Source organism: Ranitomeya imitator, chromosome 1 (assembly GCF_032444005.1).
Source record: "Ranitomeya imitator isolate aRanImi1 chromosome 1, aRanImi1.pri, whole genome shotgun sequence".
Lineage (NCBI taxonomy): Eukaryota > Metazoa > Chordata > Amphibia > Anura > Dendrobatidae > Ranitomeya > Ranitomeya imitator.
This window is the reverse complement of record NC_091282.1, coordinates 777,367,579-777,429,050: the sequence shown is the minus strand read 5'-3', so window position 1 is coordinate 777,429,050 and position 61,472 is coordinate 777,367,579. Positions and strand designations below refer to the sequence as shown.

General features: G+C 46.5%; 1 protein-coding gene across 2 annotated transcripts; it reads left to right on the top strand.

The window, feature by feature from the left end:
* The first annotated feature begins 5,751 nt into the window (after positions 1 to 5,751).
* Positions 5,752 to 28,949, top strand: GALC (galactosylceramidase). Of its 2 annotated transcripts, none has more exons than XM_069736391.1 (17): positions 5,752 to 5,919; positions 6,516 to 6,584; positions 10,568 to 10,631; positions 11,781 to 11,894; positions 12,005 to 12,144; positions 12,640 to 12,678; positions 15,273 to 15,403; positions 17,056 to 17,211; positions 17,350 to 17,474; positions 17,624 to 17,751; positions 20,035 to 20,124; positions 20,205 to 20,294; positions 20,366 to 20,510; positions 20,773 to 20,953; positions 21,225 to 21,388; positions 21,469 to 21,545; positions 27,687 to 28,949. In XM_069736391.1, exons 1-17 carry the CDS (start codon positions 5,803 to 5,805, stop codon positions 27,840 to 27,842), a joined length of 1,986 nt encoding a protein of 661 aa, XP_069592492.1. In that variant the 5' UTR covers positions 5,752 to 5,802; the 3' UTR covers positions 27,843 to 28,949. The 2 variants fall into 2 exon arrangements, with proteins under 2 accessions (XP_069592492.1, XP_069592500.1); XM_069736399.1 differs by lacking the exon at positions 15,273 to 15,403 and adding an exon at positions 13,146 to 13,273 and having other exon boundaries at positions 5,768 to 5,919.
* The last annotated feature ends 32,523 nt before the right edge of the window (positions 28,950 to 61,472 follow it).

The following is a 61,472-nucleotide window of genomic DNA, read 5'->3' as shown; positions in this document are numbered from 1 at the left end:
CTTATAACGCTCCAGTACTGATATAACCTCCAGACATTACACCATATGTGACTGATATCAGCCTCTCTTATAACGCTCCAGTACTGATATAACCACCAGACATTACACCATATGTGACTGATATCAGCCCCTCTTATAACGCTCCAGTACTGATATAACCCCCAGACATTACACCATATGTGACTGATATCAGCCCCTCTTATAACGCTCCAGTACTGATATAACCTCCAGACATTACACCATATGTGACTGATATCAGCCCCTCTTATAACGCTCCAGTACTGATATAACCCCCAGACATTACACCATATGTGACTGATATCAGCCCCTCTTATAACGCTCCAGTGCTGATATAACCTCCAGACATTACACCATATGTGACTGATATCAGCCCCTCTTATAACGCTCCAGTACTGATATAACCCCCAGACATTACACCATATGTGACTGATATCAGCCCCTCTTATAACGCTCCAGTACTGATATAACCTCCAGACATTACACCATATGTGACTGATATCAGCCCCTCTTATAACGCTCCAGTACTGATATAACCCCCAGACATTACACCATATGTGACTGATATCAGCACCTGTTATAAACGCTCCAGTGCTGATATAACCTCCATAGTGGATGCTTTCCTGAAACGGAAAGTACTTGGAAGCAGCATAATACAAAGAATAGCAGGTTTACCCAGAATCCTTTGCAGTAGGCGGAGCTATGCAAATCATCTCTTTCCACCCCAGTCTAATCCACAGCGCTTGGAACCGCCAAGCGTGCAATGCTGCGGATTAGTTTCTAAATTTACACAGCCAACCAATTCCTACCTGTGGAGACGTGTTTCGGGCTTTAGGCCCTCATCAGCACAGGGCTGGAATTGGTTGGCTGTATGGAGTGGGATTCTGGGTAAACCTGCTATTCTTTGTATTATGCTGCTTGCAAGTACTTTCCGTTTCAGGAAAGCATCCACTATGTATTTCCTTTAAGTAGAGGGCTTTTCGGTCTCTTTCGTCCCGCTACATTTAGCCCAACTTGGGTCTCTCCCTAAGGTGGCTAGTATGTGTGATATAACCTCCAGACATTACACCATATGTGACTGATATCAGCCCCTCTTATAATGCTCCAGTACTGATATAACCTCCAGACATTACACCATATGTGACTGATATCAGCCCCTCTTATAATGCTCCAGTACTGATATAACCTCCAGACATTACACCATATGTGACTGATATCAGCCCCTCTTATAAACGCTCCAGTACTGATATAACCTCCAGACATTACACCATATGTGACTGATATCAGCCCCTCTTATAACGCTCCAGTACTGATATAACCTCCAGACATTACACCATATGTGACTGATATCAGCCCCTCTTATAACGCTCCAGTACTGATATAACCTCCAGACATTACACCATATGTGACTGATATCAGCCCCTCTTATAATGCTCCAGTACTGATATAACCTCCAGACATTACACCATATGTGACTGATATCAGCCCCTCTTATAACGCTCCAGTACTGATATAACCTCCAGACATTACACCATATGTGACTGATATCAGCCCCTCTTATAACCCTCCAGTGCTGATATAACCTCCAGACATTACACCATATGTGACTGATATCAGCCCCTCTTATAACCCTCCAGTGCTGATATAACCTCCAGACATTACACCATATGTGACTGATATCAGCCCCTCTTATAAACGCTCCAGTACTGATAAAACCTCCAGACATTACACCATATGTGACTGATATCAGCCCCTCTTATAATGCTCCAGTACTGATATAACCTCCAGACATTACACCATATGTGACTGATATCAGCCCCTCTTATAACGCTCCAGTACTGATATAACCTCCAGACATTACACCATATGTGACTGATATCAGCCCCTCTTATAATGCTCCAGTACTGATATAACCTCCAGACATTACACCATATGTGACTGATATCAGCCTCTCTTATAACGCTCCAGTACTGATATAACCTGCAGCCTAGACTCCTGACATTCCTGGAGAGGTATAATAGGACATGTAATACCCTTCATCCTCTTTATCCATTGCCAGATCTCCGGAGCAGCGCTCCCAAGGTCATCATCACTCTGTTCCTCCCAATTTCCAAATTATCCGGGCTTGGGCCTATAAGAACCTGCGGATTATCTGGACCTGATGACCTCAAGCAGAGAATATCACTCATCGACCAGTCATTTAGCTGCTGGAGCAGAGGAGGGACTGGTGTGCGTAGTAGGGAGGGGGTCATCACGTGTCAGAGCAGATACCTCCGCAGCGCCCCCACTAGGAACCCCATGCGCCTCATCAATACATCTGCATTTAAAGGTCCGACTCCTCCTTGGAAAATACAGAAGATCTCTGCTTACAGTCAGTGAACAATAACATGGTTATTTCCAAAGGCGCAGACAGATCGATACAAAAGCTGCATCTGATTTTCTTCAATAAGTGTCAGATGGATCGCTGTTCAGTGACAGCAAGCAGAGACCCTGACAGTGGGGGGACGGAAGCACCAAGTGTGTCAGAAACCTGCAGGACATTTCTCTAGACAGTGAACTTTATAAATCTGGGATCCTAAGAACCCTGCAGCCTCCTCCATGTACATTACTTCTTAGGGTATGTTCACATGACCCGTTTTTAGTACTCTCCGAAACTCGCCTAAAAAATTGCTAACGCTCAAAACAAAGAACATACTCAAATTTCTAAAAGAAGCAACCAGACCATTCTTCAGGGGGACCACTAAAGACGCTATGTTCTTACAAGTCAATGGGCAGGCTCTAAAGACCCCCGGACAATTTTTTAGCGTTTTGGATTCAAAAACCACTAGCAATTTTCTCACTTTTGAATGGAGTTAAAAATAACTAGTAAAAATAAGCCACAAAAATGCTGGAAAACTACAAAAAAAAGCAAAATGTCCCCCCCAAAAAAAATCAATAAGGCGCTCTGCAAATGAGAAAAAAAAAACCTCTTCAAGATACTGAACACGAGAGGAAAGAAGGTCTTAGAAGCTGAACTGTGACTTCTGTGGCCGCCTGATGTGGTGCGCACAGAGCTTACAGGTATCAGGGGGCGAGCACGGAGATGTGTGGGAAGGGTGCACAACTAGTGCCAGTCCTGGAGAGGACGGCAGCGGCGTGCCCTGAATATATGTATACCCGGTTACTGGGGGGGCACCACTCACCGGCTGCTGTGTCAACAGGACAGGAGTTTTGTGGACATTTAGTATTAATTACCTAGAAAGTGAAAAGAAGGAAATCATCCTGTGGATCCGGAGAGCGGCCCACCCCAAACACAAGCAAGATAGTATCATAACCTGTCACTGGAAAAATGGCCATATACACAGTATGGGGGGAGGGGAGAAAGCCGTGATCAGACTCCTCCGTCCCCGTCCAGACTCATGTTTCTATCTTAAAGCCTACCTGTCAAACTCCAGAATCCTGTTTCCCTCTAGACCTCTCTGGACACTCTCCTCCAGACCCTTCTATCCCTCTCCAGACCCTTCTATCCCTCTCCGGACCCCTCTGACCTCCTCCAGACCCTTCTATCCCTCTCCAGACCCTTCTATCCCTCTCCAGACCCTTCTATCCCTCTCCGGACCCCTCTGACCTCCTCCAGACCCTTCTATCCCTCTCCAGACCCTTCTATCCCTCTCCAGACCCTTCTATCCCTCTCCGGACCCCTCTGACCTCCTCCAGACCCTTCTATCCCTCTCCAGACCCTTCTATCCCTCTCCAGACCCTTCTATCCCTCTCCGGACCCCTCTGACCTCCTCCAGACCCTTCTATCCCTCTCCAGACCCTTCTATCCCTCTCCAGACCCTTCTATCCCTCTCCGGACCCCTCTGACCTCCTCCAGACCCTTCTATCCCTCTCCAGACCCTTCTATCCCTCTCCAGACCCTTCTATCCCTCTCCGGACCCCTCTGACCTCCTCCAGACCCTTCTATCCCTCTCCAGACCCTTCTATCCCTCTCCAGACTCCCCTTTGTCCTTTCCAGATGCCTTAATCCTCTCTAGGCTCCGTTGCCCCTTTCAAGCTCCTCTTTGTCCTTTATCCCCCTCCAGACCCCTCAGTCCTCCTCCAGATTCATCTGTCCCCATTAGACCGCTGTGCTCCAAGCCATTGTCCATCTTCTCCAGACTCCTCTCATGTCTTTCCTCCTCCAAGCTCCTTTGTCCGACCTCAGAACTCTGATCCCTCCAGATTCCTCTGTAATCCCCCAAAGGTCTCTGCCCCCCCACCAAGTCCCCAGGCAGGCCCTTCTCCCCATCCAGAACCCTCTGCTCCCTCTAGACTCCTCTCTTCTATCTTCCTCCATTCTCCACTGTGATCAGTATGTGACATCAGAGGAAAGGCTATCTCACAGCAATCTGAGGTATCACACAGGATGGGATTAGATACACGGCTCAGCAACCAGTATCACAGGATAGGATTAGATACACAGCTCAGCAGACAGTATCACAGGATAGGATTAGATACACGGCTCAGCAGACAGTATCACAGGATAGGATTAGATACACGGCTCAGCACACAGTATCACACAGGATAGGATTAGATACACGGTTCAGCAGACAGTATCACACAGGATAGGATTAGATACACAGCTCAGCAGACAGTATCACAGGATAGGATTAGATACACAGCTCAGCAGACAGTATCACAGGATAGGATTAGATACACGGTTCAGCAGACAGTATCACAGGATAGGATTAGATACACGGCTCAGCAGACAGTATCACAGGATAGGATTAGATACACGGCTCAGCAGACAGTATCACAGGATAGGATTAGATACACAGCTCAGCAGACAGTATCACAGGATAGGATTAGATACACGGCTCAGCAGACAATATCACACAGGATAGGATTAGATACACGGCTCAGCAGACAGTATCACACAGGATAGGATTAGATACACAGCTCAGCAGACAGTATCACAGGATAGGATTAGATACACGGCTCAGCAGACAGTATCACAGGATAGGATTAGATACACGGCTCAGCAGACAGTATCACAGGATAGGATTAGATACACGGCTCAGCAGACAGTATCACACAGGATAGGATTAGATACACGGCTCAGCAGACAGTATCACACAGGATAGGATTAGATACACAGCTCAGCAGACAGTATCACAGGATAGGATTAGATACACAGCTCAGCAGACAGTATCACACAGGATGGGATTAGATACACAGCTCAGCAGACAGTATCATACAGGATAGGATTAGATACACAGCTCAGCAGACAGTATCACACAGGATAGGATTAGATACACAGCTCAGCAGACAGTATCACACAGGATAGGATTAGATACACGGCTCAGCAGACAGTATCACACAGCAGAGGATTAGATACACAGCTCAGCAGACAGTATCACACAGCAGAGGATTAGATACACGGCTCAGCAGACAGAATCACACAGCAGAGGATTAGATACACAGCTCAGCAGACAGTATCACACAGGATAGGATTAGATACACAGCTCAGAAGACAGTATCACACAGGATAGGATTAGATACACAGCTCAGAAGACAGTATCACACAGCAGAGGATTAGATACACAGCTCAGCAGACAGTATCACACAGCAGAGGATTAGATACACGGCTTAGCAGACAGAATCACACAGCAGAGGATTAGATACACAGCGCAGCAGACAGGATGGGATTAGATACACTTCACAGTATCACACTGATGATTTGTTGCTCCTCCTCTCCCGAGTCCCGACTCTTCCGGGTGTCATGTGACCGGTCAGGTGACTCCGGGTCAGGTGACGGCAGTCATGCGGCTGTTGTTGGCTGCGCTCTGTGTTCTCGGGGTCCGGGCGGTGTATGAGCTCAGTGACCGGGGAGGACTGGGTCGGGAGTTCGACGGGATCGGAGCTGTCAGCGGAGGAGGCGTGAGTGTCCCGGAAACGGGGAAGGAAGCGGCCGGGTGGGAGGGCTGTTCTGGGAATGGAGGTCTCTGGCCGTGGGGGCGCTGGTATCCGAGGAGGGGGACATGTGGGCACAGGTGTGCGAGGAGTGGGCACTGGGAAGTTGCACAGGCATGTGAGGAGGGAGCAGTGGGGGCTACGCAGTTATGTGAGGAGGAGGTATATGGGATGGCCCAGGTATGTGAGGAGGAGGTCTATGGGGGGTGCAGGTAGGTGATGGGGTGAGGTGGGGGGACAAGTAGGCACAGATGTGCGAGGAATGGGCACTGGGAAGCTGCACAGGCATGTGAGGGGGGCCTGGGGGGCTAAACAGATATGTGAGGAGGAGGTCTATGGGGGCACAGGTAGGTGATGAGGTGACTGTGAGGGGGGCCTGGGGGGCACAGTTAGGTGAGGAGGGGGTCTATGGGGGCACAGGTAGGTGATGAGGTGACTGTGGGGGGGCACAGTTTTGGTGAGGAGGGGGTTACAGTTGCTGGGGGGATTGTGTTGGGTGTCACTTTGTGCTGTGCCCCCCGTCTGCCCTTCTCGGTCTCCATGCTCTCGTTTTGTCTTCTCAGGCCACCTCCCGTCTGCTGGTGAATTACCCAGAGCCGTTCCGCTCCCAGATCCTGGATTATTTGTTTAAGGTAATGCCATCTAGTGCTTTGTGAGCGGCGGCTTCTTCACCTAATGTACATTCTGTAGCTTTCTAATCTTTAAAGGGAACCTGTCGTGGGGTTAATCTCTAGGTCAAAAAACAAGTTCCGAACCTGTCTTGCGCCCGCACCTGGAGCCCCACTGCCTGGAGGAAATTAACTTTGTTCTACCCGGCAATTTTTGGCGCCCTGGCACTGACTGACAGCTCATCCTTAGGGTCTTGTAAATGCCAATATCCCCCTTCCCAATGAAAACCTATAATAGCCTCTGGAGCCGGCGTCTGACCCCGCTGAGGAATATATGAGTACTATTATTTTCCTGGGGGGAAACAGTGATTGATAAGGGGTTGTCCGAGTAGTTTTCAGCCTCTTTATGTGCTTATTTTTGTACTGGTAGTTTGGCGCAATGTATCAGGCTAGGGTCCTATTGGGACTGTGTAGATTGGACACAATTGATACATAGTATCATCTGTAAGCAGGGCCAGGGCCGGCTGGGGTTTGAAGTTTGGCATGTTATCAGGTGTGTCCATTGTTTTCTAACTGCAATCAGAGATCCTCCATGTTGTGGGGCAGAATGTCATGACGGAGGGGCCTGGATGCAGCATTTATTTCTCATTTCTTCTAGTGTGGGCTTTGGTTTGTTCTTTTTTTAGTATTATTCTATGTTATAATCTGCCCGTGATATACTGATCTTCATGACTGATAGCAGAGGTATTGATGTTATCGTCACCCGCACATTTCACTGTTATCACCGTTTGTTCGGCTGCAGATCAGGAGGAAATAGACTGCAAGGAAATGTGACTTGTAATCTGCATGGATCTCCGGGACGCCCCCCTTATTAACCACGTCTCTGATTGTGATATGAATGAACGTTCTGGGCTGAGATCTGCGAGTCTGGATGAGGAACAGCAGCTGAACTCCCTCCATATACAGCTGTTGCTGGCTACATTGCACAGCTGGTATCATTGTCTAGCAGTCGGACTCGAGTTCTCGCTGCACTGTCAACCAAGGACAGCGAGTTTAAATGGAACGGGTGCCAGAGCTGACACACACTGGCTTCCATTGGGCCCATGTGGCACGATCCTCATACTCCCTCATGGACCACTGAGTTACCATGGCAGACTGTGTCCTGCTGAAGGCCCCCATTGCTGCAGTGTTAGTTTTCCTGTGAAGTTCAGCCGCAGGCAGAAAGAAAAAAAAAAAATAACATATATATATGTTTAATAAAAGAATACTAAATAAGCCTGCGAAGAAATCAAATATTTAACCTATTTAGAATTAGGCAAAATTAGTTCATAATAATAATGACTTCATTAAACCATATACAAAATACAACACACACAATATCATAAAATGGGGCAAGGAAGAGGAGTGGGGAAGTAAAGACAGGAAATGGGGGAGGGGCAACCAATGAATGCATAAGGCTACTTTCACACTAGCGTCGGATTCGGCCCGTCGCAGTACGTCGGACCGAGATTCCGACGCTAGCGTTTGTTGCGCTGCACAACGGGTGCAGCGGATGCATTTCTCCGGCGCATCCGCTGCCCCATTGGGAGGTGCGGGGAGGTGGGGGCGGAGTTCCGGTCGCGCATGCGCGGTCAGAAAAAGCGGTCCGTCGGCAGCAAAAAAGTTACATTTAACGTATTTTGCTCCCGGCGGTCCGCCACAACACGGCGCAACCGTCACACGACGGTTGCGACGTGTGTCAATACGTCACAATGCGTCAGTTATGTTACTCTATGGGGCAAAAACGCATCCTGCAAACAACTTTGCAGGATGCGTTTTTTCCCCTAAACGACGCATTGCGACGTATTGAAGACAACACTAGTGTGAAAGTAGCCTAAGCTGGTTTCATACATACATATAAGACATATCCAGACCTAACATACATAATCCAGACATAAGACTGTGCAATTCATTAGAAACTGTTAGGAATTATCATAAAAATCCTTAATTAATATACTAGTATACTAGTAATCAGACCTCATATAATGAAGAAGATGACAATGTCGGAGCCATAAGGGAAAGTGCTGAGTGCAGTGATTGAGGAGTAATGCACATGGATATGTATAGTCACATAAGGATAATTGTGTAGCAAGTGCTCAATGGAGAAACCCCAAAGAGGGTAATGTGAGTATGCAAACCAAATGACTATACACATGAAAAACCCAATATTGCACAAAATGTATACATACATGTCAGTGTCACATGAAATCTTGAGGAATAGATGTAAATATATAGGAAATAGCATAGAATTTGTGTATATAGTAAATCAGGAATTGCACATACTGACCATGGGAGCACACCACATCCCCCTCCACCTACTCCAGAGCTCCATGGCAGGTCTTCATATTGCCTAAATATGACAGTACAAGTAATCAGAGGGTTCAGGTCCCCAAAGGGGACTAAAAAGTGTTGAAAAAAAAGTTATAGAAATTCAATTTACCCCCTTTCCCTACATTTAAAAATAAAGTAAAAGAAACAATGACTTGGTATCTTTCGTTCATGCAAATCTAATCTATCAAAATATAGGAATAATGAACTCAGAATTTTTTTTTGTCATCTTCCTTGAAAAAAATGCAATAAAAATATGGTATGTAACCCAAATCACTGGAAACGTCAGCTCAGCACGCCAGAAAGCAAGCCGTTAAACGGCTTGTGAGATGGCTCTTACTGCATGTGTTGGGGGTCACACAGGCACGTTTTTTCACTTAAACAGTCCATCCGGTTTATTTTAGGCAGCATAAACTGCAATGGAGGCTATTGAAGCATGGCAAAAGTAAAACAGAAAAAAGTTTTTAAAAATATGGAAAAAAAAATAAAAGTTTAAATCACCCCCTTTCGCCCCATTCAAAATAAAATGATTAAAAAAAAAATCAAACCTACACATATTTGGTATCGCCACGTTCAGAATCGCCCGATCCATCAAGAAAAAAAAAAGCATTAACCTGATCGCTAAACGGCATAGCAAGCAAAAAATTCAAAACGCCAGAATTACGTTATTTTGGTCTCCGCGACATTGCATTAAAATGCAATAACGGGCGATCAAAACAACGTATCTGCACAAAAGTGGTATCATAAAGAATGTCAGCTCGGCAAAAATAAGCCCTCACCCGACCCGAGATCACGAAAAATGGAGACGCTGCGGGTATCAGAAAATGGCACAATTTTTTTTTTTTTTTTAGCAAAGTTTGGAATTTTTTTTCACCACTTAGATAAAAATTAACCTATACATGTTTGGTGTCTATGAACTCGTACTGACCTGGAGAATCATAATGTCAGGTCAGTTTTAGCATTTAATGAACCTAGCAAAAAAGCCAAACAAAAAACAAGTGCACTTTTTTTTGCAATTTCACCACACTTGGAATTTTTTTTCCTGTTTTCTAGTATAAAACATGGCAAAACCAATGGTGTCGTTCAAAAGAAGAACTCGTCCTGCTAAAAATAAGCCCTTACATGGCCATATTGACGGAAAAATAAAAAAGTTATGGCTCTGGAAAGTAGGGTGAGCGAAAAACGAAAAAGGGCTGCGTCTTGAAGTGTCAAGCAGCGGGTAGGGTAATAGATCCTCAGAGGAAAAGGATTTCCCAGAACTTGGAACCCCAATATACAGTGCAGCAGAGCGGGAGCCACTGATCAGAGCTGTGTGTGAAGTGACTAAAGCTGCAGTATAAAGGTACCATCTGACAATATGGGGTGGGAGTCAGACCACCATAGACTCCAATAGACAATGCAGCTGAGCCACAGCTGTGTCCTAGTGGAGCTGAGCTGCAGTGAGAAGCAGGACGGACAGAGCCTGGATCTCTGCGGGAGCAGGATGCTTGACTACAATGCAGTGGCACTGGAGGAGCCGCTCCTCGCGTGTCCTTTTGGAGCAGTAAACTTTACTCTGACTTGTATGTTTTGTACCTGCTGTCCGTATATCACTTGTATACCGTAGTTTTCATACAAAAGGGTGTTTTTCTTTTTTGCAGCCGAACTTTGGAGCCTCTTTGCACATCTTTAAGGTGGAGATTGGAGGAGATGCACAGACGACAGGTAACGTTCCCAGCTCCTCCTGTTTTTGGTTGGGTGGTCCTTTGTCCTGGGTCTCCCTCTTGGTTATAGTGAGGACTGGTCCCATTGATGTGAATTGATTTACTGCCTGGTTTCCGGCTGCCGCTAACATTGTTGATACTTTGTGATCAGCTTACCGTAAAGGAACCTTCTGACAGTCACTGCTTGTTAACAGTGCTGCCCCCACGATTAGGGTACTACATCCTCAATAATGGTTCTGCCAGCAGTGCATTACCAACACAACCTATTGATGACAGCGCTACAGATATGATTATACAGGGGAGGAGTCTTCTTTCCAGAAACCTCCCCTTTAAGTCTGTCACCCATATTATGGCTCCTCCCCTTTGTCTATGTGCTGCAGTTTGCTGATGATAACTTACTCTCTGCGAGTTGAGATAAATATAATAATATATAATCTCCCATTTCTGTAATGTGGTAATCTGACTTCTGCTGACCTGGTGTTAATACACAGAAGCTGCAGTGTAAAACATGGTGGAGCATGTTGATGGAGACGGAGCAGCACAGCACCGTTCGCTGTGTAGTGGCCTTTCTTGGTACTGCTGCTCAGCTCCTGTTAGTGATATTGATTTGAGCTTCAGTATTTCTGCCCTCTGCTGGATTGTCAGGATATTTTCCCCCTTTCGGAACATGGGGTTCCGGATTATAGACATTTTGGTGTAGTGCCCTTACACGGGGGCTTTGAGGGTTAAGTATCTCCAGGAAACGTAGTGAGTACAAGCGATCATGTAATAAACCACATGCAGGAAGTGGGACAGTGCTGTAATGTCGGGGCAGACGTGGCGAACATCCCCGGCTCTGCTGCATCACAGAGCGCCACTACAGTCTCCAGCCGGGAGTGCAGCGTGCAGGTTACGGTCTTCTGCAGTACATTACATTCATCCAGGTCCCGCCCTCCTCTTTACCTGTGTGTAGCGGAAATTCTGCGGCTTCCTGATGCGTGAAGTTCTTTGCTTGCTGTCAGTGAATGGGAATCTTCATGGTTTAGATTGAGGCCGAAAAAGATGTACAGACTAAATATCTATGGCAGGTTTGGTTAGATTGTATCCAGTCCAAACTAAGCAGTCTGGACTCCGTTACCTGCACTGTTACATTGTAACAAACTGTTCTCAGATGGCACAGAACCGTCCCATATGCACTATCCGGACGACCAGAACTACTTCCGGGGATATGAGTGGTGGCTGATGAAGGAAGCCAAGAAGAGGAACCCGGACATTAAACTTGTGGGTGAGTCTTATCCCACACACCCTGCTGTGGCCCTGAAGTGCTTATATTACGGGGGCCCCATAGAAGGCTCCAGCCCTGGTCCCACGCTCATTGCCAGTGTCTGTTCTCAGGGTTGCCCTGGGCGTTTCCTGGTTGGATCGGTAATGGCAAGAACTGGCCATATGACTTCCCGGATGTCACCGCGTATTACGTCGTCTCCTGGATCATTGGCGCAAAGCAGTACCATGACTTGGACATAGACTACGTGGGGGTGAGAGAGGCTGAGCTGTGCAGAGGGTTTGTTACAGTTGTATCCAGGCTGATATATTGTAACCAACAGAGAGAAAAAAGGGGGTGGTTGGAGCTTACCTCGCTTGTAAGATTAGAGACCATGGGGTGCCATATCTGGGCCAGCACCGCAACAGAAGGAGAATCTGTGCCGCCCTCCCTTGCTTTATTTACAAGCCATCACTAATACTATAAGGGCGTCCTGGACGCGTCTGTTTTTTAACCCTGTTTGTCTTTTTTATGGCTTGCAAATAAAATCCTTGTTTTATTGAGCCGCTGGAAGTGCCTCTCGCCCTCTTTTTTTCCTTTTCTATTGCAACCAACATTCAGGGCAGGAGACAGATCTGTGCTGCAGATATATTTTAGTTTCTGAACCGATACATTGATACAAACCCTCAGCTGTGAGAACTGTTAAACACCTGTACGTTGCTGTTACACCGGGACGTTGTTCTTACTCATCCTTCTGTTTAATCTTCAGATATGGAACGAGCGTGCCTTCGATGCCACCTATATAAAGGTAGGTGCCCGGCCTTGGGCGGCGCTGCTTTTGTCTTTTTCACTCCTTTTGCGATGTTGTATCGTCATTAGCAAACCTCTAATATCCGGACTCCCTTAACCTGAAGAGCTGACAATCATCATTTAATGTCATAAGCGACACTTTAAAAGCCACTGGGTACAAAGACGACGCCATGGTGCCAGTGCGACACTTGACTTTGGGGTTGTCCAGAGATGACCCCCGAGGTGCAACCTCATCCTCGGGAAATGCTGCAGATCTCAAGCCCCTGGCTGGATTAGCAGCTGCTCATTTGATACTTGGGGTCATTGGTTCCAGAGCTGATGCCAGGGCTGCCATGTTTGTGTGCTGGCACAGCAGTGGTGCTGTAGGTGGATGGATTAACACTTGAGGGCCAGTGATCTGTAGAGATGAGTGGAAGCCTGCATTGCCTCTGTGGTAATGGCTGACATGTACGCTTTGTCCCTGAGGTTCTTCGGCACACCCTGGACAGGCTGGGGTTAAACCACGTCGGTATCATCGCTGCGGATGGAAACTGGGAGATTGCACATGACATGGTAGTTGATCCTTATCTAAACGATGCTGTGCAGGTAATTGGGTAAGTGAACGTTTACATAGGACTGCCATTCTCATCTTCTGTATTGATCACCCCCCATTGGACCTGCATTGTAGGACTGTGCTGTGGCAGTCCTGCTCCGGGGGCCTATAGGTGGGGGTGGCCGTCTGCCGACAATCCGCAATATGACGTGAATTACATGTCATCTGCCACTATGTAATACAGGGTGGTGGTTGTCGTATCAAGTGACTCAACCTGTGGGGGTATGTGGGGTAATATGGCAGAATAGTGATTGCAGCTCTGCAGGTGACTGAAATATACCAGCAGATGTATCTCCCGATCCGTACAGCACTGACTGATACATTGTTAGCTCTTCAGGTCAGGGATGTGCCGGTTTTAGTTTTTTTTATGTTTCCCAGCAGAGGACTCCTATAGCGTGAATGTTGCAGGGGAGGGGTGTGCTATCTCCTTTCATTCTTCTATGTATGCTCTCTCTGCTCAATCCTGTGCATTTTTAGCTTTCAATAATCTATTATTTATCCTGTCAGTCTGCAGTCAGGGTCACACAGGACAGTTGTCACAATTCTGTAACTGGGCTTCCAGGGGTAATAGCTAGCTATCCCTGCTCTCCGGATTGCCTCTAATGCTGAAGATGCATCTTACTGCTCTCCTAAATGCACAATGAACTATTTCCTCCCCCACCGTGGCAGGTATGGGACCAATGTGAATAGGAAATACACACAATCCAATAACCACGCTCTCACTCCTAGAGATCACACCAACCGTAAGCTACAAATAAGCACTACTCCTTCACCACCAAACTAGGGCGTTGTAAGCTATCACCAGCATGGACCAGAGGCAGCAGTGAGGTTTACATTGAAGTCCCTCCAGAGTGATGGGATAGGCCAGATAGCAAATGGAGAACGCCTGCTGTAAGAAAGGCAAAGGGTAATCCGCACCTGGACAGGATCTCCAGTGGCTCAGCGGATAGAGACGCTGGAAGACAAACCCAACACTGCCGGATGAAATCCTGAGGCGTGACAACAGTAGTGGGATCACAACACATGCACTTTCCCCTCTCCCGTCCTGATCCTCATTGGACTACCTCCAGGGGTATGTTCACACCGGGTGTTTTTGCTGCTTTTTTGCACATGAAAAACGCTGCATACATTACACTTGTCTTCATACTTCATGTATTATTTAGACAGTGATTTGAATGGATGAAAAATGCTGAAAGACTTTGAGACGCTGCAGATCTGATAAACACATTGATGATTTACGAAGGCAAGGAAATGAGACTAAAACATGCACCAAATAAATTGTGTTAGATACGCAGTAAAAACACTGCTTTTATTATTGGATAAAGGCTTGTTCACACACACGGCACATCACAGATCCATATCTTCACATGCACTCCTCATACACAAGCTGCATGTACAATCCCTGTGTAATCCTCACTGCGGTGTCTGCATGTTAAATGCTCCTCCTCGTTGGCTCTCCCCGGCGGCTCCTCCTCCTGGCCTCTCCCCGGCGGCTCCTCCTCCTGGCCTCTCCCCGGCGGCTCCTCCTCCTGGCCTCTCCCCGGCGGCTCCTCCTCCTGGCCTCTCCTCTACTCCTCCTCCTCCTGGCCTCTCCTCTACTCCCAACTCCTGGCCTCTCCTCTACACCTCCTCCTCTAGTCCTCTACTCCTCCTCCTCTCGTCCTCTACTCCTCCTCCTCTCGTCCTCTACTCCTCCTCCTCTCGTCCTCTACTCCTCCTCTACTCCTCCTCCTCTACTCGTCCTCTACTCCTCCTCCTCTCGTCCTCTACTCCTCCTCCTCTCGTCCTCTACTCCTCCTCTACTCCTCCAACTCTACTCCTCCTCCTCTACTCCTCCTCCTCCTCTCGTCCTCTACTCCTCCTCCTCTACTCGTCCTCCTCTCCGGCCTTTTCTCCCCCTCTGGCCTCTCCTCTGCCTGTCAGTTCATCTCTCTGGAGGATAGTTGGTGATTTCCGCTTTTTCTTTTTCCTCTCTTTTTGCCTCGCTCTCTTCTACCAAGTTACTGCGCTACACCCTGGATAAAAGTGGTCTGGAGCGGGTGAGGATCATCGCCAGTGATAACATGTGGCAACCGATCTCCTTCCAAATGCTGCGGGACACCGAACTCCTCAGGGTCATCGATGTGATAGGGTAGGAGACTGCTCCATCCAACTCATGTGCCCGATATGTAGGACGACAGCCAGGACAGTTCCATCCATTATTGGGCTACATTCACACATCCATGAGTGTCACCATCCCAGAGAAACTTACTATTTTTTCTAAGGTGTCATATTAGTTGCATCAGGTTTTTTTTCCCAGTTAAGCAGGAGACTGTGAACTTGACTCATCCATTGACTCTTAACTAGAGTTGAGTGAATTTGTTCGGTTTCCTCTTATTCGGCAAGCTATAGCGCTTACCGAATAAGCTGCAGAAAGAACCCGGCTCCCTGGATCGTGCCGGCCGATCAGCTCCGCAGCTGCATGTGTCGCGGTTGTGTGACAGGCACATCACATGCATGGATAGTTGTTGGGCTCTCCATGCAGGTGTTGTGCCTGTCACACAGCCGCGACACCTGCAGCTGCGGAGCTGATCGGCCGGCACGATCCAGGTAGCCGGGTTCCTTCTGCAGCTTATTTGGTAACCGCTATAGCTTGCCGAATAAGAGGAAACCGATCAAATTCACTCAACTCTACTCTTATCAACATATCGGTTGAGAACTCAGTCTGTCCTAGTTTCATGCCTGAATCACAAATCCCCATAGACATTAATGGCCGATTATGATCTTCAAAACTGCTCAGAATAGGACGAGCTCAGAGTCTCACATTGACCATTTCTTAAAACTGATGTGTATGGATCAGTTTACTGGGAAGGGCGATACAGATCTGTGAATGTAGCTTTATACTTCAGAGCTGCACTCACTATATATATGTATGTCACTGTGTACATACAGAACTGATCCTGAGTTACATCCTGTATTTTACTCCAGAGCTGCGCTCACTATTCTGCTGGTGCAGTCATTGTGTACATACATTATATTACTGATCCTGTACTGATTCTGAGTTACATCCTGTATTATACCTCAGAGCTGTACTCACTATTCTGCTGGTGCAGTCACTGTGTACATACATTACATTACTGATCCTGAGTTACATCCTGTATTATACTCTAGAGCTGCACTCACTATTCTGCTGGTGCAGTCACTGTGTACATACATTACATTACTGATCCTGAGTTACTATACATCCTGTATTATACTCTAGAGCTGCACTCACTATTCAGCTGGTGCAGTTACTGTATACATACATTAGATTACTGATCCTAAGTTACATCCTGTATTATACCCCAGAGCTGCGCTCACTATTCTGCTGGTGCAGTCACTGTGTACATACATTACATTACTGATCCTGAGTTACATCCTGTATTATACCCCAGAGCTGCACTCACTATTCTGCTGGTGCAGTCACTGTGTACATACATTACATTACTGATCCTGAGTTACATCCTGTATTATACCCCAGAGCTGCACTCACTATTCTGCTGGTGCAGTCACTGTGTACATACATTACATTACTGACCCTGAGTTACATCCTGTATTATACTCCAGAGCTGCACTCACTATTCTGCTGGTGCAGTCACTGTGTACATACATTACATTACTGATCCTGAGTCACATCCTGTATTATACCCCAGAGCTGCACTCACTATTCTGCTGGTGCAGTCACTGTGTACATCGCAGCATGCTCAGTGATGTGACTGATGATCTCTAGGTCACATCACTTTCACTCTCTGCTTTCTTTTCCAGTGCTCACTATCCCGGCACTCACACTGTCGATGACGCAGTATCCACAGGGAAGAAGCTCTGGTCTTCGGAGGATTACAGCACATTTAATGATGAGGTCGGAGGTGGCTGTTGGGCGCGAATCCTCAACCAGAATTATGTGAATGGGAACATGACCTCGTGAGTGTACAGCCGGGACAGTCACCTTATGGAATGACCTGGGTGATAATTGCCTCCTGTATCAGAGCGCCCTGTCTGTCTCTCCGGAGGTCTCCTGCGCAGTAACACATTTGTCCCTTATGTGTGCTCCTCTTTCAGGACCATTTCTTGGAACCTCGTGGCCAGTTATTATGATCAGCTGCCGTTTGGGCTGGAAGGGCTGATGACTGCTAAGGAGCCGTGGAGCGGGAACTACGTGGTGTCCTCTCCCATCTGGATTACGGGTATCGATTTAAAAAAAAAAAAAAAAAAAAAAAAAGAAATAGATTGAATTTGTTTGTAAATGTGCACACAGCTGAGTGTAATCATAATCATTGGCACACGATGCCAGTATCAGCCTGGAGTCTCCATTCATGTGCCTCGTCTTTTCTAGCTCACACCACCCAGTTCACGCAGCCGGGGTGGTATTACCTGCGGACAGTCGGTCACTTGGAGAAGGGTGGGAGCTACGTGGCCCTGACTGACCGGAAAGGGAACATCACAATCGTTATCGAGACTATGGTAATAAGCAGGAGACGTCCAGTGGCGGAAGCACATACAGCGCTGGGGGAGCAGGATGCGATTACATTTTGTTGTAATGTCAGAGTTGAGTGGTGTGTTCTGATCCAAATCAGGAGCCTCCTCTCTTTTGCTTATATGAGGCGCTGCTGCATCTCTCTCCTCTCCCCACTCTACTGCTTATATGAGGATCTGCGGTTGCATCTCCCTTCTCTCCCCTCTCTGCTGCTTATATGAGGAGCTGCAGTTGCATCACCCTCCTCTCCCCGCTCTACTGCTTATATGAGGATCTGTGGTTGCATCTCCCTCCTCTCCCCGCTCTACTGCTTATATGAGGAGCTGCGGTTGCATCTCCCTCCTCTCCCCGCTCTACTGCTTATATGAGGAGCTGCGGTTGCATCTCCCTCCTCTCCCTGCTCTACTGCTTATATGAGGAGCTGCGGTTGCATCTCCCTCCTCTCCCCGCTCTACTGCTTATATGAGGATCTGCGGTTGCATCTCCCTCCTCTCCCCGCTCTACTGCTTATATGAGGATCTGCGGTTGCATCTCCCTCCTCTCCCCGCTCTACTGCTTATATGAGGATCTGCGGTTGCATCTCCCTCCTCTCCCCGCTCTACTGCTTATATGAGGATCTGCGGTTGCATCTCCCTCCTCTCTCCGCTCTACTGCTTATATGAGGATCTGCAGTTGTATCTTCCTCCTCTCCCCGCTCTACTGCTTATGAGGAGCTGCGATTGCATCTCCCTCCTCTCCCCGCTCTACTGCTTATATGAGGAGCTGCGATGTCAATAGAGGCCTGGATGTCTTCCTGGAGCAGAACAATATTGTAACATACAATTATTAGGTTCTGTAGATGGACGTAGATCTGGGGATTTATTATGATGGAATATAGGCTGAACTGGATGGACAAATGTCTTTTTTCGGCCTTACTAACTATGTTACTATGATTGCATCTCCCTCCTCTCCCCACTCTACTGCTTATGAGGAGCTGCGGTTGCATCTATGTCCTCATCCCGTTCTGCTTATAAAGGACGAAATCAAACCTTATACAGGAGTCTATAATAAGCAAATCGTATAACTTTATTAATTACATAGAGATAAAAAATTAAATGGGGTGGGAGAAATAACCAGATAAAAAGCGGATGTGAGAGCCAGGAACAATTACATAATTTAAATTAAATACATTTACATTGAATTATGATGGTAAAGATACAGATGCAATTTGAATGATAACGCAAAAAATATTAGTGTAGGGTATATAAAGTGCATGGAGGTAAATAATTAGTTTAAATACCTAAATAGAGAATTGCTGACGGGGTGTTTTAATGTCCGAAATGTATAATACATCTGATTGTATATCATGACACAGGTAAATGGGATGGTAAAGTGCATGTGCATATAGTGGGTATCCTAAATAAGGTGCATGTGCATATGGGCTACTTTGTCTGTAGGATCATCCAGTGGTATATATAAGCTCCATATAAAATGCCAACAAGTTGGGGATAAGCGTATAAAACGCTACATTACCTGTATGTACGCATAGACACTGGCTGTCCCTGGATGCCTCCACCCCGACGTGCGTTTTGGTGTCTGCCTTCGTCAGAACTTGTTGGCATTTGATATGTGGCTTATATACACCACTTGGTGATCCTATAGCCAAAATAGCCCATATGCACATGCACCTTATCTAGGATTCCCACTATATGTACATGCACGTTACCATCCTACTTACCTGTGTCATAATATACAGTCAGATATATTATACATTTCGGACACTAAAACATCCTGTCGGCAATTCTCTATTCTCATTCAAGCGAATTGGCTACCTCCATGCATTTAACACAATTTATATAAATATACCCTTCACTTTATTTAATATTTTTTGCCTTATCATTCAAATTGCATCTAAATCTTTACCATCATAATTCAATGCAAATGTATTTAATTAAAACTACATAATTGTTCCTGAATATCAGGTCCACTTTTTATCTGGTTATTTCTCCCACCCCATGGTGATCTTGATTTTTTTTTTTCTCACCCTTGGGTATCCCCATTGTCAGCCACTTTTTATTTACCACGTGTGTTTACTTTTGAGATTCTCTGCCATTCTGCTGCTTGTAATTTCACTGCACCACTTGTATGAGAAGCTGCAGCTGCCTCTCCCTCCTTTCCTCCTCTGATAGAGGAGCTGCCCACTCCTCCAGAGGATTTGGAAGTCTCCCCCATATAAGTTTTTGGCTGGGTTATGAGAACGAGTCTAATCCTGTCCTCCATTATATCTTCAGACTCATGACAACTCTGTCTGTATCCGGCCTCCTCTGCCTAAATTTGACGTCTCTGCGCAGAATGCCACCTTCCAGCTGGACGGCTCCTTCGTGAGTATCCGGGCATCGGAGATGCAGTATAATGTCCTTTATAATGGCGGACCATTAGAACATTTTTCTCTGCTCCATAGAACGGTCTGACATCACTGCAGGTCTGGTATACCAAGCTGTGCGCCAACTCCAGCAAACCCGCCTTGTTCACCAAGAAATCCACCATAGCGGTAAAGCATGAAGCGGGGGAATGGGTCCTGAACACAGGACTGTTAGTAATGGTTGACATCTTCATTTTTAGGTTACAGGAGGCTCATTTACTCTGGAGCTTGATGTGGATGAGGTGTACACGTTGACAACTCTGACATCAGGTCACAAAGGCTCTTATCCCAACCCCCCAGCGTCTCAGTCTTTCCCTAGAAAATACAAAGATGACTTCAATGTCCGTGAGTTTCTCTCAATTCCTGACTCCTATGTCTTAGGGGAGTTCTCGTAGATTAAGATTTGATGATATTTAGTCTCTAGGTGGCGCTAAGGGGCAGCTCACTGTAATGTTTCCGCCATTGTTGTATACAATAAGTATATAGGATGATTGTATTATAGGGGTATTCTGGCATTTATCAGCTATCGCCTTAGATCAGTATGGACCCCACAATCCGGGCAGGATATCTGTAACGTCTCTTTCCTTTGTGTGTCCCCCGTGTCCAGGTAATCCTCCGTTCAGTGAAGCCCCTTGTTTCGCTGATCAGTCCGGCGTCTTTGAATACTTCACAAACACTTCGGACCCCGGGGATCATGTCTTCACCTTCCGTCAGGTCCTGACTCAGCGGCCGATCACTTGGGCATCTGACCCCAATCAGGCCATCAGCGTGATCGGAGACTACTCCTGGTGAGAGATATGTCCGATTATCACAGTCTGATATGTTTCATCTGCACTGATACACTGTAGCAAAGTCTCCAGCGAGGAAGGCATGTGCTGCTGATGATATGAGCTCACAGGCTTGTCTAGACCAGATACAATTGTGCAGCACCACATCTATGAGCTGGACTGAGATCAGGGTGGATTTTTGGGTTCTGGAAATATATAGAAATGTTTATTCACTGGAAGCAAGCAGTGATCTTGAAAGTCTTATTTTCCATGAGATTGTTTCTCTGCACAGGTCTAATATTACCATCACCTGTGACATCTACATCGAGACCCCGGGCACAGGAAGCGTGTTCATTGCCGCCAGGGTGGACCAGGGAGGGTCGCCAGCATACTTGGCCAAAGGAATTTATTTCTGGGTGTTTGCGGACGGCACTTATAAAGTCACAGGCGATTTGCGTAAGTTCTCAACACTCAGATAATACAAGACTTATTACATAATGGATTGACGTTCCAATACCTGTAATTGTCATTATCAGAAGGGAAGATTATCCTGCGGAAGGGGATGTCAGGGGTCCGGGCCAGAGACTGGCACACACTGACCCTCCATGTAAAGGTAAGAGACCTAAGTGCCCATACAGGCAGTGACATCACCACTCTCCAGATGTCAGTTATATTATACAACAGTGACATCACCGCTCTCCAGATATCTGTTATATTATACAACAGTTACATCACCGCTCTCCATATATCGTATGTTATACAACCGTGACATCACCGCTCTCCAGATATCAGTTATTATACAGTGGTGACATCACCGCTCTCCAGATATCGTATATTATACAGCAGTGACATCACCGCTCTCCAGATATCAGTTATATTATACAGCGGTGACATCACCGCTCTCCAGATATCAGGTATATTATACAGCGGTGACATCACCGCTCTCCAGATATCAGGTATATTATACAGCAGTGACATCACCGCTCTCCAGATATCAGTTATATTATACAGCAGTGACATCACCGCTCTCCAGATATCAGGTATATTATACAGAAGTGACATCACCGCTCTCCAGATATCAGGTATATTATACAGCAGTGACATCACCGCTCTCCAGATATCAGGTATATTACAGGTCCTTCTCAAAAAATTAGCATATAGTGTTAAATTTCATTATTTACCATAATGTAATGATTACAATTAAACTTTCATATGTTATAGATTCATTATCCACCAACTGAAATTTGTCAGGTCTTTTATTGTTTAAATACTGATGATTTTGGCATACAACTCCTGATAACCCAAAAAACCTGTCTCAATAAATTAGCATATTTCACCCATCCAATCAAATAAAAGTGTTTTTTAATAACACACAAAAAAACCATCAAATAATAATGTTCAGTTATGCACTCAATACTTGGTCGGGAATCCTTTGGCAGAAATGACTGCTTCAATGCGGCGTGGCATGGAGGCAATCAGCCTGTGACACTGCTGAGATGTTATGGAGGCCCAGGATGCTTCAATAGCGGCCTTAAGCTCATCCAGAGTGTTGGGTCTTCCGTCTCTCAACTTTCTCTTCACAATATCCCACAGATTCTCTATGGGGTTCAGGTCAGGAGAGTTGGCAGGCCAATTGAGCACAGTAATACCATGGTCAGTAAACCATTTACCAGTGGTTTTGGCACTGTGAGCAGGTGCCAGGTCGTGCTGAAAAATGAAATCTTCATCTCCATAAAGCATTTCAGCCGATGGAAGCATGAAGTGCTCCAAAATCTCCTGATAGCTAGCTGCATTGACCCTGCCCTTGATGAAACACAGTGGACCAACACCAGCAGCTGACATGGCACCCCACACCATCACTGACTGTGGGTACTTGACACTGGACTTCAGGCATTTTGGCATTTCCTTCTCCCCAGTCTTCCTCCAGACTCTGGCACCTTGATTTCCGAATGACATGCAAAATTTGCTTTCATCAGAAAAAAGTACTTGGGACCACTTAGCAACAGTCCAGTGCTGCTTCTCTGTAGCCCAGGTCAGGCGCCTCTGCCGCTGTTTATGGTTCAAAAGTGGCTTTACCTGGGGAATGCGGCACCTGTAGCCCATTTCCTGCACACGCCTGTGCACGGTGGCTCTGGATGTTTCCACACCAGACTCAGTCCACTGCTTCCTCAGGTTCCCCAAGGTCTGGAATCGGTCCTTCTCCACAATCTTCCTCAGGGTCCGGTCTCCTCTTCTCGTTGTACAGTGTTTTCTGCCACATTGTTTCCTTCCAACAGACTTACCATTGAGGTGCCTTGATACAGCACTCTGGGAACAGCCTATTTGTTGAGAAATTTCTTTCTGGGTCTTACCCTCTTGCTTGAGGGTGTCAATGATGGCCTTCTTGACATCTGTCAGGTCGCTAGTCTTACCCATGATGGGGGTTTTGAGTAATGAACCAGGCAGGGAGTTTATAAAAGCCTCAGGTATCTTTTGCATGTGTTTAGAGTTAGTTGATTCAGAAGATTAGGGTATTAGGTCGTTTAGAGAACCTTTTCTTGATATGCTAATTTGAGACAGGTTTTTTGGGTTATCAGGAGTTGTATGCCAAAATCATCAGTATTTAAACAATAAAAGACCTGACAAATTTCAGTTGGTGGATAATGAATCTATAATATATGAAAGTTTAATTGTAATCATTACATTATGGTAAATAATGAAATTTAACACTATATGCTAATTTTTTGAGAAGGACCTGTATACAGCAGTGACATCACCGCTCTCCAGATATCAGGTATATTATACATTAGTGACATCACCGCTCTCCGGATATCAGGTATATTATACAGCAGTGACATCACCGCTCTCCAGATATCAGGTATATTATACAGCAGTGACATCACCGCTCTCCAGATATCAGGTATATTATACAGCAGTGACATCACCGCTCTCCAGATATCAGGTATATTATACAGCAGTGACATCACCGCTCTCCAGATATCAGGTATATTATACAGCAGTGACATCACCCCTCTCCAGATATCAGGTATATTATACAGCAGTGACATCACCGCTCTCCAGATATCAGTTATATTATACAGCAGTGACATCACCGCTCTCCAGATATCAGGTATATTATACAGCAGTGACATCACCGCTCTCCAGATATCAGGTATATTATACAGCAGTGACATCACCGCTCTCCAGATATCAGGTATATTATACAGCATTGACATCACCGCTCTCCAGATATCAGGTATATTATACAGCAGTGACATCACCGCTCTCCAGATATCAGGTATATTATACAGCAGTGACATCACCGCTCTCCAGATATCAGGTATATTATACAGCAGTGACATCACCGCTCTCCAGATACCAGATATATTATACAACAGTGACATCACCGCTCTCCAGATATCAGGTATATTATACAACAGTGACATCACCGCTCTCCAGATATCAGGTATATTATACAGCAGTGACATCACCGCTCTCCAGATATCAGGTATATTATACAGCAGTGACATCACCGCTCTCCAGATATCAGGTATATTATACAGCAGTGACATCACCCCTCTCCAGATATCAGGTATATTATACAGCAGTGACATCACCGCTCTCCAGATATCAGGTATATTATACAGCAGTGACATCACCCCTCTCCAGATATCAGGTATATTATACAACAGTGACATCACCGCTCTCCAGATATCAGGTATATTATACAGCAGTGACATCACCCCTCTCCAGATATCAGGTATATTATACAGCAGTGACATCACCCCTCTCCAGATATCAGGTATATTATACAGCAGTGACATCACCGCTCTCCAGATATCAGGTATATTATACAGCAGTGACATCACCGCTCTCCAGATATCAGGTATATTATACAGCAGTGACATCACCCCTCTCCAGATATCAGGTATATTATACAGCAGTGACATCACCGCTCTCCAGATATCAGATATGTTATACAGCAGTGACATCACCGCTCTCCAGATATCAGATATGTTATACAGCAGTGACATCACCGCTCTCCAGATATCAGGTATATTATACAGCAGTGACATCACCGCTCTCCAGATATCAGTTACAGTCATGGCCAAAAGTATTGACACCCCTGCAATTCTGTCAGATAATACTCATTTTCTTCCTGAAAATGATTGCAAACACAAATTCTTTGGTATTATCTTCATTTAATTTGTCTTAACTGAAAATACACAAAAAGAATTGTCCTAAAGCCAAATTGGATATAATTCCACAGCAATCATAAAAAAGGGGGTGGGCAAAAGTATTGGCACTGTTCGAAAAATCATGTGATGCTTCTCTAATTTGTGTAATTAACAGCACCTGTAACTTACCTGTGGCACCTAACAGGTGTTGGCAATAACTAAATCACACTTGCAGCCAGTTCACATGGATTAAAGGGACACTGTCACCTGAATTTGGAGGGAACAGTCTTCAGCCATGGAGGCGGGGTTTTGGGGTTTTTGATTCACCCTTTCCTTACCCGCTGGCTGCAATATTGGATTGAAGTTCATTCTCTGTCCTCCATAGTACATGCCTGCACAAGGTGCAATCTTGCCTTGTGCAGGCATGTACTACGGAGGACAGAGAATGAACTTCAATCCAATATTGCAGCCAGCATGCAGCCAGCGGGTAAGGAAAGGGTGAATCAAAAACCCCAAAACCCCGCCTCCATGGCTGAAGATTGTTCCCTCCAAATTCAGGTGACAGTGTCCCTTTAAAGTTGACTCAACCTCTGCCCTGTGTCCTTGTGTGTACCACATTGAGCATGGAGAAAAGAAAGAAGACCAAAGAACTGTCTGAGGACTTGAGAAACCAAATTGTGAGGAAGCATGAGCAATCTCAAGGCTACAAGTTCATCTCCAAAGACCTGAATGTTCCTGTGTCTACCGTGTGCAGTGTCATCAAGAAGTTTAAAGCCCATGGCACTGTGGCTAACCTCCCTAGATGTGGACGAAAAAGAAAAATTGACAAGAGATTTCAACGCAAGATTGTGCGGATGTTGGATAAAGAACCTCGACTAACATCCAAACAAGTTCAAGCTGCCCTGCAGTCCGAGGGTACAACAGTGTCAACCCGTACTATCCATCGGCGTCTGAATGAAATGGGACTGTATGGTAGGAGACCCAGGAAGACCCCACTTCTTACCCCTAGACATAAAAAAGCCAGGCTGGAGTTTGCCAAAACTTACCTGAAAAAGCTTAAAACATTTTGGAAGAATGTTCTCTGGTCAGATGAGACAAAAGTAGAGTTTTTTGGGCAAAGGCACCAACATAGAATTTGCAGGAGAAAAAAAGAGGCATTCAAAGAAAAGAACACAGTCCCTACAGTCAAACATGGCGGAGGTTCCCTGATGTTTTGGGGTTGCTTTGCTGCCTCTGGCACTGGACTGCTTGACCGTGTGCATGGCATTATGAAGTCTGAAGACTACCAACAAATTTTGCAGCATAATGTAGGGCCCAGTGTGAGAAAGCTGGGTCTCCCTCAGAGGTCATGGGTCTTCCAGCAGGACAATGACCCAAAACACACTTCAAAAAGCACTAGAAAATGGTTTGAGAGAAAGCAGTGAAGACTTCTAAGGTGGCCAGCAATGAGTCCAGACCTGAATCCCATAGAACACCTATGGAGAGATCTAAAAATGGCAGTTTGGAGAAGGCACCCTTCAAATATCAGGGACCTGGAGCAGTTTGCCAAAGAAGAATGGTCTAAAATTCCAGCAGAGCATTGTAAGAAACTCATTGATGGTTACCGGAAGCGGTTGGTCGCAGTTATTTTGGCTAAAGGTTGTGCAACCAAGTATTAGGCTGAGGGTGCCAATACTTTTGTCTGGCCCATTTTTGGAGTTTTGTGTGAAATGATCAATGTTTTGCTTCATTCTCTTTTGTGATTTTTCATTTAAGACAAATTAAATGAATATAAAAATACCAAAGAATTTGTGTTTGCAATCATTGTCAAGAAGAAACTGAGTATTACCTGACAGAATTGCAGGGGTGTCAATACTTTTGGCCATGACTGTATATTATACAGCAGTGACATCACCGCTCTCCGGATATCAGGTATATTATACATTAGTGACGTCACCCCTCTCCAGATATCAGTTATATTATACAGCAGTGACATCACCGCACTCCAAATATCAGGTATATTATACAGCAGTGACATCACCGCTCTCCAGATATCAGGTATATTATACAACAGTGACATCACCGCTCTCCGGATATCAGGTATATTATACATTAGTGACATCACCGCTCTCCGGATATCAGGTATATTATACAGCAGTGACATCACCGCTCTCCAGATATCAGGTATATTATACAACAGTGACATCACCGCTCTCCGGATATCAGGTATATTATACATTAGTGACATCAGCGCTCTCCGGATATCAGGTATATTATACAGCAGTGACATCACCGCTCTCCGGATATCAGGTATATTATACAACAATGACATCACAAGCTCTCCAGATATCAGGTATATTATACATTAGTGACATCAGCGCTCTCCGGATATGTTATATAGGAAGTGAGATCACTGTTCACTAGACACCGGTTACTTTGGAGGTGACATCCCCGCTCTCCCGATATTGGTTATACATGGGGTGACAGCAGCACTCTCCTGATATTGGTTATACGGGGGGTGACATCACCGCTGTCCTTATGCTTTTACAGGTTGTAATTAACTCGATTCCTGTAGAGTGTAATAATTGCGCTACTTTCTATTTCTCTTCATGATTTAGGGATTTTCTGCCTCCGGTCTGCTGAACGGTAACCCCTTGTGGACTGATGTAATCACGTTGGGACCAGTCCATGGCTGGGCTGCCATAGGGACGGGCGCTCTGGAGTTTGCTCAGTTTGACAACTTTATGGTTGAAGCTGAAGCAGCCGACACATAAGGAAAACCTAATAACGGAATCTGTATTTTATACTGATGTGAACTAGCCAGTCTCCCGATTGGCAAGGGAATGTTATAATGTCCAGGTCTTTTATAAAGCACTGATTACTGCACTACTATGGGTGGGGGGCTCGGTACGAAACACTTACCGTATAAGTAATAATGAGCAGCTCTAAGACTCCACACGTATGCCCATCACTTACTACAGGGACGATTAATGCCCCCCATAACATCCTCTAATTATAAGTACTACTACAGTAGGGGGTACGCAACAGTGACTGTTCACACAAACTAATGCAAAGAAAATTGCAATTAAAATGTTTTCCACTTCTGTATAAATGCAGCTTAACTCTTATATCCTGACGCCGAGGGTTTGGAGCAGTTGTGTCCGCTCTAGACGTTAAACTGCAGACATTTTCCCCACTCTAATATTTTATTTGCACTAATAAAAGTGGAGTCATAGCCGTTTAGATCATACATTGTAACAAAACCTCAGCTTTGTGAGCACCATGAACTAATGGAACTACTGAATGTATAGGAGGAAGTACATTTATTCTGTCATCGGGAAGACATTTTAAAAATGGAAAAGAATTGAAACCAAAGTATATGAAACCATGGGGAATCTGTTTTCTATGTGGTGATTGTTCTTCATTCCCATCAGATGGGAAGAGCCTTGTACATATAATACCAGAGATGTGTCCTGGAAGGTTACACATGTTTATTTTTACACAGCTTATTAATTTAGGAAAATTTTATATCAAAATATGGAGCTAATCTAAAATTGAGAGGACGAAGCATCAGATGATGAGTTCACCACAAAATCTCTATTTAAACTCCAGAATGTATCACAATGTGACGCTGGGACTGGAATAATTTATCACAAGTCAAAGCTGTTAATTTGGCTACAATGGCAGAATAGAGTCACCATAGGGAAGATATTGAAGGATTGAAGTTCTTACATGACCACACTCCGGTTATATTGCAGCCAAACAGCTTTATCCCCTACAGATTGACAAGGGACAGATCAGAGATCACAATATTCACTTTTATAATCAAATGTTCAATCATTCTGTGTGACTTTACATTAAAAATAATACTTAACTGTTAATGTGTGTATATTTATTTCTTTTATGCTCCACTTACATGACGGTACTGCATATAAAATTGTAAAATTTGATCTTCATGTATTAAACTACCCCACCTATGTACAAGAATATAACTACTATAATACTGTCCCTATATACAAGAATATAACTATTATAATACTGCTCCTATGTACAAGAATATAACTACTATAATACTGCCCCTATGAACAAGAATATTACTGCTATAATACTGCCCCTATGTACAAGAATATACAGTGGGTATGGAAAGTATTCAGACCCTTTTAAACTTTTCACTCTTTCATTGCAGCCATTTGGTAAATTCAAAAATTTTCCTTTTTTCTCATTAATGTACACTCTGCACCCCATCTTGACTGAAAAAAAAACAGAAATGTAGAATTTTTTGAAAATGTAATAAAATAGAAAACTGATATATAACATGGTCATAAGTATTCAGACCCTTTGCTCAGACACTCATATTTAAGTCACATGCTGTCCATTTCCTTGTGATCCTGCTTGAGATGGCTGTACTCCTTCATTGGAGTCCAGCTGTGTTTATTTAAACTGATAGGACTTGATTTGGAAAGGCACACACCTGTCTATATAACAGACCTCACAGCTCACAGTGCATGTCAGACCAAATGAGAATCATGAGGTCAAAGGAACTGGCCAAGGAGCTCAGAGATAGAATTGTGGCAAGGCACAGATCTGGCCAAGTTTACAACAGAATTTCTGCAGTACTCAAGGTTCCTAAGAGCACAGTAGCCTCCATATTCCTTAAATGGAAGAAGTTTGGGACCACCAGAAGTCTTCTTAGACCTGGCCGTCTAGCCAAACTGAGCAATCGTGGAAAAAGAGCCTTGGTGAGAGAGGTGAAGAAGAACCCCAAGATCACTGGGGATGAGCTCCAGAGATGCAGTAGGAAGATGGGAGAAAGTTCCACAAAGTCAACTATCACTGCAGGCCTCCACCAGCCAGGCCTTTATGGCAGAGTGGCCCGATGGAAGCCTCTCCTCAGTGCAAGACATATGAAAGCCCGCATAGAGTTTGCTTAAAGACACGAGAAGGACTCCCAGACTATGAGAAATAAGATTCTCTTGTCTGATGAGACAAAGATAGACCTTTTTGGTGATAATTCTAAGCAGTATGGAGAAAACCAGGCACTGCTCATCACCTGCCCAATACAATCCCAACAGTGGAACGTGGTGGCAACATCATGCTATGGGGGTGTTTTTCAGCTGCAGGGACAGGATGACTGGTTGTCATTGAAGAAAACATGAATGTGGCCAAGTACAGAGATATCCTGGATGAAAACATCTTCCAGACCTCAGACTTGGCCGAAGGTTCACCTTCCAACAAGACAATGACCCTAAGCACACAGCTAAAATAACAAAGGAGTGGCTTCAGAACAACTCTGACCATTCTTAACTGGCCCAGCTGGAACCCTGTCGTAAGCCCAATTGAGCATCTGTGGAGAGACCTGAATATGGCTGTCCACCAACGTTCACCATTCAACCTGACGGAACTGGAGAGGAAAGTTCAAGCATAAACTTTTTTATATATTCGTTTTTAATCAAATACAGTTATAACGCAAATAATCAGCATGTAAAATAAAATACATTCTACAAATTAACTTATTATCACAATGCATATAGAATATATCTGCAAGGAAGAATGGCAGAGGATCCCCAAATCCAGGTGTGAAAAACTTGTTGCATCATTCCCAGGAAGTATCATGGCTGTACTGGCTCAAAAGGTGCTTCTACTCAATACTGAGCAAAGGGTCTGAATACTTATGACCATGTGATATTTCAGTTTTTCTATTGTATTACATTTTCAAAAATTCTACATTTGTTTTTTTTTCAGTCAAGATGGGGTGCAGAGTGTACATCAATGAGAAAAAACTTTTTTGAATTGACCAAATGGCTGCATGGCTGCAATGAAACAGAGTATAAAATTTAAAGAGGTCTGAATACATTCCATACCTACTGGAACTACTATAATACTGCAACACTATGTACAAGAATATTGCTATTATAATACTGTCCCCTGTGTACAAGAATGATACTGCTCCTATGTACAAGAATTTACAGTTGTGCTCAAAAGTTTACATACCCCGGACGAATTTTTGCTTTCTTGGCCTTTTTTCAGAGAATATGGATGATAACACCAAAACTTTTTCTCCACTCATGGTTAGCGGTTGGGTGAAGCCATTTATTGTCAAACTACTGTGTTTTCTCTTTTTAAATCATAATAACAACCCAAAACATCCAAGTGACCTTTATCAAAAGTTCACATACCCCATTTCGTAATACCATGTATTGCCCCCGTTAACATGAATGATGGCTTGAAGTCTTTTGTGGTGGTTGTGGATGAGATTCTTTATTTTCACAGATGGTAAAGCTACCCACACTTCTTGGCAAAAAGCCTCCAATTCCTGTAAATTCCTGAGCTGTCTAGCATGAACTGTGCGCTTGTGATTTCCCCAGAGTGGCTCAATGATATTGAGGTCAGGAGACTGAAATGGCCACTCCAGAACCTTCTCTTTGTTCTGCTGTAGCCAATGACAGGTTATCTTGGCCTTGTGTTGTGGATTGTTGTCATGTTGGAACCAGGGGCGGGCTGGGCCAGGTGGCAGAGAGGCAAACTACCTCCGGGCCACTCCCCCAGCAGCTATTCAGGGCCAGCCACCTGAGGGCTTCAACCGCACAGCAAATTGTGTGTGGCTGTGTGCGCTGTACTGTGACGCAGTTGTGTGCACTGTACTGTGACGCGGCAGCAGACACAGCTGCATCACAGTCTAATAGCACACACGTCTGCCCTGGAAGCTGTGCATGGCCGTCAGCTTGACGGCAGCGCAGCTCCCGCTCCCTCCATGTTCTCTAGTTACATGTCAGGCATGCGCGATGACGTCATCGCGCACGCGCTGACATATCCTGTAAGCAGAGAGGCGCTGCAGGGGAGCGAATGTGAGGTTTTGTTTATAAATGAATTCAATGGGTGAGGGTGACTGCAAGTGATGAAGTGGGGGTTGTAAGGGGGACTGCACATGATAGAGTTTGGGGGATAAAGGAGACTGCACATGATGGAGTGGGGGGGGGTGTTATGATCTGGTGGTTTAGGAACAACATGAGACAAGCTCTGAAGGAGGTGGTATCTGTACTGACCGCAAACCCTGAACCTAGCAGCGCAACTAAAAATAGCCGTGGGGGGTACCTGACGCTCCCTAGACCCCTCGGCACAGCCTAAGATCTAACTTCCCCTAAAGATGGAAACAGGAAACCTATCTTGCCTCAGAGAAAATCCCCAAAGGAAAGATATCCCCCACAAATATTGACTGTGAGAGGAGGGGAAAATAACATACGCAGAAATGAAATCAGATTTTAGCATAGGAGGCCAGTCTAGCTTGATAGATAGGACAGGAAAGGATACTGTGCGGTCAGTATAAAAACTACAAAACAATCCACACAGAGTTTACAAAATCTCCACACCTGACTAAAGGTGTGGAGGGTAAATCTGCTTCCCAGGGCTTCCAGCTATCAGAAAAAATCCATACTGACAAGCTGGACAAATATAGAATGCACAGAACAATAAGTCCACAACATGTCGACTGAAATGAGCAAACCCAGAACTTATCTTTGCAGAACTGGTCAGGAAACCAGGAGAATCCAAGCAGAGATGTGAATCCAGCCAGAGAACATTGACAAGTGGCACAGGCTGAAGAAAGCCAGACTTAAATAGTGGACAATAAGTGGAGGCAGCTGATGACAGCTAACTCCAAGGAGCAGCCATACCACTAGAAACCACAAGAGGGAGCCCAAGAGCAGAACTCACAAAAGTGCCACTTACAACCACCGAAGGGAGCCCAGGAGCGGAATTCACAACGGTGGTGGTGGGGGGGGGGCGGGGATGGTGGAGTGGCTGCACATGATGGAGTTTGGGGGTTAAAAGAGACTGCACATGATGTGGGGGGGGGGTAAGGGAAATTGCACATAATGAATGGGAGTGGGCAGCACATGATGGAGTTTGGGGGTTAAAGGAGACTGCACATGATGGAGTGGGGTGTAAGTGGGGCTGCACACAGGGCCGGCGTCAGCACCCGGCGCACCTGGTCAAATGCCGGGGCCCTGGGGAGAGAGGGGGGCCCGCTCACGCTGTCATAGATACAGCTGGGAGAGCAGAGCAGGAGATAACATGCTCTCTCCGCCCACAAAGTCACTGCTGGCTGCGTTCTCTTAACCCCTATGTGCCAGGCAGGCACACATAGGGGTTAAGAGAAGGCAGCCAGTGTGACATTGTTTGTGGGCGGAGAGAGCATGTTCTCTGCTCTGAGCTCCGCCCCTGGCTGGCTGCAGTGCTGCTGAACTTAGCAGGCAGATTCCGGAGGAGCTCCTATCAGTGCCTGAGTGAGTGGCACTGCTATATACTACATGGGCAGCTGGGCTGCTATATACTATGTGGGCTGGGCTGCTATATACTACGTGGGCTGCGCTGCTATATAGTACGTGGGCTGCGCTGCTATTTACTATGTGGGTTGCGCTGCTATATACTACGTGGGCTGCGCTGCTATATACTATGTGGGCTGCTCTGCTATATACTACGTGGGCTGCGCTGCTATATACTACGTGGGCTGCGCTGCTATATACTATGTGGGCTGCGCTGCTATATACTACGTGGGCTGCGCTGCTATATACTACGTGGGCTGCGCTGCTATATACTACGTGGGCTGCTATATACTACGTGGGCTGCGCTGCTATATACTACGGTGGGCTGTGCTATATACTACGTGGGCTGTGCTATATGCTACATGGGCTGCTATATACTACGTGGGCAGTGTTATATACTACATGGCTGTGTTTATATGCGATCATGAATCGGGGTATGCGTTAAAGGGGGGGCCCACTGAGACTCTTTCGCCCGGGCCCTCAAAAACCTGGAGCCGGCCCTGGCTGCACATGATGGAGTTTGGAAGATTAAAGGAGACTGCACATGATGACTGGGGTAAGGGGACTGCACATGAAGGGGGAGTGGGGCTGCACATGAAGGGGTAAAAGGGAACTGCACATGATGAAGGGGGATAGGGGCTGCACATGATGAAATGGGATAAGGGGGACTGCACATGATGAAGGGGGAGTGGGGCTGCACATGATGAAATGGGGTAAGGGGGACTGCACATGAATTGGGGGTTAAAGGGAACTGCACGTGATGAAGTGGGGGTAAGGTGAAGTGCACATGAAGTGGTGGGTAAGGGGGACTGCACATGATGAAGTGTTTCTGTAGGGGGACTGCACATGATGAAATGGAAGGGGATAGGGGGCTGCAAATGAAGGCACTGCAGATGAAGTGAGGGGGTGTGAGGGGACTGCAATAGATGAAGTAAGGGGGCTCCAAATTAAAGTGGGGGGACTGCAAAAGATGAAATAGGGAGAGGACGGGGAACTGCAAATGTTGAATTCAGTGTGAGGGACTGAGGACAGCAATTGAATTGAAGGTGGGGATGGGGAGAGCAAATGATGAATTGAAGGAATGTAGGATGAGCAAATGATCGAGGGGAGAACAAATAATGAATTTTGAGGGTGGGGGAGTAAATGATGTATTGAATGTGGGTAGAGCAGTTGATAATGAATAGAGGGTGAGAGAGAGACATGACAATGAATTGGGGCGGGAGGGGCATGTAAATATAATGAATCGGGGTTAGAGAGGGAGGTACATAGTGGAAGGCGTTGAGGATGAATTGGGGGATAGAGTACAGGTGCTAATTTCTATATTAAATGGGCATGTGGCTATTTATAGTTAGTGGGTACACAGTGGTGGATTATAATTTATATTTGGAATGGTGCGCTAATAATAATAATAATAATTTTATTTCTATAGCACCAACATATTCCGCTACACTTTATATTTTAGAGGAGACTTGTACAGACAATACAGACAATGGACATTAAGCATAATAATAAACACATAGATCAACAGATACCAAAAGGAATGAGGGCCCTGCTCGCGTAATTATGTGTGATGATGTGGTGGGGTGGGATTATGTGTGGTAATGTGGGGGGGTTTATGTGTGGTAGTGTGGTGGGGGGAATTATGTATGGTAGTGTGGTGGGGGGAATTATGTATGGTGGTGGGGGGGCGGGATTGTGGGTGGTGATGGGGTGGCATTATGTGTGGTGATGTGGTGGGGGGCGGGATTATGTGTGGTAAAGGGGCAGGATTATGTGTGGAGGGCGGGATTATGGGAGGTGACAGGGTGGGGGGGCGGGATTGTGTGCTGATGGGGGCAGCATTATGGGTGGTGATGGGGTGGGATTATGTGTGGTAATGGGGTGGGGGTCGGGATTGTGTGGTGGGGGGTGGGATTATGGGTGGTGATGGGGTGGGGGTCGGGATTGTGTGGTGATGGGGTGGGGGGCAGGATTATGGGTGGTGATGGGGTGGGATTATGTGTGGTAATGGGGTGGGGGGCGGGATTGTGTGGTGATGTGGTGGTGGGATTATGGGTGGTGATGGTGTGGGGGCCGGGATTGTGTGGTGATGTGGTGGGGGCGGGATTATGGGTGGTGATGGGGTGGGGGGCGGGATTGTGTGGTGATGTGGTGGGGGGGCGGGATTATGGGTGGTGATGGGGAGGGGGGCGGGATTGTGTGGTGATGTGGGGTGGCGGGATTATGGGTTGTGATGGGGTGGGGGGGCATGATTGCGTGTGGTGATGGGGTGGGATTATGGGTGGTGATGGGGTGGGGGGCGGGATTGTGGGTGGTGATGGGGTGGGGGGGCGGGATTGTGGGTGGTGATTTTTGTGGGTGGTGATGGGGTGGGGGGCGGGATTATGGGTTTTGATGGGGTGGGGGGCAGGATTATGGGTGGTGATGGGGTGGGGGGGCGGGATTGTGTGTAGTGATGGGGTGGGGGCAGGATTATGGGTGGTGATGGGGTGGGGGGCGGGATTATGGGTGGTGATGGGGTGAGGGGATTATGTGTGGTGATGGGGTATGGGGTGGGATTATGTGTGGTGATGGGGTGGGGGGCAGGCTTGTGGGTGGTGATGGGGTGGGGGGGCGGGATTGTGGGTGGTGATGGGGTGGGATTATGGGTGGTGATGGAGAGGGGGGGCCGTATTGCGTGTGGTGATGGGGTGGGATTATGTGTGGTGATGGGGTGGGGGGCGGGATTGTGGGTGGTGATGGGGTGGGGGGCGGGATTGTGGGTGGTGATGGGGTGGGGGGGCAGGATTGTGGGTGGTGATGGGGTGGGGGGGCGGGATTGTGGGTGGTGATGGGGTGGGGGGGCAGAATTGTGTGTGGTGATGGGGGGCGGGATTATGTGTGGTGATGGGTGGGGGCGGGATTATGTGTGGTGATGGGGTGGGGGGCAAGATTGTGTGGTGATGTGGTGGGGGGCGGGATTATGTGTGGTGATGGAGTGGGGGGCGGGATTATGGGTGGTGATGGGGTGGGGGGCGGTATTGCATGTGGTGATGGGGTGGGGGGCGGTATTGCATGTGGTGATGGGGTGGGATTATGTGTGGTGATGGGGAGGGGGGCGGGATTGTGTGGTGATGTGGTGGGGAGGCGGGATTATGGGTGGTGATGGGGTGGCGGGATTATGGGTGGTGATGGGGTGGGGGGGCAGGATTGCATGTGGTGATGGGGTGGGATGATGGGTGGTGATGGGGTGGGGGTCGGGATTGTGGGTGGTGATGGGGTGGGATTATGTGTGGTGATGTGGTGGGGGGCAGGATTATGTGTGGTGGGGGGCGGGATTATGTGTGGTGATGGGGTGGGGCAGCAGGATTGTGTGTAGTGATGGGGTGGGGGCGGGATTATGGGTGGTGATGGGGTGGGGGGATTATGTGTGGTGATGGGGTGGGGGGGCGGGATTCTGGGTGGTGATGGGGTGAGATTATGTGTGGTGACGGGGTGGGGGGCGGCTTTTGTGGATGGTGATGGGGTGGGGGGGCAGGTTTGTGTGTGGTGATGGGGTGGGGGGTACGTTTGTGTGTGGTGATGGGGTGGGATTGTGTGTGGTGATGGGGGGCGGGATTATGTGTGGTGATGGGGTGGGGGGCAGGATTATGTGTGGTGATGGGGTGGGGGCGGGATTATGGGTTTTGATAAGGTGGGGGGTGGGATTATGGGTGGTGATGGGGTAGGGTGCGGTATTATGGGTGGTGATGGGGTGGGGGGCGGGATTGTGTGGTGATGGGGTTGGGGGCGGGATTATGTGTGGTGATGGGGTTGGGGGCGGGATTATGTGTGGTGATGGGGTGGGGGTGGGACTATGGGTTTTGATGGGGTGGGGGGCGTGATTATGGGTGGTGATGGGGTGGGGGGCGGGATTATGGGTGGTGATGTGGTGGGGGGCGGGATTATGGGTGGTGATGGGGTGGGATTATGTGTGGTGATGGGGTGGGGGGCGGGATTATGGTTTTGATGGGGTGGGGGCGGGATTATGTGTGGTGATGGGGTTGGGGGCGGGATTATGTGTGGTGATGGGGTGGGGACGGGATTGTGTGTGGTGATGTGTTGGGGGGCGGGATTGTGTGTGGTAATGGGGTGGGGGGCGGGATTGTGTGTGGTGATGGGGTGGGGGGTGGGATTGTGGGTGGTGATGGGGTGGGGGGGCGCGTTTGTGTGTGGTGATGGGGTGGGATTGTGTGTGGTGATGGGGTGGGGGGGGCGGAATTGTGTGTGGTGATGGGGTGGGGGGGCGGAATTGTGTGGTGATGGGGTTGGGGGCGGGATTATGTGTGGTGATGGGGTGGGGACGGGATTGTGTGTGGTGATGTGTTGGGGGGCGGGATTGTGTGTGGTAATGGGGTGGGGGCGGGATTGTGTGTGGTGATGGGGTGGGGGGTGGGATTGTGGGTGGTGATGGGGTGGGGGGCAGGTTTGTGTGGTGATGGGGTGGGGGGGCGGAATTGTGTGTGGTGATGGAGGGCGGGATTATGTGTGGTGATGGGGTGGGGGCGGGATTATGGGTTTTGATGGGGTGGGGGTGGGATTATGGGTGGTGATGGGGTGGGGTGCGGTATTATGGGTGGTGATGGGGTGGGGGGCGGGATTGTGTGATGGGGTTGGGGGTGTGATTATGTGTGGTGATGGGGTGGGGGGCGGGATTATGTGTGGTGATGGGGTGGGGACGGGATTGTGTGTGGTGATGTGTTGGGGGGCGGGATTGTGTGTGGTAATGGGGTGGGGGGCGGGATTGTGTGTGGTGATGGGGTGGGGGGCGGGATTGTGGGTGGTGATGGGGTGGGGGGGCGCGTTTGTGTGTGGTGATGGGGTGGGATTGTGTGTGGTGATGGGGTGGGGGGGCGGAATTGTGTGTGGTGATGGGGTTGGGGGCGGGATTATGTGTGGTGATGGGGTGGGGACGGGATTGTGTGTGGTGATGTGTTGGGGGGCGGGATTGTGTGTGGTGATGGGGTGGGGGGCGGGATTGTGGGTGGTGATGGGGTGGGGGGGCAGGTTTGTGTGTGGTGATGCGGTGGGGGAGCGCGTTTGTGTGTGGTGATGGGGTGGGGGGGTGGGATTGTGTGTGGTGATGGGGTGGGGGGGTGGGATTGTGTGTGGTGATGGGGTGGGGGGGGCGGAATTGTGTGTGGTGATGGAGGGTGGGATTATGTGTGGTGATGGGGTGGGGGGCGGGATTGTGTGGTGATGGGGTTGGGGGCGGGATTATGTGTGGTGTTGGGGTGGGGGGCGGGATTATGTGTGGTGATGGGGTGGGGGGTGGGACTATGGGTTTTGATGGGGTGGGGGTCGGGATTAAGAGTGGTGATGGGGTGGGGGGCGGGATTATGGGTGGTGATGGGGTGGGGGGGCGGGATTGTGTGGTGATGTGGTGGGGGGCGGGATTATGGGTGGTGATGGGGTGGGATTATGTGTGGTGATGGGGTGGGGGCGGGATTATGTGTGGTGATGGGGTTGGGGGCGGGATTGTGTGGTGATGGGGTTGGGGGCGGGATTATGTGTGGTGATGGGGTGGGGGGCGGGATTATGTGTGGTGATGGGGTGGGACTATGGGTTTTGATGGGGTGGGGGGCGGGATTAAGGGTGGTGATGGGGTGGGGGGCGGGATTATGGGTGGTGATGGGGTGGGGGGGCGGGATTGTGTGGTGATGTGGTGGGGGGCGGGATTATGGGTGGTGATGGGGTGGGATTATGTGTGGTGATGGGGTGGGATTATGTGTGGTGATGGGGTGGGGGACGGGATTATGGGTTTTGATGGGGTGGGGGCGGGATTATGTGTGGTGATGGGGTTGGGGGCGGGATTATGTGTGTTGATGGGGTGGGGACGGGATTGTGTGTGGTGATGTGTTGGGGGGCGGGAGTGTGTATGGTAATGAGGTGGGGGGCGGGATTGTGTGTGGTAATGGGGTGGGGGCGGGATTGTGTGTGGTAATGGGGTGGGGGGGCGGAATTATGTGTGGTGATGTGTTGGGGGCGGGATTATGTGTGGTGATGTGGTGGGAGGCAGAGCTACTGTGCAGGGGTGGGATTAGCGAGTAATCACGATGCCTCATATATATATAGATATATATCTACTATATAATTGTCTAAGGGTCACTGCCGTCTGTCTGTCCTTCTATCATGGATATTCATTGGACGTGGCCTCTGTCTGTCATGGAAATCCAAGTCACTGATTGGTCGCAGCAAAACAGCCATGACCAATCAGCGACGGGCACAGTCCGGAAGAAAATGGTCGCTCCTTACTCCCCGCAGTCAGTGCCCGGCGCCCGCATACTCCCCTCCAGTCACCGCTCACACAGGGTTAATGCTGGCGGTAACGGACTGCATTATGCCGCGGGTAACGCACTCCATAACCGCTGCTATTAATCCAGTAAAAAATGTAATGTTAAAAATAATAAAAAGCCAAAAAACTTGCTATTCTCACCCTCCGTAGTCCGCCGAGCCGCACGCGCCTGCCACCATCCTCCGTTCCCGGCGATGCATTGCAAAATTACCCAGAAGACTTAGCGGTCTCGTGAGACCACTAAGTCATTTGGGTAATTTTGCAATGCATCCTGGGAACAGAAGATGGCGGCAGCTGCGCACGTGTCGCCGGAGCTTAGCTGGATCCCAGGGGTGAGTATATACCGTATATACTCGAGTATAAGCCGACCCGAGTATAAGCCGACCCCCCTAATTTTGCCACAAAAAACTGGGAAAACTTATTGACTCGAGTATAAGCCTAGGGTGGAAATGCAGCATTTACCGGTGAATTTCAAAAATAAAAATAGATCATTATTTCCCCATAGCTGTGCCATATAGTGCTCTGCACCGTTCATTTTGTCCCATAGCTGTGCCCCATATAGTGCTCTGCACCATTCATTTTGTCCCATAGCTGTGCCCCATACTGTGCTCGGCACCGTTCATTATTGCCCCATATCTGTGCCCCATATACAATGCTCTGCACCGTTCATTTTGTCCCATAGCTGTGCCCCATACAGTGTTCTGCACCGTTCATTATTGCCCCATATCTGTGACCCATATACAATGCTCTGCACCGTTCATTGTGCCCCATACAGTGCTCTGCACCGTTCATTGTGCCCCATACAGTGCTCTGCACCGTTCATTTTGTCCCATAGATGCTCCACATAAATCTGTGCCGCCGCTGCTGCTGCAATAAAAAAAAAAAAAAAACACATACTCACCTCTCTTGCTTGCAGCTCCCGGCGTCTTGTTCCGGCGTCCGGTCCCGGCGCCTCCATCTTCCCGGCGTCTCTGCACTGACTGATCGGGCAGAGGGCGCCGCGCACATTATATGCGTCATCGCGCCCTCTGACCTGAACAGTCAGAGCGCAGACGCCGGGAAGATGGAGGCGCCGGGAAGATGGAGCGGCGCCCGGCGGCTGGAACGCGGACAGGTGAATATTACATACTTACCTGGTCCCAGCGATCCCGACGCTCACTCTGCCTGTCACACGGTCTTCGGTGCCGCAGCCTCTTTCTCTATCAGCGGTCACCGGCACCGCTGATTAGAGAAATGAATACGCGGCTCCACCCCTATGGGAGGTGGAGCCGCCTATTCATTTTTCTAATGAGCGGTCCCACGTGACCGCTGAAGAAGGGAAGAACTGCAGCACAGAAGACCGTGGGACGGCAGGGGGAGCGTCAGTATCGCTGGGACTAGGTAAGTATGCCTCAGCGCCCTCACCCCCTCACCCGCCGACCCTGCCACCCACCTTGACTCGAGTATAAGCCGAGAGGGGCACTTTCAGCCCAAAAATTTGGGCTGAAAATCTCGGCTTATACTCGAGTATATACGGTAACTATTTTTTATTTTAATTATTTTTTAACAGGGATATGGTGCCCACACTGCTGTATACTACGTGGGCTGTTTGATACCGCGTGGCTGCTATATACTACATAGGCAGTATTATATACTATGTGGGCAGTGTGAAATACTCCGTGAACTGTGCTATATATTACGTGGCCACTGTTATTTACTGCGTGGGCAGTGTTATATACTACGTGGCTGCTATATACTGCGTGGGCAGTGTTATATACTACGTGGCTGCTATATACTGCGTGGGCTGTATTATTTAGTACGTGGCTGTGTTATATACTGCGTGGCCACTGATATATTGCGTGGCCTGTATTAACACATCGGGTATTCTACAATATGTATGTATATAGCAGCCACATAGTATTTGTCTGCTATATACTACATGGCTCCTATATACTACGTGGCCTGTGCTATATACTATGTGGCTGCTATATACATACAGTACAGACCAAAAGTTTGGACACACCTTCTTATTTAAAGATTTTTCAGGATTTTCATGACTGAAAATTGTACATTCACACTTAAGGCATCAAAACTATGAAGTAACACATGTGGAATTATATACTTAACACAAAAGTGTGAAACAACTGAAATTATGTCTTATATTCTAGGTTCTTCAAAGTAGCAACCCTTTGCTTTGATGACTGCTTTGCATACTCTTGGCATTCTCTTGATGAGCTTCGAGGTAGTCACCGGGAATGGTCTTCCAGCAATCTTGAAGGAGATCCTAGAGATGCTTAGCACTTGTTGGCCCTTTTGCCTTGACTCTGCGGTCCAGCTCACCCCAAACCATCTCGATTGGGTTCAGGTCTGTGACTGTGGAGGCCAGGTCATCTGGTGTAGCACCCCATCACTCTTTCTTGGTCAAAAAGCCCTTACACAGCCTGGAGGTGTGTTTGGGGTCATTGTCCTGTTGAAAAATAAATGGTCCAACTAAACGCAAACCGGATGGAATACCATGCCGCTGCAAGATGCTGTGGTGGCCATGCTGGTTCAGTATGCCTTCAATTTTGAATAAATCCCCAACAGTCTCACCAGCAAAGCACCCCCACACCTCCTCCTCCATGCTTCACAGTGGGAACCAGGCATGTAGAGCCCATCCGTTCACCTTTTCTGCATCGCACAAAGACACGGTGGTTGGAACCAAAGATCTCAAATTTGGACTCATTCGACCAAAGCACAGATTTCCACTGGTCTAATGTCCATTCCTTGTGGTCTTTAGCCCAAAACAAGTCTCTTCTGCTTGTTGCCTGTCCTTAGTAGTGGTTTCCTAGCAGCTATTTTACCATGAAGGCCTGCTGCACAAAGTCTCCTCTTAACAGTTGTTGTAGAGATGTGTCTGCTGCTAGAACTCTGTGTGGCATTGAACTGGTGTCTAATCTAAGCTGCTGTTAACCTGCGATTTCTGAGGTTGGTGACTCAAATAAACTTATCCTCAGAAGCAGAGGTGACTCTTGCTCTTCCTTTCCTGGGTCGGTCCTCATGTGAGCCAGTTTCTTTGTAGCGCTTGATGGTTTTTGCAACTGCACTTGGGGGCACTTTTCCCAATTTTTCGGACTGACTGATGATGATGGCTAGTTGTTTTTCTTTACTTAGAATTTCTATTATGGCAAGAAAAAAGCAGCTAACAGTCTATTCAGTAGTACTATCAGCTGTGTATCCACCAGACTTCTGCACAACACAACTGATGGTCCCAAAACCATTTATAAGGCAAGAAATCCCACTTATTAAACCTGACAGGGCACACCTGTGAAGTGAAAGCGATTTCCGGTGACTACCTCTTGAAGCTCTTCAAGAGTATGCCAAGAGTGTACAACAGTAATCAAAGCAAAAGGTGGCTACTTTGAAGAACCTAGAATATAAGACATAATTTCAGTTGTTTCACACTTTTTTGTTAAGTATATAATTTCACATGTGTTAATTCATAGTTTTGATGCCTTCAGTATGAATTTACAATTTTCATAGTCATGAAAATACAGAAAAATCTTTGAATGAGAAGGTGTGTCCAAACTTTTGGTCTGTAGTGTGGCCACCATCTAGTGTATATATATATATATACAGTGGGGCAAAAAAGTATTTAGTCAGTCAGCAATAGTGCAAGTTCCACCACTTAAAAAGATGAGAGGCATCTGTAATTTACATCATAGGTAGACCTCAACTATGGGAGACAAACTGAGAAAAAAAAAATCCAGAAAATCACATTGTCTGTTTTTTTAACATTTTTTTTGCATATTATGGTGGAAAATAAATATTTGGTCAGAAACAAACAATCAAGATTTCTGGCTCTCACAGACCTGTAACTTCTTCTTTAAGAGTCTCCTCTTTCCTCCACTCATTACCTGTAGTAATGACACCTGTTTAAACTTGTTATCAGTATAAAAAGACACCTGTGCACACCCTCAAACAGTCTGACTCCAAACTCCACTATGGTGAAGACCAAAGAGCTGTCAAAGGACACCAGAAACAAAATTGTAGCCCTGCACCAGGCTGGGAAGACTGAATCTGCAATAGCCAACCAGCTTGGAGTGAAGAAATCAACAGTGGGAGCAATAATTAGAAAATGGAAGACATACAAGACCACTGATAATCTCCCTCGATCTGGGGCTCCACGCAAAATCCCACCCCGTGGGGTCAGAATGATCACAAGAACGGTGAGCAAAAATCCCAGAACCACGCGGGGGGACCTAGTGAATGAACTGCAGAGAGCTGGGACCAATGTAACAAGGCCTACCATAAGTAACACACTACGCCACCATGGACTCAGATCCTGCAGTGCCAGACGTTTCCCACTGCTTAAGCCAGTACATGTCCGGGTCCGTCTGAAGTTTGCTAGAGAGCATTTGGATGATCCAGAGGAGTTTTGGGAGAATGCCCTATGGTCTGATGAAACCAAACTGGAACTGTTTGGTAGAAACACAACTTGTCGTGTTTGGAGGAAAAAGAATACTGAGTTGCATCCATCAAACACCATACCTACTGTAAAGCATGGTGGTGGAAACATCATGCTTTGGGGCTGTTTCTCTGCAAAGGGGCCAGGACGACTGATCCGGGTACATGAAAGAATGAATGGGGCCGTGAGATTTTGAGTGCAAACCTCCATCAGCAAGGGCATTGAAGATGAAACATGGCTGGCTCTTTCAACATGACAATGATCCAAAGCACACCGCCAGGGCAACGAAGGAGTGGCTTCGTAAGAAGCATTTCAAGGTCCTGGAGTGGCCTAGCCAGTCTCCAGATCTCAACCCTATAGAAAACCTTTGGAGGGAGTTGAAAGTCCGTGTTGCCAAGCGAAAAGCCAAAAACATCACTGCTCTAGAGGAGATCTGCATGGAGGAATGGGCCAACATACCAACAACAGTGTGTGGCAACCTTGTAAAGACTTACAGAAAACGTTTGACCTCTGTCATTGCCAACAAAGGATATATTACAAAGTATTGAGATGAAATTTTGTTTCTGACCAAATACTTATTTTCCACCATAATATGCAAATAAAATGTTAAAAAAACAGACAATGTGATTTTCTGGTTTTTTTTTCTCAGTTTGTCTCCCATAGTTGAGGTCTACCTATGATGTAAATTACAGACGCCTCTCATCTTTTTAAGTGGTGGAACTTGCACTATTGCTGACTGACTAAATACTTTTTTGCCCCACTGTATATATATATATATATATATATAATGTAAAGCTGCAGTAGCATCGTACGCAGTGAAGAAGCAGTGACCCACAAATTCAAACACAAAAGTCTCTTTTAATGTGTTTCTTCACAGCATTAAAGTCCACTTCACATAAATGCATATAACTTCAGTGATCAGTTTACACCAGTTCAGAGTAATGCATATTACATGGCTTTAGATTTGCGGTCCCTAAACAGGCCAGACTTTCCTTGTCCAGTTTCCCTGGGCGACCGCACGCCATCTCACAGTCTCTATACGTCTCCGTACACACAGCCTCATCTGTTGCAGACATTACTCACGCCAGCCCTCCTCTGACTAGTTCTCGTGGGTGTCCTGCATCGCTGTATCACAGTCTCTTACAGACTCATTACTCACACAGTCGTACACAGTTCAGGATATCCTCCGGATAGCAGCCGGGCACCATATCCACCTGTTTGCAATCGTTACGCATGCTAGTCCTCTTTCGGGTACAGGACATCCACCTCCGGGCACAGGACTATCCACATCCGACTCCTACGGGCACAGGATATCCACCTCCGGGCACAGGACTGACCACATCCGAGACCAGTACCATGGACGACTTGCATCTCTGTGTACGCTGCGGGTGCCAGGCTATTCAGCTGCCCTGGGTGCTGGCTCTGCTGGCCTCCATGCACTCTGCAGACCAGCACACACCAGACTGACACTGACGTGCACCTCGCACACCTGGCCTCTCCTGGCCAGACACTTCACACGGCCTGACACCTGACACGGCCTGCACGGCCTGACACGCCCATACCCCATACTGCAGGGTTTTTAAACACACACAAACCTGTGGCCTTCAGCCACATGGAAAACCGGGACCGCAAATCCATGACTCTCATGCACACCTATGGACTTCATCCGTCTGCATGCACATTCTGGGGAGAACAAACAGCGCACCCTAGCTGTATCAGAGGCCACAGCCTCACAATATATATATATACACACAGTACAGACCACACACTGAAGGCATCAAAGCTATGAATTAACACGTGGAATTATATACTTAACAAAAAAGTGTGAAACATCTGAAATTATGTCTTATATTCTAGGTTCTTCAAAGTAGCCAGCTTTTGCTTTGATGACTGCTTTGCACACTCTTGGCATTCTCTTGATGAGCTTCATGATGTAGTCACCCGGAATGGTTTTCACCTTACAGGTGTGCCCTGTCAGGTTTAATAAGTGGGATTTCTTGCCTTATAAATGGGGTTGGAACCATCAGTTGTGTTGTGCAGAAGTCTGGCGGATACACAGCTGATAGTCCTACTGAATAGACTGTTAGAATTTGTATTATGGCAAGAAAAAAGCATCTAAGTAAAGGAAAACGAGTGGCCATCTTTACTTTAAGAAATGAAGGTCAGTCAGTCCGAAAAAGTCGGAAAACTTTGAAAGTGCAGTGGCAAAAACCATCAAGCACTACAAAGAAATTGGCTCACATGAGGACCATCCCAGGAAAGGAAGACCAAGAGTCACCTCTGCTTCTAAAGATAAGTTTATCCGAGTCACCAGTCTCAGAAATCACAGGTTAACCCATTACTTGCCAAATTACAATTTTTACAAGTACGGGTTTTTCAGAAAAGGGTGTCCCAATATTCAATTAAAAATGACAATGACACGATTTCCTATTTTGAAAACATTCATTTTACAAACACAACACAAAAAATTGGACCTAATTATAAAAATTATAAAATCTTAGTTGCTAGAAGCTAAAGATTAGGCGTCCCAAAAAAAGGACATTGGTAGATAATGGGTTAACAGCAGCTCAGATTAGAGACCCGGTCAATGCCATACAGAGTCCTAGCAGAAAACACATCTCTACAACAAAAATCACCAATAACCACACTGGCGCCGCACGTATATGTGTCCAAACGAGAAAGGACAAAGAAGCAGCAGCTTGTATTTAGACAGAAGCTGTGCTGACCTCTGTCGACTATATTAAGATAAAAGGTGATTATTAAAAATACCGCGCTAAGAAAGATTTGGTCAGGACTGGTAGTTAATTATAAACAAAAATGCATGGGTGAATACATTAAAAATTAAGGCTAAAACTATTCAGCCCCAGTCAAAGATTTGTGTGCATAGAACCTTCCTTATAGGGATTTGATTGGAGATTTAACTAAAAAAAAATCACAACCTGGTTCATATACGTCCCATCTCACATACCTTTAAAGGAGATGGATAAGGTGCTGCATGGAGGAGCCCGGTTTTCCGCAGGGAAGATGGCTGGTGCTTGTGACTCTGTGTAGAACTGGACGGGTATTCGTGGTTCCTGTGCCGCTCGTAGGACTGAGCGTAAAGTGCAGAGGAAGTGCCGTGAAGTGTAGAGCCAGAGGCGCCCCGGCCGGTGGCGTCCCTGGTTACACGAGGAGGAAAGGAAGATGGCCGATATTGCTCGGCCGCTCGACCTAGAAGTGACGTCACTAGTCTTACGGAATCACAGGGGAGTTAGATTAACCAACGCATTTCGAGGTGGATCGCGCCTTTTCATCAGGGTTACGGACCCCTACATGCGATGCCGCTTATATTGCTATCGGTCACTGGCTCCGCCTCTTCACATTAATCCTTCGCAAACCAAATTGTCCTATCAGCTCAGTAATAATGTGCTGCCCATATTGTAACGGCCATCAAGTTAGTTATGTGTGTTTTTATAAAAACATAATTTTATTTAAATAAGATTAAAAATAGGATTAAAAGGGAAAATAAATAAAGATTACCTTAAATAAAAAATGGGACTAATTAGAAAGAGACTTGTTTGGGCTAAAGAACACAAGGAATGGACATTAGACCAGTGGAAATCTGTGCTTTGGTCTGATGAGTCCAAATTTGAGATCTTTGGTTCCAACCACAGTGTCTTTGTGCGACGCAGAAAAGGTGAATGGATGGACGCTACATGCCTGGTTCCCACCATGAAGCATGGAGGAGGAGGTGTGATGGTGTGGGGGTGCTTTGCTGGTGACACTGTTGGAGATTTATTCAAAATTGAAGTCATACTGAACCAGCATGGCTACCACAGCATCTTGCAGTTGCATGCTATTCCATCCGGTTTGCGTTTAGTTGGACCATCATTTATTTTTCAACAGGACAATGACCCCAAACACATCTCCAGGCTGTGTAAGGGCTATTTGACAAAGAAGGAGAGTGATGGGGTGCTACGCCAGATGACCTGGCCTCCACAGTCACCAGACCTGAACCCAATCGAGATGGTTTGGGATGAGCTGGACCGCAGAGTGATGGCAAAAGGGCCAACAAGTGCTAATCATCTCTGGGAACTGCTTCAAGATTGTTGGAAGACCATTCCCGGTGCTACCTCTTGAAGCTCATCAAGAGAATGCCAAGAGTGTGTAAAGCAGTCATCAAAGCAAAAGGTGGCCACTTTGAAGAACCTAGAATATAAGACATATTTTCAGTTGTTTCACACTTTTTTGTTAAGTATATATTTCCACATGTGTTACTTCATAGTTTTGATGCCATTAGTGTGAATGTACAATTTCCATAGTCATGAAAATACAGAAAAATCTTTAAATGAGGTGTGTCCAAACTTTTGATCTATATATATATATATATATATATACAGTGGGGCAAAAAAGTATTTAGTCAGTCAGCAATAGTGCAAGTTCCACCACTTAAAAAGATGAGAGGCGTCTGTAATTTACATCATAGGTAGACCTCAACTATGGGAGACAAACTGAGAAAAAAAAATCCAGAAAATCACATTGTCTGTTTTTTAACATTTTATTTGCATATTATGGTGGAAAATAAGTATTTGGTCAGAAACAAAATTTCATCTCAATACTTTGTAATATATCCTTTGTTGGCAATGACAGAGGTCAAACGTTTTCTGTAAGTCTTCACAAGGTTGCCACACACTGTTGTTGGTATGTTGGCCCATTCCTCCATGCAGATCTCCTCTAGAGCAGTGATGTTTTTGGCTTTTCGCTTGGCAACACGGACTTTCAACTCCCTCCAAAGGTTTTCTATAGGGTTGAGATCTGGAGACTGGCTAGGCCACTCCAGGACCTTGAAATGCTTCTTACGAAGCCACTCCTTCATTGCCCTGGTGGTGTGCTTTGGATCATTGTCATGTTGAAAGACCCAGCCACGTTTCATCTTCAATGCCCTTGCTGATGGAAGGAGGTTTGCACTCAAAATCTCACGATACATGGCCCCATTCATTCTTTCATGTACCCGGATCAGTCGTCCTGGCCCCTTTGCAGAGAAACAGCCCCAAAGCATGATGTTTCCACCACCATGCTTTACAGTAGGTATGGTGTTTGATGGATGCAACTCAGTATTCTTTTTCCTCCAAACACGACAAGTTGTGTTTCTACCAAACAGTTCCAGTTTGGTTTCATCAGACCATAGGACATTCTCCCAAAACTCCTCTGGATCATCCAAATGCTCTCTAGCAAACTTCAGACGGGCCCGGACATGTACTGGCTTAAGCAGTGGGACACGTCTGGCACTGCAGGATCTGAGTCCATGGTGGCGTAGTGTGTTACTTATGGTAGGCCTTGTTACATTGGTCCCAGCTCTCTGCAGTTCATTCACTAGGTCCCCCCGCGTGGTTCTGGGATTTTTGCTCACCGTTCTTGTGATCATTCTGACCCCACGGGGTGGGATTTTGCGTGGAGCCCCAGATCGAGGGAGATTATCAGTGGTCTTGTATGTCTTCCATTTTCTAATTATTGCTCCCACTGTTGATTTCTTCACTCCAAGCTGGTTGGCTATTGCAGATTCAGTCTTCCCAGCCTGGTGCAGGGCTACAATTTTGTTTCTGGAGCCAGAAATCTTGATTGTTTGTTTCTGACCAAATACTTATTTTCCACCATAATATGCAAATAAATTGTTAAAAAAAACAGACAATTTGATTTTCTGGATTTTTTTTTCTCAGTTTGTCTCCCATAGTTGAGGTCTACCTATGATGTAAATTACAGACGCCTCTCATCTTTTTAAGTGGTGGAACTTGCACTATTGCTGACTGACTAAATACTTTTTTGCCCCACTGTATATATATATATATATAAAATTATGGATAACTTGGGCCGTCATACTATATTTATGTAGGAAAAAATTAGTCTGCACTCATGCTATAACTAGAGGAGGTGCTGGTGTAATGGACCAAAGGCCATTAATAGCAATAATAAGGAACCTCTCTTGGGCTCTGTGCCCCTTTTTGTGTACATTTTATTGTTATCTTGAAAGCTAGATGTGAATTGTTATGATTTATGTATTTTTTATGTCTTCCCTGTTTTTTCCACAGCGAAATATGATTAAGAACCCGGTTGGGTTCGAAACGTCATTTATATACGCTTTCCGTTGTATTCGCACTGTTATCTTGGATGTGTATGTACATGAATAAATTATGTGACATATTTGCAACATATTCCACCTGTGAGTGCGGTGTATTTCCTTATTAATACTATATTTATGGGCAGCTGGTGCCATACTATATTTATGGTGGGAAATGGGGCCATCACACTATATAAACTAACCATCATACTATATATGTGGGACAGTGGGAGCCATCGTACTATATACTGTTTGTGGGGGCAGTGGGAATCATACTATATATGTGGAGCAGTGGGATACCTTCATACTTTATATAATATAGACATACGTATATATAAAAGAAACTGGGGACCATCATATGGAGGCTGTGGGACCACCATATTCCATATAGGGGGCTGTAGGGACATGATACTATATATAGAGGGGATGCGGGATCATCATACTATATATAGGAAGGTGTGAGGTACATAATATCGCAATTAGAGAGCTCTAGGGGACCATCATACTATATACAGGAGGTTCTGCAAACATACTATTTGTGGGGCTATAGTATACGGTATATAGAAAACTGTAAAGCCTCATACTATATATAGGAGGCAGTGGGGACATCATATTGTATATCCCATATCTATGTAGCAGCCTGTTTTTAAAGCCTGTTATCTCTGCTGTTTTAATGCAATGGCCAGAGATAAGTAGGGAAAAAGAGAGCCACCGCAACTCGAGGGCCACTGCCTTGTGATTGCTCCCCAGTTTGAAAAGTGCCAGCCAGCCCCTGGTTGGAACGTTTAATTACGTCCCATTCGCAGCTTCTGGGCTAATGAGTGCAAATTTGCCTCCAGTATTTGCTGATAACGTGCTGCATTCATCTTTCTTTCAACTTTGACCAATTTTCCTGTGCCTTTGTAGCTCACACATCTCCAAAACATCAGCGATCCACCTCTGTGCTTTACAGTAGGAATGGAGTTGCTTTCATCATAGGCTTTGTTGACCTCTCTCCAAATGTAATGTTTATGGTCATGGCCAAAAAGTTTTATTTTGGTCTCATCACTCCAAATTACCTTGTTCCAGAAGGTCTGAGGCATGTGTCTGTGCCGTTTTGTGTATTGTAGGCCAGATACTTTGTGGCATTTGTGCAGTAATGGCTTTCTTCTGGCGACTTGACCATGCAGCCCATTTTTTTTCCAGTGCCTCCTTATTGTGCACCTTGAAACAGCCACACCGCTAGTTTTCAGAGAGTCCAGTATTTCAGCTGATGTTATTTGTGGGTTTTTCTTTGTATCCCGAACAATTTTCCTGGCAGTTGAGGACGACATTTTTGTTGGTCTATCTGACCATAGTTTGTTCTTACAGAGCTCCTGATTTTCCATTTGTTAATCACAGTTTGAACGCTGCTGACTGGCATTATCAATTCCTTGGATATCTTTTTGTATCCCTTTCCTGTTTTATACAGCTCAACTACCTTTTCCTGTACCTCCGTTGACAATTCTTTTGCTTGCCCTATGACTCTTAATCCAGAAACATCAGTGGCTGGATGAAAGATGCAACAGTCTGTCTGGATCCCAGAAACTCACTCAGCTTTTATGCACACACACTGATTATAAGAAAATAAGTCACAGGTGAGTTTTGGTGCTATCATTCATATTATCTGAAAAAAGGCCAAGAAAGCAAAAATTCTGCTGGGATATGTAAACTTTTGAGCACAACTGTAACTACTATAATATTGCTTGTATGTACAAGATTATAACTACAATGCTGCCCCCGTATGTGCAAGAATATAACTACTATAATACTGCTCCTATGTACAAGAATATACAGGTGCGTCTCACAAAATTAGAATATCATCAAAAAAGTTAATTTATTTAAGTTCTTCAATACAAAAAAGTGAAACTCGTATTATATAGAGTCATTATAAACAGAGTGATCTATTTCACGTGTTTATTTCTGTTAATGTTGATGATTATGGTTTACAGCCAATGAAAACCCAAAGGCCATTATCTTAGTAAATTAGAAGGCTTCCTAAGTGTATAAAAAGGTCCCTTAGTTTGTTTCAGTTGCTCCACAATCATGGGGAAGACTGTTGACTTGACAGATCCCCACAAGGCAGTCATTGACACACTCCACAAGGAACGTAAATTTTGCATTTCATTTGGAAATCAAGGTCCCAGAGTCTGGAGGAATAGTGGAGAGGCCACAGTCTAAGGCTACTTTCACACTAGTGTCGGTACGGGCCCGTCGCAGTGCGTCAGGACGACATACCGACACATGCTGTGAAGTAAAAGCACAACGGGGGTAGCGGATGCAGTTTTACAACGCATCCGCTGCCCCATTGTAAGGTCCGGGGAGGAGGGGGCAGACCCGACGGACAAAAAAAATGTTGCAAGCAATGTTTTTTGGTTCCGACGGACTGCAAAAACACGTCGCATCCGTCGCACGACGGATGCAACATGTGGCAATCCGTCGCAATGCGTCGCTAATGAAAGTCTATGGAGAAAAACCGCATCCTGCAGGCAACTTTGCAGGATGCGTTTTTTCTTCAAAACGACACATTGTGACGTGCGTCGAACAACGCTAGTGTGAAAGTTGCCTAAGCTGCTTGAGGTCTAGTGTGGAATTTCCACAATCAGTGATTGGGGAGCCATGTCATATGCTGGTGTAGGTCCACTGTGTTTTATCAAAACCAAAGTCAGTGCAGACGTCTACCAGGAAATCTCCAGAGCACTTCATGCTTCCCTCTGCCGACAAGCTTTTTGGAGATGGAAATTTCTTTCTCCAGCAGGACTTGGCACCTGTCCACACTGCCAAAAGTACCAATACCTGGTTTAAAACCAACAGATTCACTGTGCTCGATTGGCCAGAAAACTCTCCTGACCTTAACCCCATAGAGAATCTATGGTGTATTGTCAAGAGGAAGATGAGAGACACCAGACCCAACAATGCAGACGAGCTGAAGGCTGCTATCAAAGCAACCTGGGCTTCCATAACACCTCAGCAGTGCCACAGGCTGATCGCCTCCATGCCACGCTGCATTGATGCAGTAATTGATGCAAAAGGATCCGCGACCAAGTATTGAGTGCATTTACTAAACATACATTATTTCAGTAGGCCAACATTTTGGATTTTAAAATAATTTTTCAAGGTGGTGTTATAAAGTATACTAATTTATTGAGACAATGACTTAGGTTTTTATTGGCTGTAAGCCATAATCATCAACATTAACAGAAATAAACACTTGAAATAGATCACTCTGTTTGTAATGACTCTATACAATATATGAGTTTCACTTTTTGTATTCAAGAACTGAACTAATTTTGCAAGAAGCACCTGTAACTACTATAATACTGTTCCTATGTACAAGAATATAACTACTGTAATACTGCCCCTATGTACAAGAATATAACTACTATAATACTGCCCCTATGTACAAGAATATAACTTCTATAATTCTGCCCCTATGTACAAGAATATACAGTAACTCCTGTAATACTGCCCCCCATGTACAAGAATATAACTACTATAATACTGCCCCAATGTACAAGAATATAACTACTATAATGCTGCCCCAATGTACAAGAATATAACTACTACTAGATGGTAGCCCGATTCTAACGCATCGGTTATTCTAGAATATGTATGTAGTTTATTTATGAAGATTTTAGAATAATACATTGAATACACAGGTTTTGGCCAACCGCAACCAATTATCGAAGCGCGGTTCAACTCTCGCGCCAATTCGCGGCTGGACTGCGCCTGTCGCTGATCGTTTGCGGCCGGCCATGTAGTATATGCACAGGCACGTAGTATATAACCCATGTAGTAAATAGCACAGCCACATAGAATATTGCACAGCCACATAGTATATAGCACAGCCCACGGAGTATATAGTAAAGCCCACGGAGTATATAGCAGAGCCACGTAGTATATAGCACAGCCACGTAGTATATAACACAGCCCACGGAGTACATAGCACAGCCACGTAGTATAGAGCACAGCCCACGGAGTGTATAACAGCCCACATAGCATATAACACAGCTCACGTAGTACATAACAGCCCACGCACGCAGTATATAACACAGCCCAATTAGTGTATAACACAGGCCACGTAGTGTATAACACAGGCCACGTAGTGTATAGCACAGCCCACGTAGTGTATAGCACAGCCCAAGTAGTACATTGCACAGCACACGTACTACATTGCCCAGCCCACGCAGTATATTGCACAGCCCGCGTACTATATTGCACAGCCCGCGTACTATATTGCACAGCCCGCGTACTATATTGCACAGCCCGCGTAGTATATTGCACAGCCCGCGTAGTATATTGCACAGCCCGCGTAGTATATTGCACAGCCCGCGTAGTACATTGCACAGCCCGCGTAGTATATTGTACAGCCTGCATAGTATATTGTACAGCCCGCATAGTATATTGCACAGCCCGCGTAGTATATTGCAGTCAGCGTAGTATATTGCACAGCCAGTGTAGTACATTGCACAGCCCGCGTAGTACATTGCACAGCCCGCGTAGTATATTGCCCAGCCCGTGTAGTATATTGCCCAGCCCGCGTAGTATATTGCAGTCAGCGTAGTATATTGCACAGCCAGCGTAGTACATTGCACAGCCCGCGTAGTACATTGCACAGCCCGCGTAGTACATTGCCCAGCCCGCGTACTATATTGCCCAGCCCGCGTACTATATTGCCCAGCCCGCGTAGTATATTGCACAGCCCGCGTAGTATATTGCACAGTCCGCATAGTACATTGCACAGCCCGCGTAGTACATTGCTCAGCGCGCGTAGTATATTGCACAGCCCGCGTTGTATATTGCACAGCCCACGTAGTATATAGCAATATGGGCATCATATCCCTGTTAAAAAAAAAAAAAAGACTTAAAATAAAAAATAGTTATATACTCACCTTCCGTTGGCCCCCGGATCCAGGAAGCGTTTACTGACACTCCTCGCGCGCTCCGGTCTCGAGAGTGCATTGCGGTCTCGCGAGATGATGACGTAGCGGTCTCGTGAGACCGATACATCATCATCTCGCGAGATCGCAATGCATGGAGCGGTCACTGGAGCGTCGCGAGAAGCGGGAAAGGCCTGTTCTGGACCCGAGGGGCCGACGGACGGTGAGTATATAACAATTTTTTATTTTTTTTATTATTTTTAACTTTAGATCTTTTTACTATTGATAGTAAAAGCATAGGCAGCATCAATAGTAAAAAGTTGGTCACACAGGGTTAATAGCAGCGTTAATGGAGTGCATTACACCGTGGCATAACGCGGTCCGTTAGCGCTGCCATTAACCCTGTGTGAGCACTGACTGGAGGGGAGTATGGAGCGGGCACTGACTGCGGGGAGGAAGGAGCAGCCATGTTGCCACCGGACTGTGCCCATCGCTGATTGGTCGTGGCAATGGTCGTGGGTGTTTTGCCACGACCAATCAGCGACTTGGATTTCCATGACAGACATAAGCCGCGACCAATGAATATCCGTGACAGACAGACAGAAAGACAGACGGAAGTGACCCTTAGATAATTATACAGTAGATAATAATGCTCCTATGTACAAGAATATAACGGCTATAATCAGGGCCGCCATCAGGGCATTACTGCCCTGACTGGCGTATGGGGCCCGGTGGGCAGTGGGGGCCCGCATCTCATCTGCTCACGGGCCCCTACCGGCAGGCTAAACCGGGCCCTTAGCGGCGCTGCGGCAGCAAAGCTATTGATAGGCGGGCCCGTGCCCACACGTCAATAGTTATCAACCGCCAGCCAATCGGAGGCTGGCAGCTGATGTCAGCCGCAGCGCGCACATTGCCGGCATCTGACGTTATTCTGACTCATGGATATGTAGAACGTAGTGGTGCCTGGATAGACCCTTCTTTTTAGGCGCTTCCGTATTCACCTGTACTCACGTTCATACCGATTAATCAGACAGCTTAACTCAGCCACGATCTCATGTAAGAAGACTCCAGGAAAAGAGAGTTGCTTTAACTGAAATTCTTGTATTATGATGAAAGTAGCAGGTAAAAAGGAATATTCAACAGAGGACATGTAGTAGGATGCATACAGATGGAGGAATGATGACAAAATGGAGAATAAGGGCGTGAACAAACATACATCACAAGACTACAGTGAGAGAGTTGGGACAAAATACAGGGAAAGGCAAACTTCTGCCTAGAAAGAAGGAACGAACACAAGCAATGCAAATATTAAATGATTTCTCAAGTCGTGAGACATGACACTCCCCGTCTGAAGTCCTTGGATTTCATGATGTCCGTAATTCTTCAAAGTCGTTCGAAGCTGAAAAAGAAAAACAAGAGGAAAGAAAACATGCATGCAATAATAAACATCAAAGATTTTAAAGTCCAAACTCGTTGTGTCGACCTGTAGATCACACCGAAAGATAAGTCCAAATATATTAAACCCATCTTCAGATTGGGGAAGCCGCAAACATGCCAACTCTTCCACCAACCCAGAATCCAATGGGAATGTTAACAGTTCAATCCAATGGAAAATGTCAATATTCAATAAACTGGGAGACGAGGAGGAATGCTCCCCGCCGTGAGCAACGTCCAGGAGCATGTTCAGTTCATGTGATGTCCTCCTTTCGTAGAAGCAGCACGAGTTCAGTGACCGGGCGGAAGAAGGTTCGGGTAGAGCCCCCTTTTGTCACCTTAACTTCTACCTTACGAGTCTTTCCGTCCTCACTGGGTAGGACCTTGGCGATAAGTCCCATTGGCCAGTCATTACGATGAGCCTCCTTGTCCTTTAAGAGAACAAGGTCTCCTTCTTGGAGATTGGGACTGGGCGTCTGCCATTTGTGACGGTTTTGAAGCAAGTGCAAATATTCGGTCTTCCAGCGATGCCAAAACATGTTAGCCAGATGTTGTACTTGCCTCCACTGACGTTTGTAAATGTCCTTGTTATCGAAATTCCCAGGCGGAACTGTAGCAGCTCCAGTCTTCTGTGTAAGAAGTGTAGCTGGAGTAAGGATCGCTGGAGCATCGGGGTCGGATGATACTGGAACCAAAGGTCTAGCATTTATTATGGCCGACACTTCTGCGAGGAAAGTGACCAGAACTTCATGAGTAAGGGGAAGTTTATGGTCCAGCAACATGGAGTCGAGGATCCTTCGTGCAACACCAATCATGCGTTCCCAAGATCCGCCCATGTGTGAAGAGTGTGGAGGGTTGAATACCCAAGTGCATCCATTGTCGGACAAGAATTTGTCAAACTGCAGTTCCTTGCAGGCTCCTACAAAGTTTGCGCCACAGTCGGACCGGAGTTGCTTGGCAGGTCCACGGATGGAAAAGAATCTTCTTAGGGCATTGATGAAGCTGGAGGTATCCATGGATTCAATTACCTCGATGTGAACTGCCCGGATACTGAGACAGGTGAATAGGACAGCCCACCGATTACTGTTCGCGGCTCCTCCACGGGTTTTCCTGGTAACAACCGACCATGGCCCGAAGACGTCTACACCAACATATGAGAATGGTTGATCCGTGCTCAGTCGATCTGCTGGGAGGTTCGCCATTTGTTTTTGTTGGTGTTTTCCTCGTAACCTTCGACACTTGACACATCTATGGAGAACTGAGGAGACGCACCTTTTCATTCCCATGATCCACAAGCCAGCAGACCTGATGGCACCTTCAGTAAGATGTCTGCCTTGGTGCTGTACTCATTCGTGATAGTGCCGAATCAACAGAGTAGTGACGTGATGTCGACCTGGAATGATGATAGGGTTCTGCTCCTTATCGTATAAGTCTGATTTACTTAAACGTCCACCCACTCTTAGAAACTTGAGATGATCGACTACTGGGTTCAAGTCGAGTAGGGTGCTGTTTTTGGACACACTGACTCCCTTGGTAATACTACCAATCTCATGTAAATATTCTTCTTGTTGCACACACCTGATGATGACTTGTTCAGCATGGTCTATGTCGTCGGCAGTAAGACGACTCTTACACACGTGCCAACCATGGCACCCTGAGAGCTTGTCCTTTGTAAAACAGCGAGCAATGTGGATAAGACGAGCTACAGTTCGTACAACGGAGGACCAGCTTGAGAAGCGTTCAAGGCGGTGAGACTTCAAACCTTGCCTAGATGTCATTGAAGTATAGTGAGCAGAGATAGTTTGTCTTATCTCCTTGTCAGATTCTGGTTCCACCAGCTCATAAGCATTTTTGGTGTTGTTCGCACAGAAATCTTAGTACAGCAGACTAGGAGGCGCCAACCACATGTTATCACCAAGTTTAGAAGCAGCTGTGAGTCTTGTACCTCGGTCGGCTGGGTTTAAATCGGTGGAGATGTGATGCCACTGCTCAGGGGTAGAAAAACTTCTGATGCGCTCTACTTTGTTGCTCATATATGTATAGAACTGCTTCGTTTGGTTGTGTATGTACCCGAGTACCACCCTGCTGTCTGTGTAGAAGGTAAAGGAATCAATTGTAATGTCCATTTCGTCTCGTACAACTTCAGCAATTTCTACTGCCAATACCGCAGCGCAAAGCTCGAGTCTGGGTACAGAGTGTGCAGGCTTTGGAGTTAATTTGGTCTTACCCAGGATGAAACCACAATGTACCTTATTGGCTCCTAAGGTCATCAGATAAGCTACTGCGGCTATGGCTTCTGTAGATGCATCAGAGAAAATATGGACTTCTCTTCTGATTGCAGTCAAAGGTGATCTTGGAGAATAACAACGTGGAACTTGGAGTTGCTGTAAGAACTCCAGAGACTTCTTCCATGCTTCCCACCTTTGCTGTTTCTGAGTTGGAAGTGGGGTGTCCCAATCCGTGTTCTCGGCCGTAAGCTGTCTTAACAGTATCTTGCCTTGAATAGTGATGGGTGCTACAAACCCGAGAGGATCATAGATGCTATTTATGACAGATAGGACTCCTCGTTTGGTAAAGGGTTTGTCATAGGGTGACACTTGGAAGGTGAAGGTGTCCCGTTTGATATCCCACAATAGACCAAGGCTGCGCTGTGTTGGAGGAACATCAGAACCCAAGTCGAGGTCTTTTAGGTTTGTGGCATGGTCTTCAGATGGAAACGCGTTCATTACCTCTTGACTGTTAGAGATAATCTTGTGGAGTCTGAGGTTTGATGTGGATAGCATTTCCTGTGTCCTGGAGAGTAGGTCGATTGCATCTTCACTTGTGGGCAAGGACTTGAGCCCATCGTCCACGTAGAAGTTCTTCTCTACAAATTGCCGAGCATCGGATCCGTACTCTCTCTCACCTTCCTGGGCTGTCTGTCTCAGACCATAGATCGCCACAGCAGGTGAGGGACTATTGCCAAAGACATGGACCTTCATCCGGTAGTCTATGACCTGATTGTTGACATTGTTGTCTTTGTGCCATAGGAACCTAAGATAGTTTCTGTTGTCTTCTTTCATGATTAAGCAATGAAACATCTGCTGAATGTCGGCCATTATGGCGACAGGTTCTTGTCTGAAGCGGATCAATACTCCAAGGAGGCTGTTGTTCAGGTTGGGCCCAGTTAGGAGCAGGTTATTGAGAGAGAGGCCTTCAAACTGAGCACTGGAGTCAAACACCACTCTGATCTGATTAGGCTTGCGAGGGTGATAGACACCAAAGGATGGAAGATACCAACATTCTTCTCCCTCCCTCAGTGGTGGCGCACGTTCGGCATGATCTCTGTCAAAGATGTTCTGCATAAAGTCAATGAAATGCTTCTCCATCTCTGGTTTCCTCTTTAGGGTACGCTTTAAGGATGAGAACCTTGCAGTAGCTTGTTGCAGGTTGTTCGGCAACCTCACCCTTGGGAAACGAAAGGGTAAAGGAGCTACCCAACTGTTGGAGTCATCTTGAGCAAATTCTTTATCCATAACCTTTATGAAATCTTTATCTTCCCTTGTGGGTGCCAATTTGTTGTCACTACTTGTAGACTCGAACACTGATAACCCAAGGTTTTCATCCCTGGGCTGGTGCGTGTTCATGTTGTTGAAGGATTCCTGTTGCCACTTGGTGTTGCTCACTTTCTCTTTCACCCAGTAGTGATGTGGGCATGGTTGGAAATGGGTGCTGCGACCATTTGACAAGATGTGTGTTTTGTAAGAGGAGATGTTGTTAGGTCTCTTCATCTTATGTATGCAAACATTGCCTACGATTACCCAGCCTAGATCTAAGTGTTGGGCAAATGGTGCATCGTGTGGTCCGTTAATTTGCTGACGTACCTTGTGCAGCCAGCGAATGTCTCTGCCCAGCAGAATCAGGATATCTGCTTTGTTGTTGAGGGCTGGTATCTTGTTTGCTATCCTCTTGAGATGTTGATGATGAAGAGCAGCCTCTGGCGTTGGGATCTCTTCTCGATTGGATGGAATCTGGTTGCACTCGACCAGTGTAGGTAACGGTATCTCGACGGTGTTCTCGAGAGATGTCGCTGTAAGGCCACTGGCCCTTCTCCCAGAAACCTCTGTAACACCACTGCAGGTACCTAAGGTGTAAGGGTAAGCATTTCCCTTTAAGTTAAACATATCAGAGAGTTCTGACCTTGCAAGTGATCGGTTGCTCTGATCATCCAGAAGGACATACACCTTCACGGCTTTCTCTGGGTGACCGTTGGGATACACGTTCACCAGGCAAATCTTCGCACAGGACTTGTCCCAGAGGTCTTCTCCGCAGACTTCTGTGCATGAAGAAGATATTGTGGTATGGCTTGCAGTTTGAGCTGCGTCCTCCCCGCCATGGCTCATGGTGAGGGAAGGAGTAAGTGTAGAGTCAGGACGGAATGGGTGGAGTGCTTGTACGTGGTCCTCACTGTCACACTCCATGCACTTAATTGTAGTTTTACAGTCTTTAGCAAGGTGTTCAGTAGAAGCACAACATCTGTAGCATACCCCGAACTTCTTTAGAAGCTCCTTGCGTTCTTCGAGCGGTTTCTTCCTGAAGCCGATGCACTTTTTTAAGGGATGTGGCTTCTTGTGGATGGGACATTCACGATTTGGGTTCTCTATCTTTTCACCCTTGTTACTGTTGCCTGGGGCTGATGTTGGTAAGGGAAGAATATCCGTCTTCTTCACTGACACTGGACCCCTGCGGTTTCTGTCATTCGAGCGTGCGCTGACGTATTTAGAAGGAGGTGAAGCTGGGCCACTGGATTCTTCGTAGGAAAAGCTTGGGTCGTTCTTACGCTCTGCCACGTCTTTTATAAACTCACAGAAGTAGGAGAATGGAGGAAATGACACTTGATGGTCTTTCTTGTATTTTGACCCTAGTGTAGTCCACTTTT

What these genes read in the sequence shown, in the direction of transcription:
- GALC (XM_069736391.1), top strand. Translation starts at nt 5,803, where the DNA reads ATGCGGCTGTTGTTGGCTGCGCTCTGTGTTCTCGGGGTCCGGGCGGTG. An exon ending in AGGGTCATCGATGTGATAGG is followed by an intron (nt 15,404 to 17,055) that starts GTAGGAGACTGC and finishes TTTCTTTTCCAG; the next exon opens with TGCTCACTATCCCGGCACTC. An exon ending in CACTGACCCTCCATGTAAAG is followed by an intron (nt 21,546 to 27,686) that starts GTAAGAGACCTA and finishes TTCATGATTTAG; the next exon opens with GGATTTTCTGCCTCCGGTCT.